At 46.0% G+C, this 72,089-nt stretch overlaps 1 pseudogene; it reads left to right on the top strand.

Moving 5' to 3' along the window:
• Positions 1 to 16,572: 16,572 nt before the first annotated feature.
• On the top strand, positions 16,573 to 44,935 carry LOC120845420 (annotated as a pseudogene).
• Positions 44,936 to 72,089: the final 27,154 nt, after the last annotated feature.

Raw genomic sequence — 72,089 nt, 5'->3', positions numbered from 1 at the left:
ACGGTTTCCTAGGTAGCATGGAATTCGAAACAGTAGCCGAACGCTGCGCCTTTGTCATGCCGATCAATGTTGCCTCAGAAACAAGTTGGCGACAGTTCATTACACAACGTTGCGATGTTTGTGTCTGCACTACAGTGTTTCCGGGTTGCATAAGAAACATGTCGTGCGCTGCTGTTGCGCAACATTTAAATTATGCCGCCTAGCAAAAGTTGTGCCTTCAACCTTCTTCCGACTTTTAGTACACGGTTTCCTAGGCTGCACGGAATTCGAAACAGTATCCTAACGCTGTGCTTTTGTCGTTCCGATCAATGTTACCTCAGAAACAAATTGGAGACAGTTCACTACACAACGTTGCGATGTTTGGGTCTGCAATACAGTGTTTCCGTGTTGCATAAGAAACATGTCGTGCGCTGCAGTTGCGCAACATTTAAATTATACCGCCTACCAAACGTTGTGCCTTCAACCTTCTTCCGACTTTTAGTACACGGTTTCCTAGGCTGCACGGAATTCGAAACAGTATCCTAACGCTGTGCTTTTGTCGTTCCGATCAATGTTGCCTCAGAAACAAATTGGAGACACTTCACTACACAACGTTGCGATGTTTGTGTCTGCAATACAGTGTTTTCGTGTTGCATAGGAAACATGTCGTGCGCTGCAGTTGCGCAACATTTAAATTATGCCGCCTAGCAAACGTTGTACCTTCAACCTTTTACCGAAATTTAGTACACGGTTTCCTAGGTAGCATGGAATTCGAAACAGTAGCCCAACGCTGCGCCTTTGTCATGCCGATCAATGTTGCCTCAGAAACAAGTTGGCGACAGTTCATTACTCAACGTTGCGATGTTTGTGGCTGCACTACAGTGTTTCCACGTTGCATAAGAAACATGTCGTGCGCTGCTGTTGCGCAACATTTAAATTATGCCGCCTAGCAAACGTTGTGCCTTCAACCTTCTTCCGACTTTTAGTACACGGTTTCCTAGGCAGCACGGAATTCGGAACAGTATCCTAACGCTGTGCTTTTGTCGTTCCGATCAATGTTACGTCAGAAACAAATTGGAGACAGTTCACTGCACAACGTTGCGATGTTTGGGTCTGCAATACAGTGTTTCCGCGTTGCATAAGAAACATGTCGTGCGCTGCAGTTGCGCAACATTTAAATTATGCAACCTAGCAAACGTTGTGCCTTGAACTTTCTTCCGACTTTTAGTACATGGTTTCCTAGGCAGCACGGAATTCGAAACAGTATCCTAACGCTGTGCTTTTGTCGTTCCGATCAATGTTGCTTTAAAAACAAATTGGAGACAGTTCACTACACAACGTTGCGATGTTTGTGTCTGCAATACAGTGTTTCTGTGTTGCATAGGAAACATGTCGTGCGCTGCAGTTGCGCAACATTTAAATTATGCCGCCTAGCAAACGTTGTACCTTCAACCTTTTTCCGACATTTAGTACACGGTTTCCTAGGCAGCACGGAATTCGAAACAGTAGCCCAACGCTGCGCCTTTGTCGTGCCGATCAATGTTGCCTCAGAAACAAGTTGGAGACAGTTCACTACACAACGTTGCGATGTTTGTGTCTGCAATACAGTGCTTCCGTGTTGCATAGGAAACATATCGTGCGCTGCAGTTGCGCAACATTTAAATTATGCCGCCTAGCAAACGTTGTGCCTTCAAACTTCTTCCGACTTTTAGTACACGGTTTCCTAGGCAGAACGGAATTCGAAACAGTAGCCCAACGCTGCGCCTTTGTCGTGCCGATCAATGTTGCCTCAGAAACAAGTTGGAGACAGTTCACTACACAACGTTGCGATGTTTCTGTCTGCAATACAGTGTTTCCGTGTTGCATAGGAAACATGTCGTGCGCTGCAGTTGCGCAACATTTAAGTTATGCCGCCTAGCAAACGTTGTACCTTCAACCTTTTTCAGACATTTAGTACACGGTTTCCTAGGCAGCACGGAATTCGAAACAGTATCCTAACGCTGTGCTTTTGTCGTTCCGATCAATGTTGCGTCAGAAACAAATTGGAGACAGTTCACTGCACAACATTGCGATGTTTGGGTCTGCAATACAGTGTTTCCGCGTTGCATAAGAAACATGTCGTGCGCTGCTGTTGCGCAACATTTAAATTATTCCGCCTAGCAAACGTTGTGCCTTCAACCTTCTTCCGACTTTTAGTACACGGTTTCCTATGTAGCATGGAATTCGAAACAGTAGCCCAACGCTGCGCCTTTGTCGTGCCGATCAATGTTGCCTCAGAAACAAGTTGGAGACAGTTCATTACACAACGTTGCGATGTTTGTGTCTGCACTACAGTGTTTCCGCGTTGCATAAGAAACATGTCCTGCGCTGCAGTTGCGCAACATTTAAATTATGCCGCCTAGCAAACGTTGTACCTTCAACCTTTTTCCGACGTTTAGTACACGGTTTCCTAGGTAGCATGGAATTCGAAACAGTAGCCCAACGCTGCGCCTTTGTCGTGCCGATCAATGTTGCCTGAGAAACAAGTTGGAGACAGTTCATTGCACAACGTTGCGATGTTTGTGTCTGCAGTACAGTGTTTCCGCGTTGCATAAGAAACATGTCGTGCGCTGCTGTTCCGCAACATTTAAATTATGCCGCCTAGCAAACCTTGTGCCTTCAACCTTCTTCCGACTTTTAGTACACGGTTTCCTAGGCAGCACGGAATTCGAAACAGTATCCTAACGCTGTGCTTTTGTCGTTCCGATCAATGTTGCCTCAGAAACAAATTGGAGACAGTTCATTACACAACGTTGCGATGTTTGTGTCTGCAATACAGTGTTTGCGTGTTGTATAGGAAACATATCATGCGCTGAAGTTGCGCAACATTTAAATTATGCCGCCTAGCAAACGCTGTGCCTTCAACCTTCTTCCGACTTTTAGTACACGGTTTCCTAGGTAGCATGGAATTCGAAACAGTAGTCCAACGCTGCGCCTTTGTCGTGCCGATCAATGTTGCCTCAGAAACAAGTTGTAGACAGTTCACTACACAACGTTGCGATGTTTGTGTCTGCAATACAGTGTTTCCGTGTTGCTTAAGAAACATGTCGTGCGCTGCAGTTGCGCAACATTTAAATTATGCCGCCTAGCAAACGTTGTGCCTTCAACTTTCTTCCGACTTTTAGTACATGGTTTCCTAGGCAGCACGGAATTCGAAACAGTATCCTAACGCTGTGCCTTTGTCGTTCCGATCAATGTTGCCTCAGAAACAAATTGGAGACAGTTCACTGCACAACGTTGCGATGTTTGTGTCTGCAATACAGTGTTTCCGTGTTGCATAGGAAACATGTCGTGCGCTGCAGTTGCGCAACATTTAAATTATGCCGCCTAGCAAACGTTGTGCCTTCAACCTTCTTCCGACTTTTAGTACATGGTTTCCTAGGCAGCACGGAATTCGAAACAGTATCCTAACGCTGTGCCTTTGTCGTTCCGATCAATGTTGCCTCAGAAACAAATTGGAGACAGTCCACTGCACAACGTTGCGATGTTTGTGTCTGCAATACAGTGTTTCCGTGTTGCGTAGGAAACATATCGTGCGCTGCAGTTGCGCAACATTTAAATTATGCCGTCTAGCAAACGTTGTGCCTTCAACCTTCTTCCGACTTTTAGTACACGGTTTCCTAGGCAGCACGGAATTCGAAACAGTATCCTAACGCTGTGCTTTTGTCGTACCGATCAATGTTGCGTCAGAAACAAATTGGAGACAGTTCACTGCACAACGTTGCGATGTTTGGGTCTGCAATACAGTGTTTCCGCGTTGCATAAGAAACATGTCGTGCGCTGCAGTTGCGCAACATTTAAATTATGCCGCCTAGCAAACGTTGTGCCTTCAACCTTCTTCCGACTTTTAGTACACGGTTTTGCTAGGCAGCACGGAATTCGAAACAGTAGCCGAAGGCTGCGCCTTTGTCATGCCGATCAATATTGCCTCAGAAACAAGTTGGAAACAGTTCATTACACAACGTTGCGATGTTTGTGTCTGCACTACAGTGTTTCCGCGTTGCATAAGAAACATGTCGTGCGCTGCTGTAGCGCAACATTTAAATTATGCCACCTAGCAAACGTTGTGCCTTCAACCTTCTTCCGACTTTTAGTACACGGTTTCCTAGGCTGCACGGAATTCGAAACAGTATCCTAACGCTGTGCTTTTGTCGTTCCGATCAATGTTACCTCAGAAACAAATGGGAGACAGTTCACTGCACAACGTTGCGATGTTTGGGTCTGCAATACAGTGTTTCCGCGTTGCATAAGAAACATGTCGTGCGCTGCTGTTGCGCAACATTTAAATTATGCCGCCTAGCAAACGTTGTGCCTTCAACCTTCTTCCGACTTTTAGTACACGGTTTCCCAGGCAGCACGGAATTCGGAACAGTATCCTAACGCTGTGCTTTTGTCGTTCCGATCAATGTTGCGTCAGAAACAAATTGGAGACAGTTCACTGCACAACGTTGCGATGTGTGGGTCTGCAATACAGTGTTTCCGCGTTGCATAAGAAACAAGTCGTGCGCTGCAGTTGCGCAACATTTAAATTATGCCGCCTAGCAAACGTTGTGCCTTCAACTTTCTTCCGACTTTTAGTACATGGTTTCCTAGGCAGCACGGAATTCGAAACAGTATCCTAACGCTGTGCTTTTGTCGTTCCGATCAATGTTTCCTCAGAAACAAATTGGAGACAGTTCACTGCACAACGTTGCGATGTTTGTGTCTGCAATACAGTGTTTCCGTGTTGCATAGGAAACATGTCGTGCGCTGCAGTTGCGCAACATTTAAATTATGCCGCCTAGCAAACGTTGTGCCTTCAACCTTCTTCCGACTTTTAGCACACGGTTTCCTAGGAAGCACGGAATTCGAAACAGTATCCTAACGCTGTGCTTTTGTCGTTCCGATCAATGTTGCTTTAAAAACAAATTGGAGACAGTTCACTACACAACGTTGCGATGTTTGTGTCTGCAATACAGTGTTTCCGTGTTGCATAGGAAACATGTCGTGCGCTGCAGTTGCGCAACATTTAAATTATGCCGCCTAGCAAACGTTGCACCTTCAACCTTTTCCCGACATTTAGTACACGGTTTCCTAGGCAGCACGGAATTCGAAACAGTAGCCCAACGCTGCGGCTTTGTCGTGCCGATCAATGTTGCCTCAGAAACAAGTTGGAGACAGTTCACTACACAACGTTGCGATGTTTGTGTCTGCAATACAGTGTTTCCGTGTTGCATACGAAACATATCGTGCGCTGCAGTTGCGCAACATTTAGATTATGCCGCCTAGCAAACGTTGTGCCTTCAAAATTCTTCCGACTTTTAGTACACGGTTTCCTAGGCAGAACGGAATTCGAAACAGTAGCCCAACGCTGCGCCTTTGTCGTGCCGATCAATGTTGCCTCAGAAACAAGTTGGAGACAGTTCACTACACAACGTTGCGATGTTTGTGTCTGCAATACAGTGTTTCCGTGTTGCATAGGAAACATGTCGTACGCTGCAGTTGCGCAACATTTAAGTTATGCCGCCTAGCAAACGTTGTACCTTCAACCTTTTTCAGACATTTAGTACACAGTTTCCTAGGGAGCACGGAATTCGAAACAGTATCCTAACGCTGTGCTTTTGTCGTTCCGATCAATGTTGCGTCAGAAACAAATTGGAGACAGTTCACTGCACAACGTTGCGATGTTTGGGTCTGCAATACAGTGTTTCCGCGTTGCATAAGAAACATGTCGTGCGCTGCAGTTGCGCAACATTTAAATTATGCCGCCTAGCAAACGTTGTACCTTCAACCTTTTACCGACATTTAGTACACGGTTTCCTAGGTAGCATGGAATTCGAAACAGTAGCCCAACGCTGCGCCTTTGTCATGCCGATCAATGTTGCCTCAGAAACAAGTTGGAGACAGTTCATTACACAACGTTGCAATGTTTGTGTCTGCACTACAGTGTTTCCGCGTTGCATAAGAAACATGTCGTGCGCTGCTGTTGCGCAACATTTAAATTATGCCGCCTAGCAAACGTTGTGCCTTCAACCTTCTTCCGACTTTTAGTACACGGTTTCCTATGTAGCATGGAATTCGAAACAGTAGCCCAACGCTGCGCCTTTGTCGTGCCGATCAATGTTGCCTCAGAAACAAGTTGGAGACAGTTCATTACACAACGTTGCGATGTTTGTGTCTGCACTACAGTGTTTCCGCGTTGCATAAGAAACATGTCCTGCGCTGCAGTTGCGCAACATTTAAATTATGCCGCCTAGCAAACGTTGTACCTTCAACCTTTTTCCGACATTTAGTACACGGTTTCCTAGGTAGCATGGAATTCGAAACAGTAGCCCAACGCTGCGCCTTTGTCGTGCCGATCAATGTTGCCTGAGAAACAAGTTGGAGACAGTTCATTGCACAACGTTGCGATGTTTGTGTCTGCACTACAGTGTTTCCGCGTTGCATAAGAAACATGTCGTGCGCTGCTGTTCCGCAACATTTAAATTATGCCGCCTAGCAAACCTTGTGCCTTCAACCTTCTTCCGACTTTTAGTACACGGTTTCCTAGGCAGCACGGAATTCGAAACAATATCCTAACGCTGTGCTTTTGTCGTTCCGATCAATGTTGCCTCAGAAACAAATTGGAGACAGTTCATTACACAACGTTGCGATGTTTGTGTCTGCAATACAGTGTTGCCGTGTTGTATAGGAAACATATCGTGCGCTGAAGTTGCCCAACATTTAAATTATGCCGCCTAGCAAACGCTGTGCCTTCAACCTTCTTCCGACTTTTAGTACACGGTTTCCTAGGTAGCATGGAATTCGAAACAGTAGTCCAACGCTGCGCCTTTGTCGTGCCGATCAATGTTGCCTCAGAAACAAGTTGTAGACAGTTCACTACACAACGTTGCGATGTTTGTGTCTGCAATACAGTGTTTCCGTGTTGCTTAAGAAACATGGCGTGCGCTGCAGTTGCGCAACATTTAATTTATGCCGCCTAGCAAACGTGCAAACGTTGTGCCTTCAACTTTCTTCCGACTTTTAGTACATGGTTTCCTAGGCAGCACGGAATTCGAAACAGTATCCTAACGCTGTGCCTTTGTCGTTCCGATCAATGTTGCGTCAGAAACAAATTGGAGACAGTTCACTGCACAACGTTGCGATGTTTGGGTCTGCAATACAGTGTTTCCGCGTTGCATAAGAAACATGTCGTGCGCTGCAGTTGCGCAACATTTAAATAATGCCGCCTAGCAAACGTTGTACCTTCAACCTTTTACCGACATTTAGTACACGGTTTCCTAGGTAGCATGGAATTCGAAACAGTAGCCCAACGCTGCGCCTTTGTCATGCCGATCAATGTTGCCTCAGAAACAAGTTGGAGACAGTTCATTACACAACGTTGCAATGTTTGTGTCTGCACTACAGTGTTTCCGCGTTGCATAAGAAACATGTCGTGCGCTGCTGTTGCGCAACATTTAAATTATGCCGCCTAGCAAACGTTGTGCCTTCAACCTTCTTTCGACTTTTAGTACACGGTTTCCTATGTAGCATGGAATTCGAAACAGTAGCCCAACGCTGCGCCTTTGTCGTGCCGATCAATGTTGCCTCAGAAACAAGTTGGAGACAGTTCATTACACAACGTTGCGATGTTTGTGTCTGCACTACAGTGTTTCCGCGTTGCATAAGAAACATGTCCTGCGCTGCAGTTGCGCAACATTTAAATTATGCCGCCTAGCAAACGTTGTACCTTCAACCTTTTTCCGACATTTAGTACACGGTTTCCTAGGTAGCATGGAATTCGAAACAGTAGCCCAACGCTGCGCCTTTGTCGTGCCGATCAATGTTGCCTGAGAGACAAGTTGGAGACAGTTCATTGCACAACGTTGCGATGTTTGTGTCTGCACTACAGTGTTTCCGCGTTGCATAAGAAACATGTCGTGCGCTGCTGCTCCGCAACATTTAAATTATGCCGCCTAGCAAACCTTGTGCCTTCAACCTTCTTCCGACTTTTAGTACACGGTTTCCTAGGCAGCACGGAATTCGAAACAGTATCCCAACGCTGTGCTTTTGTCGTTCCGATCAATGTTGCCCCAGAAACAAATTGGAGACAGTTCATTACACAACGTTGCGATGTTTGTGTCTGCAATACAGTGTTTCCGTGTTGTATAGGAAACATATCGTGCGCTGAAGTTGCGCAACATTTAAATTATGCCACCTAGCAAACGCTGTGCCTTCAACCTTCTTCCGACTTTTAGTACACGGTTTCCTAGGTAGCATGGAATTCGAAACAGTAGTCCAACGCTGCGCCTTTGTCGTGCCGATCAATGTTGCCTCAGAAACAAGTTGTAGACAGTTCACTACACAACGTTGCGATGTTTGTGTCTGCAATACAGTGTTTCCGTGTTGCTTAAGAAACATGTCGTGCGCTGCAGTTGCGCAACATTTAAATTATGCCGCCTAGCAAACGTTGTGCCTTCAACTTTCTTCCGACTTTTAGTACATGGTTTCCTAGGCAGCACGGAATTCGAAACAGTATCCTAACGCTGTGCCTTTGTCGTTCCGATCAATGTTGCCTCAGAAACAAATTGGAGACAGTCCACTGCACAACGTTGCGATGTTTGTGTCTGCAATACAGTGTTTCCGTGTTGCATAGGAAACATGTCGTGCGCTGCAGTTGCGCAACATTTAAATTATGCCGCCTAGCAAACGTTGTGCCTTCAACCTTCTTCCGACTTTTAGTACACGGTTTCCTAGGAAGCACGGAATTCGAAACAGTATCCTAACGCTGCGCTTTTGTCGTTCCGATCAATGTTGCCTCAGAAACAAATTGGAGACAGTTCACTGCACAACGTTGCGATGTTTGTGTCTGCAATACAGTGTTTCCGTGTTGCATAGGAAACATGTCGTGCGCTGCAGTTGCGCAACATTTTAATTATGCCGCCTAGCAAACGTTGTACCTTCAACCTTTTTCCGACATTTAGTACACGGTTTCCTAGGCAGCACGGAATTCGAAACAGTAGCCCAACGCTGCGCCTTTGTCGTGCCGATCAATGTTGCCTCAGAAACAAGTTGGAGAGAGTTCACTACACAACGTTGCGATGTTTGTGTCTGCAATACAGTGTTTCCGTGTTGCATAGGAAACATGTCGTGCGCTGCAGTTGCGCAACATTTAAGTTATGCCGCCTAGCAAACGTTGTGCCTTCAACCTTCTTCCGACTTTTAGTACACGGTTTCCTAGGCAGCAGGGAATTCGAAACAGTAGCCCAACGCTGCTCCTTTGTCGTGCCGATCAATGTTGCCTCAGAAACGAGTTGGAGACAGTTCACTACACAACGTTGCGATGTTTGTGTCTGCAATATAGTGTTTCCGTGTTGCATAGGAAACATGTCGTGCGCTGCAGTTGCGCAACATTTAAGTTATGCCGCCTAGCAAACGTTGTACCTTCAACCTTTTTCCGACATTTAGTGCACGGTTTCCTAGGCAGCACGGAATTCGAAACAGTATCCTAACGCTGTGCTTTTGTCGTTCCGATCAATGTTGCGTCAGAAACAAATTGGAGACAGTTCACTGCACAACGTTGCGATGTTTGGGTCTGCAATACAGTGTTTCCGCGTTGCACAAAGACATGTCGTGCGCTGCAGTTGCGCAACATTTAAATTATGCCGCCTAGCAAACGTTGTGCCTTCAACCTTCTTCCGACTTTTAGTACACGGTTTCCTAGGCAGCACGGAATTCGAAACAGTATCCTAACGCTGTGCTTTTGTCGTTCCGATCAATGTTGCCTCAGAAACAAATTGGAGACAGTTCACTACACAACGTTGCGATGTTTGTGTCTGCAATACAGTGTTTCCGCTTTGCATAAGAAACATGTCGTGCGCTGCAGTTGCGCAACATTTAAGTTATGCCGCCTAGCAAACGTTGTGCCTTCAACCTTCTTCCGACTTTTAGTTCACGGTTTCCTAGGCAGCAGGGAATTCGAAACAGTATCCTAACGCTGCGCCTTTGTCGTGCCGATCAATGTTGCCTCAGAAACAAGTTGGAGACAGTTCACTACACAACGTTGCGATGTTTGTGTCTGCAATACAGTGTTTCCGTGTTGCATAGGAAACATGTCGTGCGCTGCAGTTGCGCAACGTTTAAGTTATGCCGCCTAGCAAACGTTGTACCTTCAACCTTTTTCCGACATTTAGTACACGGTTTCCGAGGCAGCACGGAATTCGAAACAGTATCCTAACGCTGTGCTTTTGTCGTTCCGATCAATGTTGCGTCAGAAACAAATTGGAGACAGTTCACTGCACAACGTTGCGATGTTTGGGTCTGCAATACAGTGTTTCCGCGTTGCATAAGAAACATGTCGTGCGCTGCAGTTGCGCAACATTTAAATTATGCCGCCTAGCAAACGTTGTGCCTTCAACCTTCTTCCGACTTTTAGTACACGGTTTCCTAGGCAGCACGGAATTCGAAACAGTATCCTAACGCTGTGCTTTTGTCGTTCCGATCAATGTTGCCTCAGAAACAAATTGGAGACAGTTCACTACACAACGTTGCGATGTTTGTGTCTGCAATACAGTGTTTCCGTGTTGCATAGGAAACATGTCGTGCGCTGCAGTTGCGCAACATTTAAATTATGCCGCCTAGCAAACGTTGTACCTTCAACCTTTTTCCGACATTTAGTACACGGTTTCCTAGGCAGCACGGAATTCGAAACAGTAGCCCAACGCTGCGCCTTTGTCGTGCCGATCAATGTTGCCTCAGAAACAAGTTGGAGACAGTTCACTACACAACGTTGCGATGTTTGTGTCTGCAATACAGTGTTTCCGTGTTGCATAGGAAACATGTCGTGCGCTGCAGTTGCGCAACATTTAAATTATGCCGCCTAGCAAACGTTGTGCCTTCAACCTTCTTCCGACTTTTAGTACACGCTTTCCTAGGCAGCAGGGAATTCGAAACAGTAGCCCAACGCTGCGCGTTTGTCGTGCCGATCAATGTTGCCTCAGAAACAAGTTGGAGACAGTTCACTACACAACGTTGCGATGTTTGTGTCTGCAATACAGTGTTTCCGTGTTGCATAGGAAACATATCGTGCGCTGCAGTTGCGCAACATTTAAATTATGCCGCCTAGCAAACGTTGTGCCTTCAACCTTCTTCCGACTTTTAGTACACGGTTTCCTAGGCAGCACGGAATTCGAAACAGTATCCTAACGCTGTGCTTTTGTCGTACCGATCAATGTTGCGTCAGAAACAAATTGGAGACAGTTCACTGCACAACGTTGCGATGTTTGGGTCTGCAATACAGTGTTTCCGCTTTGCATAAGAAACATGTCGTGCGCTGCAGTTGAGCAACATTTAAATTATGCCGCCTAGCAAACGTTGTGCCTTCAACCTTCTTCCGACTTTTAGTACACGGTTTTGCTAGGCAGCACGGAATTCGAAACAGTATCCTAACGCTGTGCTTTTGTCGTTCCGATCAATGTTGCCTCAGAAACAAATTAGAGACAGTTCACTGCACAACGTTGCGATGTTTGTGTCTGCAATACAGTGTTTCCGTGTTGCATAGGAAACATATCGTGCGCTGCAGTTGAACGCTTTATTGTGATCACATCTTCCACTTATCTCGAGTTGGCTCTCCATAGTTTTATTTATTTTGCTAGGTTTTATCTCCTTATATTTACATATGTACACACTTTTTAATAGATGACAAAGTTACATTTTATGCAATGGAACTGTCGCGGTATTTTAAGATATATTGAGGATGTCAATCATTTCATGGATGAGCTTCGACCCATTGCTCTTGTCTTGCAAGAAACCCATCTTCACTCTAATACTTTTAACATTTTAAGGCGCCATCAGGTTTTCAAGAAAGACCGTCCCGCTTCCACTCCTTCTGCTGGTGTTGCAGTAGTTGTGCAGAGTGGAGTCGCTTGCTCTCAAGTTCCACTCCGCACACCTCTGGAGGCTGTTGCAGTGCGTCTCCTCGTGGACCGCCTCGTAACGCTTGTTTCTTTATACTTGCCACCAAATATTTCTTTGGATCTTCAAGAACTGCAGGGACTCGTAGGACAGCTTTCTCAACCGTTTTTAATTTTGGGTGATTTTAACGCTCATCATCCCATGTGGGGTAGTACCCGTCAAGACTCCCGGGGTGGAGTTATTGAACGTCTTTTGTTGTCTTCTGGGCTGTGTCTTTTTAACGGGAAAGAACCAACTTCTTTTAGTGCGACACACAACTCATTCACATCTATTGATCTTTCTATCGCTTCACCTTCATTACTTCCTTGCGTTTCATGGAAGATTCTTCATAAGCCTTTTGGAAGTGATCATTATCCTATTGTTTTAAAAAGTACTGTTCCATTGCCTAATCTTTTAAGGCGTCCCCCTAGGTGGAAATTAGACAAGGCTGACTGGACACTTTTTAATCTTCACTGCACTTTAGATCCTTCGATTCTTTCTTCTATGTCACCCGAGAACGTTACACTTCATGTTACTGAGCAGATACTAAGGGCTGCTCAGCGCTCTATTCCGCAAACTTCTGGCAATTTGCCAAAAAAATGTTAACCTTGGTGGAATAAGGAGTGTGCCACAACCCTAGCAGATCAAGACAGGGCCTGAGAAAGATTTCGGAGATATCCCACTTCGCACAACCTTGTGGAGTTCAAGCGCCGAAAAGCCAAGGCTCGTTGGACTAGGAAGCGGGCAAAACGGAAGTCTTGGATGAAGTACCTGTCTTCTCTAACTAGTTTCGTCCCTGCCAAAGAGGCCTGGTACAGATATAGGAAAGTAAATGGGGGCTATAGGTGCTTTGCCATTCCAACTTTTAATGCTCCTTGTTCGTCATTAAAAGACATAGCTAACATCCTCGGAGAACATTTTTATAATTCATCCAGCTCAGCCAACTACAGTGCTAACTTTGCACAGTTTAAAGCCCGTGCGGAGCAACAAAAGCTAGTCGTAACTGGAGGAAAGGCAGCCTCTTATAATCGGCCTTTTACGCGATATGAACTTGAGATGGCCCTTAATGTAAAAAAGCTATCTGCTCCTGGGCCCGATGGGCTTCAGTATGAAATGCTTCGTAACCTGTCCACGGAATCCCTTGAAAACCTTCTTCTTTTTTTTAATTCCTTATGGAAAAAGGCTTGTTTTCCTCAGACTTGGAGGCATGCACATATTATTCCCCTTCTAAAACCTAATAAAGATCCTTCACAGCCGTCAAGTTACCGCCCTATCGCACTGACGAGCTGCCTCGGAAAAACGTATGAAAGGCTGATAAACAGGCGACTCGTTTATGTATTGGAACGACCGAGGTCCTTTGATAACAACCAGTGTGGATTCCGCCGAGGCCGTTCTACTCTCCATTACTCAGTTGTAAACCGGCAGCACAGTGTCGCAGTTTTTTTTCGATTTGGAGAAAGCATATGATACAGCGTGGAGACATGGGATTCTTCAAGATCTGTATGCATGTAATATCCGTGGCCGTATGCTGCAATGCATAAGGGAATATCTAACAAACAGGACTTTTCAAGTTCGTCTTGGCTCCAAACTATCTGACTCCTACGTGCAAAAAAATGGAGTCCCTCAACGAGGAGTCTTGAGCGTGACTTTATTTGTGCTAAAAATCAGTTCAATTGCACGACTGCTACCTCCTTCTGTTTCATATTTCCTTTACGCTGATGATATACAGATCTCGTCTTCCTCTTGAAACCTTTCCAGCTGTGAGCGCCAATTGCAGATAGCCATAAACAAACTTTCCAAGTGGGCTGACGAAAATGGGTTTCAGTTCTCTGCATCCAAAACAGTCTGTGTGCCCTTTTCTTCGCGTCGTGGGCTGTCATTGGACCCATCACTGGAACTAAATGGAAACCCTGTACCTGTCAGGAAAGAGCAGAGATTTCTTGGTGTGATATTTGATAAAAAGCTTAGTTTTATTTCACACCTGAAAGCTTTAAAAACTAAATGTCTTCAGTCTATGAATCTTTTGAAAGTTCTATCTCACAAGTCATGGGGTTCTGACAGAAAATGTATTCTACGGTTGTACAATGCCCTTGTAAGATCTCGTCTTGAATATGGTGCGATAGTGTATGGTTCGGCCCTGCCGTTTGCCCTCAAGATGTTGGACCCAGTTCACCTCATGGGGTTGAGACTAGCAACTGGTGCTTCCCGAACATCCCCTGTCTCCAGTTCATATGCAGAAGCTAATGAGCTATCACTGAACAAACGACGAACCTATCTTAGCCTAACGTATGCTTTTAAGATTCTGGCTGACCCTCAACACCCTACCTATTCTTCCTTTACAAGGTCGAGGTTTTCCCGTCTCTTTAACAACAAGCCAAGCATTGTGACACCATTAAGCTCCCGCATTGAAGAACTTTGCACTTCACTGCATCTTTCATTGGGCCAGGTCGGCCTCATTCGAAATGTCGACGACCGTATTCCACCCTGGAAGACACTGCCAGTTGCCTGTGACTGGTCGCTCACAAAATTTAACAAGCATGGCATTTCCCATGCTGTAATACTCCAAGAGTTTTGTGAAGTACAAATCAAGTATGATGGTTATCTTCATGTTTACACAGATGGCGCCAAGACTTCATCTTTCGTTGGCTGCGTTGTGTATTCAGAACGCTTCTCTCAAGTTAAGCGACTTAATTCGTTTGCTAGCATTTTTACTGCAGAACTCTATGCAGTATCAATGGCAATAGACTACATTCTACATAAGAAAATAACTAGGGCTGTTCTATTTGTTGATTCTCAAAGTGTGATTGTTGCAGTTTGCTCTGTTAAAGACACTAAAAACATGCTTGTACAACAAATTCAAAGTAAACTCAACGCTGCTCTGCATGATGGTCAAAGCATAACATTTTGTTGGGTACCTAGTCACGTTGGCATAGAGGGCAACGAGAAGGCCGACAGGCTTGCAGGGTCTGTGGGAAACCTTGTCCAATCGTCTTTCTGTTTACCATATCAGGATATAAAGCATTTAGTAAAGTCATCACTTTTTCGTTGATGGCAGTTGGAATGGGACAGGGAGTGCGAAAACAAGCTCCACGTTACAAAGCCTGTTCTTGGAGCTTGGGAAAGCTCTTCATGCAAGAGTCGTCTTTATGAAACCTTGCTGTGCCGTCTGAGAATTGGGCATTCTTTCATCACTCATAAGTACCTACTTTGGGGGGAAGATCCTCCTATTTGTGATCAGTTTGGTGATTCTCTTACAATTTTACATATCTTGTGGCCCTTTCCCGCTCTGGAGCCCAAGCATCGTATTTATTTTCCCGAGTTGTTTCAACAACAGATCCGGTTTCATCCGGCCCTCCTTCTGGGGGAGAATCCCATAATCCCTTTTAGCAGGGTAATAGACTTTCTTACTAGCATTGGCATTTTATACCAAATATAGCTTTACCAAATCCTAGGTTGCACTTTGTTAAAACTCTCACCAAAGCATGCTGATTGTTACTATCGTTTGGCGCAGATGGCCTCGTAGCTCTCGCGCCATTAAACCCCCATAATCATCAAGACTGATTACTCTGCTCCGGTTTCCACTAGTGCTGATGCGTCGTGACCGTCGATAATAACGTTTAGGTTATTGGACACCGAACCAGGCGCGTCATTGTAATGCGCAGCGCCGTAACAGTGTGAGCGCTCCGTCGTTCTTGGAGGCTCTTTACTTCGTTCGTCTTTGGGAACATCACCTCCAGGTTAGAGTTCCTGTATAAGCTACCTACGGTAGCAGAGTTGCGCATTCAGCCTCGGCGAGTGCCCGTAGCGCCGGCTTCCCCGCACGCCCTGGATGCTTTGCTCCTCACGTGACTAAATTTGGCGAATAGCGGCGCCGCGGGCGCCGCCGCGCGAGGAAAACAGAAGTGGAGGAAAAATAGGCGGAAAGCAGTGGAACATACGCCGGGTCGCGAAAAACGTCGGCGGAGCGACCGCAAAGGTGGCTTTCTTGCACGTCACCGGATGCTTTGCTCCTCACGTGATGGATCTCGGCGAATAGCGGCGTGGCGGCGCGGGGTAAACAAATGCGCAACTCTGGCTCCCGTAGGGAGCCTATACAGGAACTCTAGTCCAGGTGTTGCCGCGCCTAGTTTTCCCGGCGGCGCAGGGGAGACAGGCTCTCTCGGCGGGATCGTGGCGCTGGAGACGCTGAACGTCATGGCGATGGCGATCGAGATTCACGTCGGAGAGACGGCACTGAAGTGGGCGAGCGTTAGAGGTACTCCTCGATATCACGAGGGCGTTCGTTGTCCCTCGGGCGTGCGTCGTTCGGGTGGAAACCACGCAGCCCAAGTCGACGGTAGGAGCAGCTGCGGTAGATGAGGTCAACTTCCCCACAATGGTAGCAGAGCGTCGCTCTGCTACCACTGCGGGGTAGCTGAGCGACAGGATAGCAGAGCTCAAAAATGCCGTCAATCGCTTACCGACCGCCGTGGCATGGTGCATTTTTTTATATAACAGTTTTTTTATTGTACCAATTACTCCGCGACATATGATCGAACCTCCCAAACTTCGACAATATAAAGAACAGACTCGGAAAAGTATTCCGCCACAGACCTCGTGTCAACACATGGCCTGTGATGACATCTCATACAACAAGAAGGTAGTATGAGGTGCTTGTGGTCAGTATCTACCGTGGTTCAGCTCGAGGCTGGTAAGTTACTTATCTCAAGTAGACCTCCCCGAGTGCAACATGGCTTTGTGTACCTTAGTGGTTCCTTTTTGCTGACTGACTGACGCAAAGTTTTATTTCTTCACATAGCCGTTGCCAATGTTGTCAGCTGCTGGGCACTTGTTGCGCGCGTGTGGTCGAGTAGTATAAAACCGCGCCACTGGCATGGAGAGAGAACTGCTCTCGGGTGCAATGTTGCGCTTTTTGGACTCCCACGGCGACTAGGGAGAAGGAAGGGACGTCAACAACGCAGCAAACGCAGATTGGATGTTGATAGGTGAGAGTTACGAATGACGAATTTTCTCAGAAGAAAACAAAGCTCATGTTTTTCTTAGTTTTTTTCTGCGGAAATTCGTCATCAGCTACTCTCACCATTCAACTTACAATCTGTGTTTGCTGCGTTGTTGACATCACTTCTTTTTTTTTTTAGTCACCGCGGTAGTCCAAAACACGCAACATAGGGCCCCTGGTCTCCAATGTGTGTCCAGCGCTGCCCTCTGGCAGGGAATGTAGACACCCCACCGGAAGCTTCTTATGGTAGCAGATGTTGGTTTATACGTCCCTGTTTCTCTTACTGTGAGGAATGCTTGAAAGAGAGCGCCCTTGCTCTAGGAGCTGATCTTCTATCTTCATGTCTCTTTTTCATTCGGTAGCCAAAGTGGATTTTGGAAACAAATATAGAAGATTTCTAGCTGGAAGTCTGTAAAAAACACATTTTTTTCTCTCTCCCTCTTGACCATTTAACAAAAGGGCGTCTACCTAATGCCATTTTGCGTGTTATAGTTGTGGATAAATTTTTATAGTTACGCAGTCGAAGCTATGGGCGCGCATGCGATTGCGCACCTTTAGCGTCCATCAAAGCTGTGCACGCGCACTCTTAACTCCTGAAACGCCACAGAAAGTTGTTTTCGAGTGTAGTGGGAACGACGCGCCCTATGTACGTTTTCTGAAGCTACAAACGTGCGCATTCTGAGGGGTGAATGATTTCGTAAATATTGGAGTGGTCATAGAAAAAATCGTAAGGGTGCAGGCGAGCTGGTGAATATTAACCATGTTGAAATAACCTGAGGCTGGGGTAGAGAAGAAGCATCAAATCGTAGAAGGGACAGAAAATAGACAGGACGACGGAGTGGTGTATTAGCAACGTCCGCGCCCAAAAACGTCGCTGTGTCCGGCTTTCCACGATTGAACAAATCACAGGCATAAGAGCATTGCCAGAATATTGTGAACGCTTGTGGTATTTATATCAGTGAAAAACACTTTTCAGCAAGAAAAGAATGTTGTTTTGATTTTTACTGACAAGTTCTTTTCTTTTTTCCTGAAGGAGGTATTACAAGAGCCCACAGTGTTACTTGTTTTGGCGATGTTAGGCTTAGGTGGACTTGGGCTCGGAGAAACTTTTCGTCTTTCTCAATTGTCCTTTGAACAAGATAACGTCAAGTTCTCAAACTTCCGCGTTCTTTCCCCATCGCTATCACGTTCTCACGATGTTTCCGTTTTCTGCGATGCAAAGGTAACTTACCTGGGCCGAAAAAAACACGGTTTTCTTTTCCTAGAAATAAAACATGAACCAGAAAAAAAAAAAAACTTTTTTTCATTGCAAAAATTAACTATGCATTGCCGAACGCTTATTCTGCGCCAAAATAGACCGCTAGAGGGCCGAACCAGATGCTAAAGTTTCAGCACTGACCGTTATCTTCTGCAAAGGTTATGTGATTTTGCGGAACTTTCAGCGGGAACATGGGGAGGCCCATTTTCGCCTGCACTCTTAGAAAAAAGGGTCAGTATTGTCCTCCCTGAAAGAAGGAACGTTTATGACACTTATGTTCCTTCAGACAGGGAGAAACGTTCGTCCCTAAAGCAGGGGAGCAAAAGTTCCTGCGTCGCGTGCATCTCATTATGGCGGCCACGAATCGAGCAAGTCGAGCTCAATAAGGCTTAACGAGAACACAAATAAAAACTTAACACGAGCGTTCCGCGAAATGTATTTGTTTCCGAAGCCGGCTTCCCCCTGCAGGTAAAGAGACTTACGTTTGGAAAGCATGCAGTCACTTAGTCTTCTCGTCGTCAGCACTGCGATGTTAAACGGAAACAACCCGCACTCAGTTCGCGCACTTTATGTCTTACCTTTGCTATTCCTCGAGCCACAATTTCTTCGTCAACCGTTGCGTCAACTGCACATGACGGATTGGTAAACCATTCGCCCACAAACCAAAAGCCGCTCTCAATAAAAGCAAATCCGAAGCAGCCTCATGGCTCATTGCAGCACGCTAACACGAAATTATTTCGTAGCCGAGTAGCGTATAAGGAGGTTAAATCGCTTGCCACCAGATGGCAGGGCAAGCAGAGTAATCGCAAGTAGCTAGGCTAGGTGGCGGTAGGTACAGTTCAGTTCATGTTATAAAAGAAAAAAATATTTTCTCACGCCACCATTGCGCTTCGGGATCTTCGGGAACCTCTATTAAACACACGTGTAGAGTAAAGACATTACTCATACTACAAGTATCAGCTGAACGTACACGACCGCATACGCATGCATCCCACATACAAACATCGATACATCAACGCACTAACCCGATCACTACTCCCGAGCTCTGCGTTTCCGTCTTTTATACTGGTCGTTTAGAACGTACGGAATTTCTCGGTGACTTTCTAAGCAATACAAGATATTCCCAGCATGTTTATTTTTTCCGGCAATTTCATACACCTGAGAGTATTTTTAATGGCTCCGGGTATAAATCTCGTATAAAAAAGAAAACGCTCGATCATGCCGTAATTATTTGAAAACCAAAAAACCGAGCAGCTCCAATGCGGTTCCAAGTCTTGAGTTCGTTTCCCCGCACGGCACTTCGCAGCCAGTATTTCTATTGTAGTGTTTGTTCTTCTATCTGTGCTGTTCGCGCACGGCTGCAATTGCCGCCTTGAATTAATCTTTGAAGAGAGCAGATATTCACTTAGCTATAAGTGATGCTTCACGGGCAGAGAAATCGCCTTTCGATCAACTTGAATGCAGTCAAAGCCGCGACTTGCGGCGCGTGTCAAGTGTAAGGAGCTACGCCGTGGAGAGCTCGAAAACGTCTTGCGGTCATCCTAGCCCGCCACTTGGAAGGCAGTTCTTCTACGAACAGTAGTATATATAAACAGTAAAATAAAGGATAGCTTTTTTTCTCGATTTTACTGTTTTTTTTTTTTGTTTTTACTGATAAAATTTCGCTGTAAATATACCTACTTTCCGTCATAATTTCGTACTGTTCAGACTTTTCACCAGAGCGCACTCGCTCTAGGGAACCGACAGCCTCATTGTCCACTCTACGATAGGAGCTTACCATTCAGACTAGCGTTCCAACAGGACTATCCGCACGTCGATCGACTGCACTTAATTCCTCGAGTGGTCTTAAACTCTTTAACGTAAAGCGGAATGTCAACCTTCGACACCCTCCCCCTCCGATCACTGCCCGACCAGCGACTTCAATACCCGACATTTTACGTGATCTTATCTTGTTGTTACACCACTGATACGCCAACACATGGTCACATCGGCGATAATTCCAGTCTTCTGTTCACTACGCACAAAACTGCCATCACGATGTTGCTGCTATGTTGCTGGCACGCAGAACTGCAGAACCACGTTGAACGCCGTTTGGCACTCGGCTCGGGAAAACAGAACCGAACTCATCGCGGAAGGCACCCAAGCAGCCGGCACGAACATCTGCCTGCCTTGGAGGCTGTTCCTGCGATTTCCCTAAAATCAAAAACGTCGACACAGTTCCGCGTGGTTCCGTTACTGTAGTTCCGCGTGGGTCCCACAATCGAGAGGCGGCCATCTTACCCAGTGTACGTAGCGCTGCTGGCACTGCTTCGGAACTTCGCTGTTTCTAGCGGCTTTGTTTGCTCGTTTGATAAAATGAGTGGTAAAAACTTCAATGCAACCGAAATGTTCTACACGTTCCTACTTGAATTAATAAAGCTTGGACTTGGGATTGGGCTAGTTGGTTGTAGATGGATAGACTTGCTGCGCTGCGAAGTCTATAGAACAAGTGCGTGACCAAAAATTGAAAGAAAAGGAGGAGTTACATTGAGATTAGAAGAAACGCAACGAAAACGAATAGGCGCAGTGGGATAATTAGATCGGTTCTGTTGACGAACCTATCTTTTTCGTCCTTCATCCTCTTTTTCTTGGGGGGCATGTTTATACATGCAGTCCACTGACTCTCGCCCTGCCTATCCGCTGTATCGATGAAGTAGTTGTACATCAACTTGGTTCGGGTCGGTGACAAAAAGGCATCGCAAATGTTCCTGATGTTGAACTTGAAGAAGCGTACTTGCCTCCAAGTCTCGAAGCGTAGCATTTTGCAGCAGCGCCTTGCTATGGTTTCCCCCGGTGCCATACTTCCGAATAGGGAAATCAGGACAGGTGCTGACAAGCCGTGTGTGAGGGCGTACGTCAGAATGCGATTCATGGATCCATTCGTGTTCGTTGTGTTTCTACTCATCTCAATGTAACTCATCCTTTTCCTGCCAATTTTTTACACGCGTTTGTTCTGAAGAACTTCGCAGGGTAGCACGTCTATCATTGTACTAGAAGACGGAATAACAGGCGGCCTTCGCTGCCGCAGAAGCTCAATCAACTTAACATTTACTTAACAATGTGTGCGACGTGCTCGAAAAACGAAACAGAAATATGAGTCGGAGGGGGAAACCATGGGGGCGAAAGCTTTCTCCCGTCTGCCTGGAGAAGGGGGAATACGTCTCGTTCCTCCCTTCTTCTACTGTCCGCCTGGGGGCGCGTCAGTAGAAGGGAGGGAGACGCGCCGTTCCTATCTTCCTCCATTTTTTCTTAGACCGTGCCTTCGTTAACTGGCGCCATGCGCCATAGATCTCCATGTAATCGAGAGCTCGGTTTGTTGTCACTTTACAAATGAAAATTTCAGAAAATCTCTAACTTCTTTATGAGTTGAAGGTCAGTGCTGAAACTTTGGCATCTAGTTTGAACCTCCCGCGCTACATTTAGGAGGCGAATCAACGTTCGGCAATGCATAGTTTATTTTCGCGGTAAAAACAAAAATTAACTTTTTTTTTCGGTAACGTGGCGGGACTAGACGCCCTGTATTGGCATGACATTTTTTGTTCCTCTCTACGCGTCTTCCGCACCCAGCAGAGATACGCAAACGAATTAACAGACGACATAATAAAGCAGAGATTCGTCTAGACTAAAATTTATTTTAACGAAGGGATAAGTTTTTCTTGTTTCTTAATGCGAACTGGAACTGCATTGTCATTCATATATTTCACTAAAATAATTATTTATCTTGGTTATCCTGCTCGCCGCCAGCTTCTCTTTGGGCTTTTTTGCGCTTTTCACACCTCCTGGGGGCGACTTTGCAAACCAGTATTCAGACGAAGAGCAGACCGATATAGGACAAAGGAAGCGCAAAACTGCCATTTCATTTCTATTGTTTTTTGTTTGTTTATTTTCTAGCTTTGACTCGAGCACTACAAATTAGACAAATTTTTTTTTTTTTGCAAACCAATGTTCGCGTGCCCAGTTTCAGCTATGTATACGTTTGCAATTCGAATTTTGAAAGTCATGCGAAATGTGCTCGTCCAAACGGCCGCACCGCCCCACCCTGAACTTTCGATAATTTAGAACGTGGTTGGAGCTTCGAATTCAGTCAGCAATCAGCTTATTCTACGTTATGTAAGCCACTATAATGTACTTATATACTGGCTCGTATGTCGCGCCGCCCGCTGGCCGCTTGCGGCAGCGGCGGACAGAGTGCGAAGAAGATCTAGCTCGAGATCGGCGGCGAACAGCCCGTGGCCCAAGCCCACCTGACTCACCCAACCTGTATGCGCAGCTGGGAGCATGCAACTCGTTTGTTCCGGAAAAATTCTTAGCCATATATGAGGAAAAGGGTACAAATAAATAGCGGTTGAATCCCCCCTAAGATCGCCCTCTGGGATTTCTCGCATAGTTCGCGCTTAGTAAGAATTTGTTTTAAGTTAATTTTTCTGCCGCATTGCGGCCCGAGTTTCTGCCCTATTTTGGCAACCCTGTTGTAATTTTTTGTTGCTTTTTTCAAGGACAAGCTTCCGCCCGCCACCACTTGGTGCTGACCTGGCGTAGACCACGTGTGAATGGTGGCAGAAATCGAGAGAAACTAGATATTTTCTTATTCACTGATGGCAAGGGGGTTTCATAGCCTCACTTTCTTTGCACTGCGGAGGGAATATAGATTGCACATTTAAATATTCTAAGCTTAAATGGTAAAACAAAATGGCTAGGTGGCGTAAGCTACCGCCCGATCCAAAGGGCTCAGCCGTATTCATCCATCCATCCATCCATCTATGACAAACTTTAGTCGAAGTCAGCTTCGCTTCGGCCGCGCTTCGTTCGCGCACCTTGTTCCCGGTGTTATTACCTTGGAACGGGTCTGCACGTGTCGGACACTTCCGCGTGCTCCCGGACAACACCGGATACCCCCTGCTGCTCCAGGGAAGGTCACAAGTTCATAGCGCAACACTTCAGCACCTCTTCAAACGCGTGAGCAGCCGGCCTCTGAGGCCTTCTTCACCCCTCGACGGTCGCTCGTTTTCGTGCCTGCTAAGGATAGCGCTAAGCGCTAGTGAACCGTTGGTGCCTACCCCGAACGTGTTTTTTAAGCCTCTGTGCATCGAACGACGCACGGAAGTCAGTGGTTTAACTACCATTTTTTTTTTTTTTTTTGTGCGGCAGTTTTCTGTGTTTTAGTTCGAATTTTGCGCGCGAACTGGGAGTGTATGCGACTGTGTTTAGTTGCGCCGGCCGTTAACACAGGGCGGTACGTTCCACCCGTGGATTTCACCGCCTCTGTTCAACTCGCAGCAGGGAAGAACTTTTCTTCCTTCGCCTTTTTTTACCTTTTCTTTCAACATTTTTGTATTAATGTATCCTAGTCACCCATGAATTCAATTAAGAGCGCCCTCAGGCATTCATTGCATAATTAACGCTTAGTAAGAATTTTTTTTAAGGTTAATTTTTCTGCCGCATTCCGGCGCGAGTTTCTGCCCTCGTTTGGCAACCCTCTTCTTGTTTTTAAGTTTTAAGAACTCAACCGCAAACGTTTCTTTTTATTTTCTTGTTTTTTTTTTTTTGTTTAGTAGCTACGGCTACACGATGCCTCTTGAACGGTGGTTCACATTTCGGGAGAGTTAGGGGCAACCGTTTGGTTTGCACTCCACGATTAGTGCTGTAGCTTCGATAGACTCCAGCAAGTCGGTGATTTGGAAATCCTTGTAAAAAAAACGTTTCATTATGCGTCGTGTCCTGTCCAGAACAGGTCACATCACCAACGACCCCCACTGACCTGCACGCCTGCCTTACTATTACAGTCCTTTTAGCCGTACGCGACTAAGAGAGGTTTCATTTCCCCCCTTTTTTATCCTCCCGTTCCCCCTTTCTCCCCCAGCACCGGCACTTGTTGGAGGACCTCTCCAACAATTTTTTTTGTATTTTTTTGTTTTCTTTAAGTTCCGGCAGGAATACGTATTAACGGTTCTTGCCGGATTCAAGGGTAGGGAAGGCCGATCACGTTGCAGCTTGCTGCACTGCCCTTGTCGTCCGGCAAGCCTTCTTTCTCCCCAAAAAGATGTACACCGGGGTCCTCTTTCTTTACTTCCGCCTTCGGCGGAGATCTCTAGTACTAGCGAAATGCCTCGTCATCTAATCAGTGACGCGCATGACTGGATTAACGAGATTCCCACTGTCCCTATCTACTATCTAGCGAAACCACAGCCGAGGTAACGGGCTTGGAGAAATCAGCGGGTAAAGAAGACCCCGTTGAGCTTGACTCTAGTCTGACTCTGTGAAGACACGCGAGAGCTGTAGCATAAGTGGGAGGCCATGAACCCTCGTGGTTGTGTCGTGCCGACAGTGAAATACCACTACTTTCATCGTTTCATTACTTATACCCCGGTCAGACGGCAGCTAAAATGGCATTTACGCCAAATGACATTCAGTGTAAATGCCATTTAGGCACTGCTACACGGCAACTCAAATGGCATTTTACCTAAATGCCATTTCGGGTAAACAGAGTTCCCCAAACCCGTTTACGGCTCGCAAAGCGTACTCTCGAGGGCAGCGCTCGACACATATTACGGGATTGTTTTAAAAAAAAGCAGGCATATATTGCGAAACAATTTTTACATCGTTTTAATTGCGAAAATAATTTCTTTAACGCGTGTTTCGCACGCACTTTACGTTCCTAATTGTTTAACCTACTCACGACACCAGTTATCCAGTAGGCATAATAGCTCTGAACCGCTGAACCTGTCGCGTGCTCGCCTCGGTCGGCTCTCGGTTCGTTGGTTCCACTAGCGATGCGCTCCTCATTTATGCGTTCTTACGATGCGGGAAGGACCGCCTGCCGACAAAAAAGGCGACCTGTCCCGCGAGACGTCGGTACTCAAACTATGTGAGACGAGCACCTCGAATGTCTTCGGTAGCAGAAGCGGAACGGCGGGTTCTGCACCGGCCTACGGGCGATTTTAGAAGCCCTCCGTTTCCTCCGTTACCAAAACCTTAAGGAGCATTTTTGGGTAAGATATAACTTTCACGGTGGGCATAACCAACAGGAGCACTCGAAACAATTAGCGGAGCGGACGGCCGTCTGGTATTTGTTTTGTGTGTATGGGTCGTCGCAGCTCTGCGTACCTCGAACGAGTACTGCGTACCTCGAACGAGTTTATTGCACGACCGGCTTGGTCGTGGTTTATACTAGCTGACTTCGCCTAGCTGTGCTTTAAATTTCGCGCTTGTTGCTCTGGCTACACCTCGCGGAGTTAGCTGAATCTTTACTTGGCTGCCGCGAAGTAGAGATTCTGGGAAGAATGCAAGACGACAAAAACTGGTTACTTTTCTTTAAGTGGTACAAATTTTGTAATTGCCCTGTTGTTGTAATAAACGTAGTATAGGCAATTCCCACCATGACTTCTTACCGGCTTTTACATTCCCATTGACAATCTCCAAAAAGAAATAAAAAGAAATGCTGCGTGAAGTCAGTCTCTCAATGTTTCTATTTCTAGCTTTCTTTGATGTTGGATAATCCCATACTGTTTCAAAGCGAAATATGCTACGTGTGTTTACATAATACGCGCACAATTTTATTCCAAAACATCCTAAAAATTGTTTATTAAGGTATTGCGTCTATACATTGAATACAATTGCTGCACAGTTTCTACTTAAGATATTTACGTGTTCCAGAAAACATCTGCTGCTGGGGGCCACCATAGAAGTAGGCAAAGTGAGCTGGCTACATTACAGAGAAATCTACAAGTTCCCGGGATCACTGTCTCTAAATAAGTGGCAGTTTCTTGCAGCCATGGCCACTTTTGTGACATTCTCCTCACTTGTTTTCAGACGTGCAATGTGAAAGCATCGCAGAAAGCAACCTGTGTGAGGTACCTTCTAGAAGAGCAGCAATAAAATAATTGTTTGAGGCTGACAATGACAGTGCAATAGCCAGCATCAAGGCTGCCACTGGTATTGACCCCAAGATACCCGAAACTAGTGGCAATGTCAGTGATGATGCCACGAGTTCCAGAACAGGCCGACGAAGCAGTGGTATAAGGGCCGGCACAAGCAGTAATGTGCAGCTGAGCTGAGAAGAGTGAAAAGGAAAAGGCCACATAGAGAGCTCCCGGAAGATGCGAGTCGCAGTAGCAGTGCCACGAAATGTTGGAGAAGCAACTGCTCGCATTGCGCACAAGGTCCCCGCAGGGGGCACCTGTGAAAGGAGGTGTTTGGAGAGTGGTGGCTCCACGGACCCCGAGCCCCGCAGGGGGCGCCTGCACCTTAGGTGCTAGGTGCTTGGTGAGTTGCGTCACCACGGACACCAGCTACGTGGGACACCATACCCGCACGCAGGGGGCACCTACTTTGGTAGGTGCTTGGTGAGTGGCGTCACTACGAACCCCGAGCCATGTGGGTTCGCCCACCCACGTCCGGCTGTGCGTGGCGTACCCGTGTCCGGGGAAAAGGGGACCCTGGTGGTTGAGCTGATCCCGGGGTATGTTTGGACCCTTCGGGGCCCCCCGGGTGAGGCAATACACCGCTTCGACCCCTGCTTCTCGTAGACGGGTGTCCTGGCTTGGCCCGACCAGGATGATTCAGTCAGTCGCCTCTTCTACCCTCTTCTTCCGTCTTTCACTTTTCCTTCCACCTCTTTCTCTTTTCTTCTGCACTCTCTTTCTTCCTTTTTCACCTTCTTAGGCGGCAAGGGCTAACCTTGAGTGGAAACAGGTCCTGTCCCTGCATCCACACTCGGTTATAGTGCCCGGGCAGCACTGGTAGAGTAATTGTGTCAGCCAAGCCTTTCTTGCTATGGCACATTACCTACCCCCTCGTTGGGCTCCGTGGTGGGCGGTGCACCCGGGCACTGAACTTTCCTCCCATCTTTATTGGTTCCAGGCAAAAAACCACTGATCGGGCCCTGAAAAGGGTCCGCACCGAAGCAAAAGACCATCCCACGAAACGTATAGAATTTCTAAAATTCCCAAAGTTCCTTGTATTACACTCGGAAGACGAAAAGCCACTTGGAAAGTTATCCCCTTTCCCCGTATCAAAACTTCTTGAAGGTAATGTTGGAATAAATTTGAATGCCAAAAAGATGGCATCGGGTGACCTTCTTGTTGAAATTAATACAAAACAACAATGTGAAGCTCTCTTAGCTTTGAACGCCGTTGCAGACTACAAAGTTAGCGTAACACCGCATCGCAAGTTAAACACCGTACCGGGAGTCATCTCTGAGGATGACTTGCTTGAAACATCCGAGGAAGAAATCGTTGAGGGCCTTTCTGGTCAAGGGGTTGTAGCTGCGCGTCGCATCACCATCCGCCGAGGTGGTGTTGAAAGAAAAACTAAACACATCATCCTGACCTATGACTCGACCACACTACCTGAAACTCTGAAGGCAGGCTATCTACAGTGCCGTGTACAACCCTATGTGCCGAACCATCAGAGGTGCTTGAAGTGCCAACGGTTTGGCCGTGGGTCGCGGAGCTGTCGGGGAGCCGACACTTGCGCCAAGTGCTCCAGCAGAGATCATGCTGCTGACACCTGCGATAACAATTCGAAATGTGCCAACTGTGACGGTCCTCACCCGGCATACTCTCGCTCCTGTCCATTGTGGAAGCAAGAGAAAGAAGTTCTCACTCTAAAGGCAAAGGAAAATATTCCCTACCATGAGGCCAAAAAACGTTTTTCTTTCTTGGCAAAAGGCGGATATGCCGAGGTCGTGCGTAGGGGACCTGCACGGCCAGTAATGGCGTCGGCGGGAACACAGACGTCTCCGGACGATCTGCGGGTCTCGTCGGATTCCCCACCGAAACCCACAGGGACGGTGCCAGCGGTACGATTTCCCAAGCCCAGGGAGGGTGCTGGCACGCCAGCATCCACCCCCGAGAAGGGGATGGCCCCCCCTGCCTCTGTTTTCCCCCGGGGTCCGGGCCAGCCACCCCGAACCACTGCCCCGAGGAAGCCCGGTGAGACGTCGAAGCAGTTGGCCCATAAGGGTCAACTGACGACACCACCGGAAGAGCCCATGGAAGAGTGTGGGCTCAGATCCGACGACGAGGCTATCCTCTCGGGATCGGAGTCCTCCCTCGCTGCTCCCACTACCTCTAGTGGGAAGCAGAATGACTGCGTGAAAAAGAAAAACGCTCCGCGCATAAAAATTGATTTTAAACCCTAGTAACCTGTTTTTACCCTTTTTTGCAGTTTATAAGTTAAAGTTTATTTTAATTTTAGCACTGCTATGACTAAACAATTAGGTATCATGCAGCGGAACTGTCGCGGCCTTCTTCGTAATATTGATGACGTTAATTTTTTTCTCGATGAGCTTCGTCCTGTGGCACTCTGTTTGCAGGAAACCCATCTGAACGACAAACACACTCAGGTCTTACGCCGGCACCAGGTTTTTAGGAAGGACCGCCTTTCTCCTAGCCCTTCTGGTGGTGTCGCAGTTGTAGTGCAGAGCGGGGTTGTGTGTGCTCAGGTTCCTCTACAAACACCACTCGAGGCAGTAGCAGTTCGCGTTCTCCTTGACCGACTCGTCACCCTCGTCTCTCTCTACCTGCCACCCAACGTTCCACTGCAGCTCCACGAGCTACAAGGGCTCATAGATCAGCTGCCTAAGCCTTTTTTAATTCTAGGTGATTTTAACGCCCACCACCCTCTGTGGGGTAGTGTTCGTCACGATTCCCGTGGTGGAGTTTTAGAACGACTTTTATTATCCTCCGGGCTTTGTCTTCTTAATAAAAAGGAGCCAACGTTTTTTAGTGCTGCTCATAACACCTTTACATCAATAGACCTTTCCATATCATCATCAGCTTCACTGCCATGCTTTTCATGGAAGGTTTTAGATAACCCATTTGGCAGCGATCATTTCCCCATAATTTTAGAAAGTTCAATACCCCTTCCTTCGCTTTCGACCCGCCTTCCAAAGTGGAAATTAGAGAAGGCTGACTGGGCTCTTTTTGGTTTAAATGCCGTACTGGATCCATCGCTTTTTCGCAGTATGTCCCCCGAGGAGGCGACGGCGTTTGTCACTGAATGTCTAATTAATGCTGCTGCATCTTCTATTCCGCAAACATCCGGCGTCATACCCCGGAGATGCAAACCCTGGTGGAATGAGGACTGCACAGTCACTCGCAGGAAACAGAACCAGGCATGGGGTATATTTCTCCGTTATCCCACTGCTTTGAACTTGATTGAATTTAAAAAAAAATGTAGGGCCAAGGCACGTTGGACACGGAAACAGGCGAAGAGGACATCACGGGAAAAATATATAACTCCTCTAAATAGCTTTGTCCCAGCTAAAGAAGTTTGGGATCGCCTGCGGAAAGTTCAAGGAGATTACCAATCTTTCCGAACTCCTCTGTTTTCTTCCCCCTCTGTATCGCTGAAAGATCAAGCAAATGTTCTTGGGGAGCATTTCCATCTTATTAGTACCTCCTCTAATTTTAGCGAAAAATTCAAGAAGTTCCAGTCGACTGTTGAAAAGCAGCCCATCTCGATGTCGGAGGGTGGTTCATTTTTTTACAATAGACCATTCACAATGTGTGAACTCAAAGTCGCTCTTGGTGCAAAGAAGCAGTCAGCACCAGGGCCAGACAGACTCCACTATGAAATGTTGAGGAAACTGTCCCCTGAATCTATGAACGGTCTGTTAACTTTCTTTAATCATCTCTGGCAAGCTGCTGCCTTTCCTCGTTGCTGGAAACATGCCCACATAATCCCTTTTTTGAAACCTGGGAAAGACCCTTCCATTCCTACGAGCTATCGTCCCATCGCACTCACAAGTTGTTTTGGGAAGACTTAGGAGCGGCTTGTGAATCGTCGTCTTGTCCATTTCTTAGAGAGTGAGAATTTTTTTGATGTAAACCAGTGCGGCTTTCGGGAGGGACGAGCGACCACCGATCATTTGGTTCGCCTAGAGACCGCCATACGCGAGGCATTTGTTCACCGGCAGCATTGTGTCTCGGTGTTTTTAGATTTACACAAAGCATATGATACCACATGGAGGTATGGAATACGTCGTGACTTGTACAACTGTGGTGTACGGGGCCGCATGCTTCAGTGCATACAGAGCTTTCTCAGCGAAAGAACCTTTCAAGTCCGATTGGGCTCCACACAGTGAATGTTTTTTCTCAAGAAAATGGTGTTCCTCAAGGAGGAGTGTTGAGCGTTGCCCTCTTTGAAATGGAAATCCTGGAAATGGAAATCCTGGAAAATCCTGGAATCCTGGCGAAATGGAAATCCTGGATGAAGTATGTTTCTTCTATAAATAGTTTTGTGCCTGCCAAAGAGGTTTGGGTTAGATACAGGAAAATAAATGGAGATTATAGTGCTTTGCAATTCCAACTTTTGATGCCCCTTCCTCATCTTTAGTTGACATCGGCAACATCCTTGGTGAACATTTATATAACACATCCAGCTCGGCAAACTAAAGTGATTCGTTCAGTAGATTTAAATCTCGTGCAGAGCGACAAAACATCTCCATATCTGGAGGAGACTCTGAGCCTTATAACCAGCCTTTTACACTGTGTGAACCTGAAATGGCACTTGACATAACGAGGGTTTCTGCTCCAGGGCCCGATGCAGTTCATTAAGAAATGCTTCGTCGCCTTTCTCCTGAGTCCCTGAAAAGTCTTCTCTTGTTCTTCAATTTATTGTGGGAAAAAGCCTGCTTTCCCCATGCCTGGAAGCATGCACATGTAATCCCGCTCCTAAAGCCACAAAAAGACCCCTCACTACCATCAAGTTACCGTCCCATTGCTCTGACGAGCTGTGTCGGGAAAACATTTGAAAGACTTATAAACAGGCGGTTAGTATACATATTACAAAGCCAAAAAGTCCTTGACAAAACTCAGTGCGGGTTTCGCCGAGGTCGATCTACTCTCGATAATTTGGTTCGCCAGGAAACCGTTATGCGCGAGGCATTTGCGAACAAGCAGCACTGTGTTGCAGTGTTTTTTGACTTAGACAATGCGTATGATACCACTTGGAGATATGGTATCCTGAAAGACTTGTATGCTTGCAATATCCGTGGTAGGATGTTGCAATGCATTAAGAACTTTCTAACAAACAGAACCTTTCAAGTCCGGCTTGGCAGCACCCTGTCTAAACCTTTTGTTCAAGAAAACGGAGTCCCACAGGGAGGCATTTTGAGCGTCACTTTGTTTGTACTGAAAATGAATTCTCTCGCATGAATGCTACCTCGGTCCATTTCCTACTCTCTTTAGGCTGACGATATACAGATCTCCTCATCTTCTTGCAATCTTTCTAGTTGTGAGCGGCAGTTACAACTAGCTATAAACAAACTTTGTAAGTGGGCAGGCGAAAATGGTTTCAAGTTCTCTGTTGCAAAGACAATCTGTGTGCCTTTTTCCCTACGTCGCGGGCTTTCCTTAGATTCAGCTTTGGAACTAAACGGTACTCTAATTCCTGTTAGGAAGGAGCACAGGTTTCTTGGTGTCATATTTGACAAAAAACTTACCTTCATTCCCCACCTGAAATTTCTCAAGGAAATTTGCCTTCGTTCCAGAAACCTTCTGAAAGTTTTGGCTCATAAATGATGGGAGTCGAATCGGAAATGTCTGTTGCATTTGTACACCGCGCTTGTGCGATCTCGTCTTGATTATGGCGCCGTGGTGTACGAATCGGCTCGCCCATCTGCTCTCAAGATGTTGGATTCTGTACATCATCTTGGCTTGCGTTTGGCAACAGATGCTTTTCGGACATCATCTGTACTTAGTTTGTATGCGGAATCAAATGAAATGTCGCTGTGTAAAAGACGTCAATACCTCAGCTTAACCTACGCGTCTAGGATCCTACCAAACCCTGATCACCCAACGTATCATTCAGTACAAAGATCTCAATTCCATCGTCTCTTTGAAAATAAGCCAAGCATTGTCAGACCCTTGAGTTTTCGTATAGAGCAATTTTTTTCCTCACTTCAACATCATCTGGACGAACTTAACCTAATTCAGAACACAGTCTGCGTGGCACCGTGGAATGTGGTGCGTGTTCTTTGTGACTGGACTTTCACTAAGTTTAATAAGAATAGCATATCTACTCCTGTGATTCAGCAGGAATTCCTTGACCTAGAAGAGAAATATAAAGATTATGCTCACTTTTACACAGACGGTGCCAAGACTTCATCATTTGTCGGGTGTGCCGTGAATTCCGGTCGTTTTGTAAAAGTTAAACGTCTAGAGGAATTTGCGAGTATACTTACTGCTGAAGTCTATGCTGTGTCTTTTGCATGGGATTATATCGTAAAAACTAAAACTAGACGGGCCGTAATATTTGTGGACTCTCAAAGTGCCATTACTGCAATATGCTCTCCAAAAGCCACTAAGAATATGCTTGTGGAACAGGTGCGAAGTAAACTTAACGGAGCTTTACGTAAAGGTCACAATATAAAATTCTGCTGGGTTCCGAGTCATGTGGGAATAAAGCGTAATGAGGAGGCAGACAGGCTCGCTGCGTCTTCAGGTAACTGCTCTAAATATCAAGCAAGCTTGCCCTACCAGGATATCAAATCATTAATTAAGTCATCGCTTTTTAGTTTGTGGCAGACAGAGTGGGCCATGGAGACTAATAACAAGCTCCATGTAAGCAAACCAGTCCTTGGGTGTTGGGAAAGCTCCTCACTTAAGAACCGCTTTCACGAAGTTGTATTGTGCCGGCTTCGAATTGGGCACTCCTTCCTTACAAACATATATCTCCTTTATGGGGAGGATCCACCAGTTTGTGAGCACTGTGGAGACAATCTCACTATTCTTCATATTTTGTGGATCTGCCCGGAATTCGACACTGAACGACGCACTCATTTTCCAGAGCTTTTTAGATTTTGTATTCCATTTTATCCCGCTCTTTTGCTGGGAAAGCACCCTCTCGTTCCTCTTGATCGAGTTTTATCATATATTACTAGTACTGGCCTTATACACCAGATCTAGTCCCAGTTGTTTCCAGGATCGCATTTTTGTAATGAGGTAACCATAGGAGTTTCATTAGTTAATTTAGTCTGGCGCAGTATGGCCTCCGTTGCTGTTGCGCCAAAAAACCCGCAAACAACAACAACAACCGCCGATCAAGAACTGGGCGGTTCGAGCCTCGCTCACTCTCTTTTTCGTGGTCACGGGCCGTTTTCTAAGGTTTCGACGCGACCACCAAATTTAATGGAAGTCGTTGGTCACTGAAGGCACACACTCACTATTAAAAATAGCAAAAAAAAAAGAAGATATGAAACCCATTTTTTGTGGCCTCTAAAAAGCTGCATATGTTTTGATTGAAAAAAGAGTTCCACAGAGAACCGGAAGCATTCTGTGCGTGCGTCGTTTCGCGTATCGTGGGACTCGCGGGGACGGCGATGGCAGCATCTACTTCAGAACTGTCGCTTGCGGTACCGGCGAATTCTGTCTGCCTTTAAAACGAGAAATTAGGGACTTATCAAAAGAATTGTTATTCATACCGTACGTCACGCCCGACCACTAAGACGATTTGCACGAAGACGTCACCGAGGCGTCGCTCCCTTTTCGTGTCTGAAGACATCGCTCGCAGAAACGTCAAGCATGAAGTCTGTACTTCGAGTTGAATATGCACGCCTACGATTTTTTTTACTAGGTGCGAATGTCGCCAATGCCTGGTGCTTCCCGACTTGGATCCGGCAGTGCTTTTTCTGGAGGAAGATCGGCAGCAAACTTTCCAACTTACAATTTACCGGCTGCATTATTACTGTGGAAAGAGTTCTCCCAGTAGTTCAGTGGAAAGGCGTCCGCTTCACACGCGGCTGGGCCGGGTTCGATTCCCAGTACCTTTTCTTTATTATATTTTTTTTTTCAAACTGTAGAAACAAAACAAAACAAAAACAAATGTGGACGAAACGTCGCTGAACTGAATGGTATGGGATTTCCTTTTTCACACCTGCGATCTCAATGTAATTACTTTCCACAAAATACAAGGAGCATAGAAGTTCGGGTAGCGCCGGCTTTCCGAGGTGCCCGTAAATGTTTTGCAGGAATTGCAGCCGGGTATTGGTCCCGATCCCGTTGATCTTTTGGAAACTGCCGCAAGATGCCACTTTGTTTCGGACGCAAGACATGTGAGCCAGCTCTTTACGCAACATCTTGGGTGTATTCTTTTCGGAGCTGATCACGGAAATTCACCATGGTCACTTACTACTCATCTCCAACTCCTCAATGTACAAAACAACTAATCTCGAAGTGCAGAATAGCGAGCGGAACAAACATAGCTGCGAAAGAATCGCACGGCAAACAGTTCCCGCTACGCCGCCAGGCATGTCATCTGCTACGCAGATGGAAAAAAAAGAAGAAAAGCGCACGGTCGGGTGTGGCCACGTGACTACCGCCACTCAGTCTCCCCTCTCCACTTCTCCGACCTCCGTGCGCGGGTTTCGGTTTCGAGCAGTTGCGTCTTTTGGCTTAATTAAAACTATACGCTACTCTGTTGCAAAATAATTGTTCCTCCGACGCCGTAATAAAGCGCCGGGCAAAAAATAAAATAAAAAAAATATTGGGGGCTGTCAGTGTCCCTTTAAGTAGAGAATGAAGTTGCTTGAACTCGCTTACTTCACATGATGTCGCACTGCCCATTTCATGATCGCCGCAGTTAGCCGAAGGTGGGGAAATTAAGCATCTTTGTTTTGCAATCATGCAACAGAATAGCAGTATTTCGATCTAGTGCGCCTCGTTTTCTCTCGCTTGTGCCGGGTAAACAATACAAAATATACAGGCGTCAAATTCTTTCAATGTTAAAATTGTTGCGGTGGCCCTTTAAAAAACACTGAACCTAGGGGAAGAATTACTTTTTTCTACCTGGTTCGGGCAGGCATGTCTCAAAATAAATGTTTGTCGAGAAAAGAAAAAAAAGTTGTATGGCCAATGATTGTCACAGTACGAATTGTTCTATCAGCGGGCAAACCCGAAAGTGTACCCCAGTGGGATAATGATGATAGCGTTTGTGGCCATTACTGTGTGCTCTAAATACCTGAAAGGAATCTTTACAGGTCCGTTTTCAGATGATGTTAAACACCTGATGTTATGGGCGCTTAATGGGGAGAATTGTTGCCCACAGACATATTTCAACAGACCTTTAATGCTTAGCTTTTTTCAATTTCTGCGTTGAAAGAGTTGCCACAACTTGTGCGAGTTCTACGACAGCTGGGAGCAGGAGCGAAACAGCTTGTGGTGCACCAGGGAGCCGTGACTGATGTTGTAAGTTTGAAACCTATTATTTCCAAACCTCTTCAGTGCTCTTATCAACTTTGATAAATACTTCTGGCAAAAGCCATACCGGCTCATGTCAGGAGCTCTTGGCTTTTCGCAAAAGCCAAAAGCCAATATGGCTCAAACCGTCTCGTACTCTGCTGAGGCAGAGCTGCAGGAAAGTTTTTGCATGTGCAGACGGGCTACACTATACGAAATGTATCGCGGCAGCGGTGGCATAGCCAACCTTGCTTGTGACATTGGCCTATTACATTGTTCTGTATATATGAGGGATAGTTCACACTTTTAGGAAAACCATTTCTTTTAGTTCCATTCCAGTAACATCTGAGATATGTGTCACCCTGTTACGGAATGTTTAATTTTTTTTAACCATTGCTCTATCCAGCTACTGGTTAAGAAAACTTGGCGAGGGAAAGGGGCTGGGAAGGAGGAGACAGACGGAATGTCAGGGAGGAGGAGGTTTGTTTTTCTCGAGTATTCCGTCTGCTTCCTCCTCCCCAGCCTTCCTTTCCTTCACCAACTTATTCTGCAACTAACTGTAGGAGTGTTTATTGGAGTGAACTTCGAAAATATTCCAAGTCAAGAAAAAATCTCCTCCAGTGGGCTGCGGTGGTTTGCCCGACTCGCGGCCGCGGTTTCGACCAAGAGGGTTTTTTTGTCACGTGACCAGCTCTATGGGGGCAAGGAAGTACCTAGCGTCCCTACCTAATGGCACAGAAATCCGTGTCGCTTCGAGTACAAAAGTTTATTTTCACTCGCAGAAACTGACCGCAGGGGCTTTCAAGTAAAGTCCAATTAACCACCCCTTACTACTTTAGAATCGGCAGGTAAAGTTACAATCAGGGAAGGCAAATATGAACCAAAATAAAGAACAATAACGCGAGATAAAAGAGGTGCCAGTCTATTTTATTTCATTTATTATCCCTTAATGGCCCCGCCAGGGGCATAACATAAGGGGGGGGGGGAAATACAAAGAAGCACACAAGTAGAACTTTTATACAATAAAAACAAAAAAAACAAAACAAAGAAACAAGATGTGGCTGAGCACTGGCCATAGGTAGGAGCATCGCACTGATTACATATTAAATATACACGATACAGCATGTCTTAAGAGGTCGGGGTCACTGATGAGCACTACATGGTCCGGTAGATTGTTCCACTCTATTATGGCAAGGGGAAGAAATGAGTTGTTAAAAGGTGACAGTGGAACCACGGATGCGACTAAGGGAGTGAAAAAGTCGTCGGGATGAACGATGCGATTCTAACAGCAGAGACTGTCTGAGTAGAGGGTGGTAATAAAAAATCTTCTGGAAAAGTCAGATGCGTGATATTCTTCGGCGAGAAATGAGAGTGGGGAGGCATAAGGAAGCCTTCATGGCCGACACACTGGCAGTGCGTTCATAATTAGAAAGAATGAATCGGGCAGCACGATTATGAATAGATTCTAAGGTGTTAGTGAGGTAAATCTGGTGTGGGGACCAAATGGCAGCAGCATACTCAATCTTCTGTCGCACAAAAGTTTTGTAGGCCAGCTGGCGCTAAGCTGGAGGGGCTGAGTGCAGACAACGTCGAATGTAACCAAGCGTTCTGGAAGCTTCGGAATGTATGGAGTCAACGTGGAGGGTCCAAGACATAAGGGAAGAAAAATAAACACCAATGTATTTGTACGATTGAACACACTCAATTGTTAATGAGCCTAGAGAATATTTGAAAAGAGATGGGGGATGTTTTCGAGAAAAACAGACAAACTTACATTTAGAGTGGTTTAGTAACATTAGCCATTGATCACACCATTTGGTTATATTATCGAGGTCTTCCTGAAGAAGAATGTGATCGGAGGAGCAATTTATTTGGCAATAAATGACACAATCATCAGCAAATAAACGTATGTTAGAGGTGATAGAATTTGGAAGGTCGTTAATAAAGATCAAGAAAACAAGCGGACCTAGGACACTGCCTTGTGGGACCCCAGACAAAACATCAGTAAGGTTTGATTCTAAAGTGTTGACGACTGTATATTGGACTCTGGATGAAAGAAAGCTGCAAATCCAAGATACGATTAAGGGATCAATATTTAGTCGCGATAGTTTTGCGAGTAGGCGTAGGTGAGGAACCCGATCGAAAGCTTTGAAAAAGTCTATTAAGATGGCATCCGCTTGAGAGAGTGAGTCAAGGTTAGTGTGCAGGTCGTGAAAAAATTAAAAAAAGTTGGGTGTCGCAGGAATAACCCTGGCGAAAACAATGCTGGTTTTAGAAAAAAAAAGTTATTACAGGTTAGGTGATTCATAACGTTAGAGAGGATGATATGCTCTAAAAGCTTCGATGCAATGCATGTGAGCGATATGGGACGATAGTTATCAGGAAGGGATCGATCTCCGCTTTTGAAGACAGGAATGACCCGGCCAATCTTCCAGTCCGTTGGAATGCAGCCGTCTGAGAATGACTGGTTAAAAATTCGCCGAAGAAATAAACAGGAGATGTCTCTCGTGTTCTTCAGTATTTTCGAGCAAATTGTATCAGGTTCCAGGGCAGAAGAAAGCTTCAGTTTATCTATAAGATTAGAAATTCCAGATGCAACGACAGTGATCGGAGGCATTTGGGAAAACGGAAGTAGAGGGAGGGAGGGAATATTATCAGGTGGCTCCGTTGTAAAAATGGAAGAAAAGTAATCATTCATTACTGACGGGGCAAGTTCGCCGGGCACAACGACACCGCCCTTGTCAACTAGCTCAATGAACTGCGCACTAGGATTGGGTGTAATCGTTTTCCAAAATTTAGTAGGGTTGGTTCGAAGAATGTTGGGCAAGTCCTGATGAAAATGCTTCTTCTTGAAAGTTTTAATTGACGCAGTGTACTCGTTTAGGGACTGAAAATACTTATTCCACACAGAAGGAAAACCACTAGCCTTCGCTTTTCGATAAAGGCGCTTCTTTTTGTTATCAATTGATTTCAGCTTTTTATTGTACCATAGTTGCCCAACATCTCCACGAATCCGCAGCAAGGGAACATGTAAGTTGATCAGGTCAGTAACCTTTTGCTTAAATAACAACACATTGTCCTCTACGGACCGCGACGAAAATGAAGATAGACAGACGTCGAAAAAGACGGTGAGCTTAGCATTAATACCAGCGTAATCAGCTTTATTAAAATCGCGTATGACTTTAGACATGGGGGATTTAACTAGAACAGGCAGTGTGATCAATATATTCATTATTCTATGGTCGCTAAGACCAGGCATGTAAATAGTAGATTGCACAAGATCGGGCGATGATACAAAGACTAAATCAAGGATATTATCATCACGAGTAGGCTTGTCGATTATATGACTAAGATTGAACAACATAAAAAAGTCAAGAAATTGCTTGGAATCACGTGACGTAGATGTGAGTAACTGCCAGTTGATTTCAGGGAAGTTGAAATCACCGAACAGTAAAAGATTCGCTTTGGGAAATCGTATCGTGATTTCGTTTAGGGCACTATGTAGTTTATTAACAAAAAAACAGTCAAAACCTGGGGGCCTATAGACCTTTCCAACAAACGCCTTCTGCGAGCTGCCATCTTTTCTTACTGGACTGTTAAACGCCTTCTGAGCACGCGCAATAGCGCCTCTTGCGACAAAATCGTACGCCGCGCCTGCGTAACAGTCCAGTGACTCGACATTTTTTGCCTGGGCGATAAGCGATGGAAAGGTCTATAGCACACTGCAACAAGCGTTTTGCTAAAGAGCGATGAAAGACAAACACAACATAGCTCGAGATCGCAGGATAGTTGAACGTAAGATGAAGGCATTTCTTTTTTTATGGCCAGAAGGACGCCACCACGACGCTGCCGAGGCTGATCGCAACGATATACAGAAAAGTTCATGTTCGGATAAAAAGGCTCATCGTCGTTAACGTCCGGTTTTAACCAAGTCTCCGTAAATATAGCTATGTCGGAGTTGTAGTCGTCGAGAAGACTGCATATTTCATCTTTCTTAGGCAGGAAACTACGAACATTTGTAAAAGTAACAACTTGAGACTGCGATTTTTTAGTTTTGATACGACAGTTGCTTGGTGTCGGGAGGCGTTTTTTTTATTCCCATTTAGTTTTGCTTGAAGCTCCTTTACGCAGTCACTAATGGGATCGTAAATGTAACGCCTGTTATGAATGTGAAGCTTATCAAAGCGGATTTTAAAGGGCACGTTTTGCGGCTCTGCAAACTGGTACAACTTGCCGCGCGCTAGGTGAACTGATTCAGAAAAGTCTTCGCGGACGGCGAAAGTAGTATTTTTTAGTTTGTGACCGGCCGCCAAAATTGATTCCTTATCTTTAAAACGTAGCAACTTGACAATTATAGGGCGGGATTTGTTTTCAGTGAAGCGTCCTAAGCGATGGGACCTTTCGAGGTTGGAAGGATCCAGCTCGATGTCCAATCTATGTAAGCAGAAATTAATAACAACTTCTTCGGACTTCGCCCACGTTTCACTCTGGGAATCCTGTATACCAAAAAAAGTAGGTTTGATCGACGGAGACTGTTCTCGGCGTCGTCGCACCTCACTTTTAATTTTGAAAGTTCCGATGGGATTGTATTCAGAGGGCTGTTAGGTGATTGTGGCTGAGCTGATGCACTCTTCAATGCCATGATGTCATGCTCAATGTTAGTAATCTTATTGTTAAGAAGTATGGCCCCGTCATCGGCCGCTCGGTGATCACGTTGCAAAGATATAATCGCAGCAAGCATATTTGCTTGGCCTGCTCCAAGACGCGTCAGCGTTTCCAGAATGGTATTGTTTACGGGGGAGTTAGCGCCAGGGTTAGTCTTGATATCTCCCCAGGTTAAAAGCAAAAGATGGGAGATCATTGCGTGGTATGCGCAATTGAATAAACATCTCAAAATATTATAAATCTGCGCCAACAACGAAGTTACGAGCCTTCTGCTGTAGTCAAGTGGCAAGAGAGCTGGCACTTGTCGTCGGGGCGTGAAAGTCCTGGGCTCAAATTGGCTAACTATTATTTTTATTATGTATATTTTCTGCGTGTCTCTTCCTTTTTAACTTTGATTGTTTCCAAATCATCTACTTGCACCACTGCTCCTTACATGGTTTTCATTATTGTCCCATCTGTTGAGGAAGAAAAAAAAAGGTCAAGCCAATTTAATGCCCTAATGCGATGGCTACATAATGATCATTAAAATGAAACCAAGATTGCAGCATCAGTACGACTTTCACACAAACGGGGCTGAGCAAGGCGTCACGACCTAGATGACATGTCTCTAGGTTGGCACACACAGACCGACAGTGTTGATAAGCCCGCAAGTCAGCCGTAGACAGTCCCTCGGTCGGTCAGTATGTCTGAAACGGTTTAGCAATCGATCAAGAAACGGTTTAGGGAAATGAAGGTGTTTCAGAACCGAAAATGGCGAAGACAGGCAACAGGTAGCGTAGCCATACGTTTTGGAATTCAAAAATGCATTTCCCTGCATTTAGGAAAACTAACTATTAAAATAGATATTGAGCAAATAAACAAAAACGCAGATATAGCAAGGACGATTTCTAAAAAGGATCACAGTTAAAAAGTAAGACACATGCGCAAAATATAAATAAAACAAAAAAATTACACCATCTTCCCGAGGGGAACCATGGGGTGATGCGGAGCATCGCGGATCGTTGTTAACGGTGTTTTTAACGGTGTTAGTAACGTTGTGGAACTTCACGGTCCCGAACCTCAGGTTCTGCTGCTCGTCGTTCACGAACCTACGCGGCTTTCCGTTCTCGAAGGTAGGGTTCCGCCGCTCGCTTCGTACGTTTGCGTTGAACTTCACGGTCCCGAACCTCAGGTTCTGCTGCTCGACGTTCTCGAACCGCCGCTGCTTCACGTTGTCGTAGTTCAGCATCCGCCGCTCGACGTTGACGAATGGACGCCGCTTCTCGTTGCCGTAGTTCAGGGTCTGCCACTCGCTTCAAGCGTTTGCGCTCAGCGTCGCGTGCCCTTCGCTGCTTTGTCTTCAGTGGACCTAGCGTTGCTTTTAGTTTGTGGGGTGGTGCTGACGCTTGCTTGCGTCAACTCACTAACTGACGGGACTGTTGCTTCCATCACAGTTCATCGGAAGAACGGAGTGAAGTGGAGTCAACAGCGGTGAACTGAACGCGCGCAGCGCCCCCCCCCCCCCCCTTACCGCTGCTTATATTCACACTTGAAGGCGAGGAGGCTAGAGGAGGAGAATTGCGCATGCGCGCACGGTGTGAGTAGAAGCGAACGCGCGCGAAGTGCACGCAGCTGGTAGAGAGAGGAGAGAGTAACGCGCAGCTGTTGGAGAGAGGGAAGGAGGAGAGTTGCGCATGCGTAGTGTGAGTGCGGACTACGACGCCGCGGGACATAGACCCGAGCAAGAGATGCTCCGCATCTAAAAAAGTTTCTGATGTGATTTGAAGTCGAAACTTTCACGCCGCGACGACAAGTTCACTCCGACTCTCTTGCCCGATCAACTACAAAAAAGGCTCGGAACATCGTCGCTGGTGCAAATATAAAAATATAGTGCCACCAAGTGGCGTAAGCAGAGGGGGGGGGGGGGTTACTTCCGCCCCCTTCCCCGCTTTTATTTTGCGGAATTTCTTCTTTACTTTGGCTCATATGTACCTTCCCTTGCCGTAACTTTACCTGCCGCTCCTAAAGTATCAAGGGCTGGTTAAATAGACTCTAGTTGAAAACCTCTGCGGTCAGCTTGTGCGAGCGAAATGAAACTTTTGTACTCGAAGCGACATGGATTTCCCAGCCATTAGGCTGGGAAATCGATGTCGAAATACACGAGGTATTTCTTGGTCCCCATGGAGCTGGTCACGTGACATAAAAATCCCTCTTGGCCGCGACACCAGCCACAGCTGCGAGATGAGCAAACCGCCCCTGCTGTTCACCGTTACTATACCCTGTTCACCCTCCAGCTGAGACTGCATCCAAAGCTGGGAGTGCGAGCTAGCCCGTGCCCCTGGCTTTGAGATATGCATTTTTACCGAGAGCGCTCATTGTGTGGAACGCTTCAAATCAGCAACCTCTTGTACTTGTGGCATTGGCTGCAGTCTCAGCTTAAGGGTGAACGGAGTATAGACGAGTCCAAGAAAGATGACTGGCCACTGCTATGTATCTGCTCTTCCAATCGCAAGCTCGTGCAATCGGAAGCATGCCAAACCTATTTTACGTGCATGCTGCATAGCATGCACGGATATGTCATAAGTGGGGGCGCCATGATTGCAACTGTCTATAGTGTGAATTTTCAAAAGAAGAATTATATACATTTTTTATTTGTCATTGAGAGAGATTTTGCAGCAAAAATACATGAACGAGGTGTGCTTCTCGCAATCCACATATAGATATATAGGAAAAGTGACAAGTGCACTTACAAACTGTTAATCTCGGCGCATGATTGCTGCGGCGAATTTTCATTCCACTTAATTTCTACAGAGCATTGCGCTCCAGCTTTGTGCGTGCATAATTCCCTGTTGCGTGGTTATATCTGTGCCGCCTCCCAAGCAGAGCTCAGAGAATTTTCGCTTCCACTCTCGATTCCACTCTTATGCTTGATTCATATGCTCCAACCACTACAAGTCTCGTCCGCGCGCCCTAGTTTGAATCAACTTTCTTTGGACGAGGCTAATCTAAACTCTTGTTTTACCACGTTGCGCAGCGAAGCTGCCGTAAAATTCCTGCTTGGTAGGCTGAGCTAGCTTTCTATTGGTTAGCACTTCTTCATACAAAGCACATATATCTCGGTGACTCGCAGTCACATATAACTGCCAGACCGTACAACGCAGCCAAATGCAACTATCTGAACTGTGAGGAGATCAAGTGCAAGCCCAGGCCTGGCAGTTGGAGTGGTCACAGTATTGATGACATAGCTTTTGTGACGTCTAATAAAATCATTCCCTGAAAAGGCTCAAAGTAACAGCTGTTTGTGAAAAATACTATTTTTCGTGGTCCGGTTTTTTAGTTTGACCAGAGTGTATAGGGTAAAAGCAATGGGATATGGTCCTGCTTTGCATATTCCTTTACAGCAGTAAAAGCCCCGGTGGCAGAGGATAAAACAGGTAAACATCAACCGTCTCTAAAAGATTATTATTTTCTAATCATTCATTTGTGTAGCAACAGAATCCCAACCATTTGCATGGTATCAGTGCCTTTCTAATGGGCAACAGTTTGTTTAGGGAGGTGGAAGAAATTTAGTGTTATTTCTCCAGATGTCTTAGCAACTAACAGAAGGTTGGAATAAGAAAAGATGAGGATGACATGTCCCATTTTTCTTGAATTTACAGCACAAGTTTGAAGACATCCTTGTGCTCCGCACAAAGCTGGAGATCCTGAGGGGGTAAGCGGCATCTGTGTACACACAAGAGCTCGCTGTGCTGGTTTTCGGCAGCGAGGCCCTGAAGGACAACTGCCTTACGGGGTCCGGCAGCAAGGCGGCTCTGCCGAAACCTGCGGTGGACGACATTATCGGTCAGTATAGTCCACCCCCCCCCCCCCTAAATTTAACCCCGAGAGGATGGCATGGAAAAGTTTGAAGGACGTCTTCATGATGTTCTTTTTCAAATGTAAAAGTGAATTATGTGTTGGGCAAGGTAGTATAGGTTGCACCCCCACACGGCTCAGAAAAGTCCCATAACTCCCAGGCGAGAGCAAAGGCCGCAAGGAAAGGCGCTCTCTAGCCCGACAAAGGAATATGGCAGGGCAGCACTGAGCATCTCGCTCAATTTTATTTCGTAGCACTATTTGCGGGCACCTGCAAGACCCAAAGAGAAGTGCGAAAGAACTTCCCGAGTTGTGATCTGCTTGTCATTAGTTGACAGTGTAAAAAGTACAGTGGAAGCTTGGAGTCACCGAATTATTAACTCGACACCATCAAAGTTGATCGTCTGTCATTCGTCGTGTTTCAATAAATGACAAAAAAAATTAATGTGAATGGATGACCAGGGAGAGGGTTTCGCCCATCGTGCAACGCTTTTGGTCGCGCATTTCGCAGAAAGGGGTTTATAATACACTCTTCCCAAGTGTCAGATGTTTTAACGATTCGTGTTTAGATTTAATTTGCACATGTTGACAAGCACTCAGTGGATCATATTACATTGTGAGTACCGTCTTTTTTTCCCAGCCCACGTCATGGAGAAATTCAACAATGAAGATGTCACCAGCGTTCGGCGGTATCTGACAAGAAAATGTAATAATGCAACTTCTAATAAGAGACGCCAACGAATAACCTCGCACATCTTTTTTTTTTTTAAACACGTTGAGATATGTTTATTTTAAAAATGTGCATATATTTTTTTCTGCGATTTTCGAAGTCTATTTCATAAGCTGTATTCTTGTGTTAATTTTTAAAACTTGTATAGTTCTTTGGGTATCATAACTTCTGTTTTCTTAACTTTTATACAACCGTGTGAGCTTAGGCTAGAAACTTCTTTCTTTAAAGTGGGCTGTGATATATTTATTCAAAAATATGAAATATTTTTATTTTTAGCTTATATTTGAAGTCCCTTGATGAGCTTCTTTATATTTTATGTTCATTTTTAAAAGTCGCATAGTTCTTTGCAAGACAAAAACTTCTGTTTTTTATTTTTATTTTTTTCAACTATGCTGAACGTCTGGCTAGGAACCCGCTTCTGTTTAAGTTTTTTTTTTATGCTGTCTAAGGACACTGGGCATTTCATCTCGTTTATCATTTAAAACCTCAAGCCTACTTTTAGCCATAGATTTGTTTTGCAAGTACTTCTGCACCCTGAAAAAGGCCACACTTTATACCTATCTTACAAAGGGAAGAGGGAGGGTGACTCAAAGCGGCCAGTTCTCGATCGGTGGTTTTCAGGCAAAAAGAAAACGATTTTAGAGTCGCAAATTATGTTCTGGCTAGGCTCTCGTGTACAAATAAATACCTTGACAAGCATAAATACACTGTCAGTGCCCTTTCAAGGGTCACAATGTAGCTAACCAACTTTTACGTTTAAGCTTAAAGGGGTCTTTTTTCTTTATTTTCTAAACTTACATTTGCACTATTTTTACGCGCTATAATTATGATTGCACATTCTGGAAGCTGATATTTTTATTAGATTTTCTCGTTTGTATTTGTTCTGGAATAAAAAAAAAATTCAGTTGTCATTGTCCCTTGCATTTCGTTGAACCGCAAGTGTGAACTGGCACACATAATTCTCCCCGTGCCAAGAAGTTTAAAGGTAAATTTATTATAAACTGAGATCTATTAAAAATAAAGTTTAAGGAAAGATTAAATTTTGAAGCTGATTCAAACAAATCGCCAGCAATATAACAAAACCATACGATTACAGCAATCGTGGAGGGATGGTTTATGCCGGCAGTTGCTTTTACAATCTTGCTATTTTAATTTGTATATCTAATATGGTTTCTATACCAATAAAGTCGCACTGTAAAAAATTAAAATGAGAAGCTTGTAAGACAAACTGCCGGAACTAATGAACTTCATGAATTTTTATTTGTTTTAAATACGTTTCTGTTTGTAATAAATTTACTGATGCTTCAAATGCACTTTTAACATATTCTTTTAGCACTTTTCTAAGTAACTTGAAGGAAGATAAAAGTACGGTCTAAGTGCCAGCCCTACGTTTTGGATATCGTGAGAAGTATGCCACTATTGCATACAGAATACCATAAAATTACATTCAATGTGCCAGATCTACGTTTTGGAATTTGTGAAAAGTATGAAGATAATGCATGAAAAATACGATAAAACTACACTTCTAGTATGCTCAAGAGCGGCCAGTTAAATTTAAAAAAAATGTTAAAAATATTTGTATTAATTCTCCCATAAATATATTCAAAATATTCCGTCTTTCGCTATGTGCATCTAAGGCTAAATACGTCCGAGAGACCGATACGTCACAAGTACCGTGAGGGAAACTTGAAAAGAACTTTGAAGAGAGAGTTCAAGAGTACGTGAAACCGCTTAAATTAAAACGGGTGGGCCCTCAAAGCTCGAGAGCGATGGGATTCAGTTTCGCTGTGACTTGGAGGAGTGTCAGCGTCTTGGTTAACGGGCTCTTCTCGTGGGGGCCCGTTCCGTCTTCCCCGCGGTGCCGCGCACTCCGGAACGCATTTTTCACCGTCGGTAGGACGCCGCGACGGGCACGGGGACCCTTTCAAGAACGACTTTGAGTCCGGCCGCTGGAGGTGACCGGTGACGGCTCTTGTTTGGCTGCCGAGGGAGTTATACATGGCCGGTAAGCGAGTACGTCACCCTGCAGGCCTCATTGGCTACTCCCTTCGGGGAGGCCCGAAAGGATGCCCTCCGGATGCGGAGCGAGAAACCCGGCTGGGTCAACGGGTCCCCTGTCTTACGCCAGGTATTTGCCCGACGTTCGGTGCTGGGGTCGGAACAGGCGAGCGGGTTCTTTCCGCTGAGATTTTGTGTCATGGTTGGTGGCGAGTTGGTTGGTAACCCACACGACCCGTCTTGAAACACGGACCAAAGAGTCTAACATGTGCGCGAGTCAATAGGTCCCTCAAAACCCAGAGGCGCAATGAAACGTGAAGCCGCGGCCTCGTGCCGTGCCGAGTTGCGATCCCTGGCCGTCCAGGGGTCCGATGAAGGGAGCAACAACGGCCCGCCCCACAGGCTCACGTCCTGAGGGCGGCGCTAGAGAGCACACGTTGGCACCGGAAAGACGGTGAACTATGCCCGGGCACGACGAGGCCAGAGGAAACTCCGGTGGAGATGCGAAGCGCTTCTTACGTGCACATCGATCGTCCGACCCAGGTATAGGGGCGAAAGACTAATTGAACCATCTAGTAGCTGGTTCCCTCGAAGTTTCCCTCACGATAGTTGGCGCTTGTTGCCGAGACCAGTCACATCTGGTAAATCGAATGATCAGATGCATTAAGGTCGAAACGACCGCAACCTACTGTCAAACATTCGATGGGTATGTCGGAGGCCTTCTGGTCTGAGGCCTCCGGAAGCGATGCGAGTGCTAAGTGGGCCACTTTTGGTAAGCAAAATTGGCGCTGTGGGATGAACCTAACGCCGGTGAAAGGCGAGCGATGCGGGACGCTAATGAGATCCCATGGAGGATGGTGGTTGCTTAAGACAGCAGGACGGTGGCCATGGAAGTCGGAACCTCCTAAGGAGTGTGTAACAACTCACATACCGAAACAACGAGCTCCGAAAATGGATGGAGCACAAGTGTCCAGCCTATCCCCGGCCTCCGCCGGCAGATCGACGCAAACAAGGGGGTGCTAAACTGCAGCGATAAGGAGGGCCGCTGCGGCGAGCGTTGAAGGTGTCGGGCGCGAGTCCGCCTGGAGCCGCCGCTGGTACAGATTTTGGTGGCAGTAGCGAATATTCAAGTGAGAACCTTAAGGACTGAAGTGAAGAAGGGTTACATGTAAACAGCAGTTTAACATGGGTCAGTCGGTCCTAAGAGAAAGGAAAAGTTCTTTCCGAAGCGAAGCACTCTTTAGCATTGGAGAGGGCCCCGCAAGGACCGAAAGGGAATCGGGTTAATAATCCCGAACCCGGACACGAAGATTGGTCCTTCGGGGCCCAGTGCGTTAACGCAAACCAGCTCGGAGACGCCAATGCGAGCCCTGGGAAGAGTTTTCTTCTCTCAGTAAGATGAACGAGTCCCTGGAATGGGTTCGCCTCGAGATAGGGATGGTGGCTCCGTAGAGCAGTGCGGCTCTTGCGCTGTCCGGTGCGATCCCGTTGGCCCCTGAAAATCCGAGTGAGGAAGCGTGATTTCCGTGCCGGACCGTACCCACATCCGTAGCAGGTCTCCAAGGTGAACAGCCTCTAGTCGATGGACCAATGTAGGTAAGGGAAGTCGGCAAAACGGATTCGTAACCTTGGGATAAGGATTGGCTCTGAGGATTGAGCCGGTCGGGCTGGCGACCTGAAGCAGGAACGGCACCGCACCGGGACTCGGCGGGGCTCGCCGTTCACGCGGCGCGGCCAAGCCCGGACCACCGTCGGGACCTTCCTGTGGAAAGCCTCAGCTGCGCGGTGTCTGAGGGCTTCGAGCCCAAAGTGCTATGCTTCGGCCGGCAAAAAAAACAAAACAAAAAACAGTCAACTCAGAACTGGCATGGACCGGAGGAATCCGGCTGTCTAGTTAAAACAAATCATTGCAATGGCCACTTGTCGGTGTTGACGCAATGTGATTTCTGCCCAGTGCTCTAATTGTCAACGTGAATCTGATTGCCGACGTGAAGATATTCATCAAATCGCGGGTAAACGGCGGGAGTAACTATGACTCTCTTGTCGTGTCGGAGAGGAGTCGTACCTACTCGCGAAAGAAGAGGTAGAGCTGGGGAAGGTCAATATTATTAACCTTAAACTCCATGAGAGGTTTCCGGAAAGGAGCTTCGACAGCATCAAGTGTCATAGGAGACAGGGGTTGTATAGGGAGATGGTGGCCTAGATACGAGCTGATAGGGGTAGTTTTGTTTAGCGTTAGGCCACCAGAGCCAGACTGCACAACAGAGGCAGGTAGTTGTGCTCTGCCGGTCTCTACCGACATTTACTTAGTTGTCGACGCCCCCGTGCCTATGTGTGTGCATCTGCCGTCACTCCGTCGAGCTTCTTAATCATCAACTCTGGCAGCCAGTGGTTTCCTGCGTCGTGTTTCGGCCGGAGCTCCAGTGACGAATGGGGATTAACTGGAGATGGACCTTGGACCTCTCCATCAGGCTAGTCCGGGGCTGCTGTCTGAGAATGGTGGTGACACGGTAAGCCTACCTCCGGTCAGAGACGATGCTGCGGCGGCAAGGCCTTCGGCGGTATCTTCAACGGGTACCTGCCAAGTTCCCGGCCACGGCAGCCTGCAGTGCCCGGAGTCCACTTGGTCTTCCCGTTGTGGAGGAGACCAGCGGAGGTCACACTACCGCCGCCAACATCGCCTTCATCTGGCGATTCCTCGAGCTCGGAGTCATGGAGTCCGGACTCAGCGCATGAACTGACCGATGAGTCCCCGGGACAGGCTGCGGCCTCCTCCCTGGGTGGTGAAAGGTTGGGGCAAGAAGGTCCCGGTGGTGGGAGGGCAAATTTGCTCTCTCGGCCCCGGCAATTCCGAGCCCTACCGGAATCCACCGGAGAAGAAGAAAATGTGTGTTTAATGGCACTGCGGCAACTAAGGCCATTGTGTGCCAAACACAAGGTAATTTAAAGGCAATACTGAAAAGACCTATAGTAGGTAGTTCATTCTTAAAACTATGGGAAATGATTGTTTAAAACCTTACAAGATACAGGCCTATTAAGGCCTCCAGAAATTTTAACCAATGCTCCCCTAACCAGAGGCACCCTAAAGGAATTTCATTCACGCTAGGAAGTATGGGAAAATGTGCTGACGAAACAAGATCGCCGGCTCTCTGCCACCTCTAAACTTCAGGCAAACGTATTAGAAAAGAAAAACAAACTTAAATTCATAGCCGATGTACGATGCTAATGCTATCTAGAAACTTAACTTGACGGTGTGGCTCAGGAGGTTCGTCACCTAATAATAATGCCGGGTGGAACGGGACGCGATTACGGAAAAAGGTAGAGAAAAAAGTGGTGCGTTTGTGATGGTACTTAGGACATACAATAAGAATATGCAAGACACTCAATGACTCGTTACAGTGTTCACATTTCGGAGCTGCCTCTGCCCGTAACAGGTGCCCATGCGTGAGATGGGTGTGTCCCAGTCTCAGACGACAGAGCACCACCTCAACGAAGCGCTCCCTGTGTCGGGAACTTGCCGATTCCCGCAGGGTAGGTTTCACGCAATGAAGCTTGTTCTCTATTTCTGTGTCCCATTCTAACTGCCAGTTTTTCTAGATTGCTCTTTTAAGACTGTGTTTGTAATCAGAGTACGGAATGTCCTTGATATACTTTTGCGTCTCAATGCACGTACTGGCAGCTCTATCAGCATCCTCATTTCCCTGAATACCGACGTGACTAGGCACCCAACAAAAACTGATGTGTAGGTGTGATTTTGCTGCAGTGTGCACAATGTTCTGGAGCCTAGTAACGAAGGTATTCTTTGGTGCTTCCAAAGAAGCAAGTGCCTTTAATGCGCTGAGAGAGTCAGAATAGATAATAGAATAATGAATAGAGCTTTCTATGATGAATTCAACCGCCAAAATTAAAGCATATAATTCTGAAGTAAAGATTGAGGCTCTGGCATCAAGACGTCTAACAGCCTTCAATATCTCGCTTATAACATGACAACCAACGACAGAGTCACTCTTAGTACCATCTGTGAAGAAGCTCCTACACTTGCTGTACGTATAAGCAACCTGGGAAAACCCCTGCTGCAGGGCAGCAACAGGAGGTTTCCAACTATTATATTTAATCAGAGAAAAATTGATTACGGGTGCTATGCACTCCCAAGGGGCTACTGCAGGTGGGAGGTGAGCAACTAGGATGTAGCTGTCAAGGTTGTACGCCTGTGAATATGCTTTAATTCTCTGTGTAAAAGAGGGTACCACAGATGGCTTGTTCTGGAATGTGGTTTCGTAGCGAGAACCCTGGGTTGCTTCTTGGATTGGAAGAGAAGGGATATAGCGAATTCTTAAGATATACTGGAACCCTAAACAAAATCGTCTCTTTTCAAGTGAATATTCATTACACTCAGCATGCAGGCTAGGTATAGGCGACGTCCGAAAAACACCAGTGGAAAGCCTCAGACCTTGATGGTGGATCGGGTCCAACACCTGAAGGGTAGATTGGCGTGCGGATCCATACACTACGCATCCATAATCTAATATTGGACGAACCAAGCAGCGGTAGAGACGAAGGAGGCATTGCCGATCGCTACTCCAAACTTGTGTGAAAGCACCTTTAGGGGGTTCATTGACCTTGAACACTTCTGTTTCAGGTTAAGTATATGATTACGGAAATTTAACTTTTATCAAATATCACTCCTAGGAATATGTGTTCATTACGAACAGGAATTGCCTGACCCCTTAAGGTCAGACTAGGCTCTAGGATCATGCCTCTACGTAATGAAAAGTTTACACATACTGAATTTTCTGTTGAAAAACTAAACCCGTTGGCATCAGCCCACCTTATCAGACTATTAATTCCTCGCTGTAGTTGTCTCTCGCAGACTGAAATGTTACACGAAGTGCCAGAGATCTGCAAGTCATCCACGTAAAGAGAGTAGGAGAGTGACCGTGGGATAGACCTTGCAATAGAGTTCATTTTTATTAAAAACAGTGTTACGCTAAGGACACCACCTTATGGAACTCCATTCTCTTGCACAAAACTACGAGAGAAGGTTGCACCAAGCTTGACATGAAAGTATCTGTCTTCCAAGAAGCTTTTGATGAGTGAGAGCATTTGGCCACGAATTCCATACGTTGACAAGATCGTTCAAGATTCCATACCTCCATGTTGTGCCTGTTTGAAGGCTAAAACAATTGGAGGGCTTGGGTACCGGCATAGCACATCCCATGAACAATTTTGTTTTTTTTCGAGTCTCACTGCACTCCTCAGTCCACCAAGGTTTCGGCTTAACAGGAAGACGTGTAGAAGATCGCGCAATAGCTTTCAGAGCTGCCTCGATAATAGAGGCAGTAAGGCATTTGCAGGCATCATTCACATCCAAGCCAACTAAAGTTTCAGGGTTAACCTCAGATGAACTTTCAAACATGGCCCAGTTTGCCTGGTCCACCTTGCAGCGTGGCGAACGTGGCATGAGAGAGGATGAAGGAGCAGTGCACTTTAAAATTCTGGGGAAATGGTCGCTACCATATGGGTTAGGATGCACATGCCATGATAAGTTAGGGAAAAGTGTGTCAGTCCCAATAGAGAGATCGATGCATGATGAAGAAAGGTGTTGCCAGCTAAAAAAGGTAGGCTCACCAGTGTTAAAAAGACAAAGTGTTCGCGAGAATAAGACAGACTCAATACTTTTTCCTCGGATGTCACGACGTGTACTGCCCCATAAAGGGTTGTGACAATTAAAATTGCCCATCAAAAGGAATGGCTCAGGACGGTGGTGTAAAAACGAATTAAAATCTGAGGATTTCAAAGTAAAGGATGGTGGTAGATACAAAGAGCACACTGTCAGAGCTTTATGAAGTATGAACCGTACAGCCACTGCTTCCAGTGAGGTAGACAGTGGGACCTGTACACAGGGCACTTCTCTCGGGAGAACCACTGCAACTCCTCCCGAAGAGCTGACAGAGCACGGACGATCCTTTCGGAATACCTGGTACCGACAGAGGAAGCTGGTATGGCTGGGGTTTAAATGAGTCTCCTGCAAGGAAAGCACACATGGCTTGTGTTCCTCCAGCAAAAACTCCACATCATCCAGGTTACTTAGGAGCCCTCGACAGTTCCACTGCATTAGCACTGAAACCATTATTAAGATATGAAATTATGAGCACATGGGTGAAGAGTGAAAGAGATGTCCACTTAGGAGGGATCACAGGTTTTATAGCTTTTTGCTTGGTTTTTGGATTCTGCCACTCCATCTGCTCCTGGTCAGACTTAGGGGTAGATAGGGTGGTGGATAGGGCAGGAGCACAGCTCTCTTGAGCTCCGCAAGCAGGCTTGCCTGCCGGCTTGGGAGGGTCGGAGCTGCGAGATCCTAACCTGCGGTCACGACGATTACCTGACGGGAGGTTGGCAGATGTACTTGAGAGGGATTCAACCCCTTCGATCTGCTCCACCTCCTTCTGCATTACTGAAGCTAAATGAGTCCCATGCAGCTCCTTGGTTGCAGGCGGTCTCTCCAGGGAACTAGGCCGAGTGCCTCGCTTTTGCTCCCTGGTAGGAGACCGTGCAGACTGTACAGGCGCAGCAGGCGCTGGCCTGTCTTGGGATGTGGGAGCAGCCCGCGAACCCTCTCCGCAAAGAGAGGGAGCCTGTTGCCCCTGGGTAGGCTTTGGGGTCCTGAGGGCGGCAGCCAGGTCTTCGAGCAAGACCTGGGTTGCCCTCGACTTCATACGTGGCGCAGGACCCCGGCGCGCCACCTCGGCATACGAGCCTTGTGCGAGGAACGACCAGCGTTTCTTGACCTCAAGGTATGTGATATTCTCTTGAGCCTTTAAACTCGGGATCTCCTTCTCCTGCTTCCACAGGGTACAAACACGGGAGTACGCTGCATAGTTGCATTGCAGTTCGAGCAGCACAGAGTGTTTTCACAGACGTCTGCGACATGTTCGTTGCTGCCACACTTGGCGCAGATCTCTCTTCCACGGCAGCTTCTGGACCCATGCCCGAACCGTTGGCACCTGAAACACCTTTGGGGGTTCGGCACATAAGGACGGACACGGCAGTTCAGATAGCCTGCCTTTACTCTCGCTGGGAGACTATGCCGTTTAAAAGAAAGGATAAGATTATAAGTATTTGAAAAAATGTTACATTCAAAACTTTCAAACTTTATCGATAAATGTAACTTGTTAACCCCATACCAATTTGGCTTTCGTAAAAACAAATCTACTGAAATAGCATTACTTGAACAAAAAGAATACATACTTACACAGTTTGAAAGCAAAGCTATTGTTGCTGGTATATTTGTGGATTATTCGAAAGCTTTCGACTTGGTAAATCATAATACATTGTTAAAAAAGCTTGCATGCTACGGTATTCGTGGACAGGTGTTGTTGCTTTTGAAGTCGTACTTATCTCATCGAAAGCAGGTCGTTCAAATAAATAATATGTGCTGCTCCAAAGTTCAACCCGTCCTTTGTGGCGTGCGTCAGGGTAGTATACTGGGGCCGCTACTTTTTAACATTTATCTTAATGACATTGTGAACATCAACCCTACTGCCAAATTCATAATATACGCGGTTGACACAAGTATTTTCTTTTCTGGTAATGACATCCACAAACATATAGACAAATGTAATTTTACAATGAAAGCAAGAGAAAAGTGGTCAGTTTCTAATTCCATGCAGATAAATGAAGTAAAAACTAAAGCAGTATTATTCAGACAAAAAAACACGCCAATTCCAGTACATAAAGATATCATCCTAAATTCACGTTCTATAGAAATTGTTGAACATTGTTAGTGTCTTGGAGTCGTATTTTCTTCCACTATGTCGTGGGATAGCCACATAAACCATATAGTAACTGAGATAGCTCAGATCACAGGCATTATAGGTCGTATTAAATACCTTCTTTCCACAAAAAAGTAAGTTACTCCTTTATAATTCGCTCTTCTACTCTCATTTAAACTACTGTCAATTGGTATGGGGAACAACAACAATTTCAAACCTTCAACGTGTTAATATATTACAAAAAAAATGTCTTCGTCATATTTACAATGAGCCTTATGGAGCGCCAAGTACTAACTTGTTCCACCGCTCCCATGTGATTAGTGCATTTAACTTGTATAGATATCGATTAAGTACCCGGTATAAATTAGAAACACGAAACAATATTACTAACTTACGTGATCTGGCTCATCTTCAAATAAAGAACATAATTAGTTACTCAACAAGACACAGAGAAAATTGGGTAGTGCATACACCTCGTTCGAACTATGGAAAAGATTGCCTGAGTCTCATACTGACGTCTTTATTAAATGAATATCATCTTGTGCATTTTGATTTATTTACCTGTAAGTACAGTGAACTCCGTAGAATGTATGAAACTGACAGAGTATAATTTTTTACGGTTTGTTTTCGTTTCATTGTGTGCGCCCTAAACATTTATGATAACAATGTTTTTTTTTTTTTTTGTTCTTTGGTCAGTGAGTTGTTGCAATGTATTGTTACGATTACTTTTCTTCCCGCCTTTTTCTTTTGTTTTTCTTTTTTTTTCTCTTTTGTAAGTACTTTAGCAGGATGCTGATTAGCTGCCAATACTAAGGGTCTGTGAACTCGTCAAGCTGCAATGCTGCAGCTTTCTTTCCACAGCTCCTTCATCTTTGTACAAGGTGAAAATAAACTTATTTGATTTGATTTGATTTGAGGGGATCTCCTGACCCTCGCGGCGATGATGATGATTGATGATTGGGGTTTAATGTCGTAGGAACGACTGCGGCCATATTGCGCCAAGAAAGTTAATTTAAGGAGCCTAGTATTTACATCTAACCTTACTTATCTATATCAAGTGCAAAAAGCCAATTGCATGTAGGAAACTTAAAACGCGAGCAAATGGTACCAAGGGTTTATCACCAAGCAAAAAATAAGGATGAAATAGAAGGTGGTTTCTGAAAAGTTCTGGAAAATATCTTCAACTTTGATGATCGAAAAATCTACAATTCGACAGGATGTGAAGGACAGTTAACATTTTCCCACACTTTTCACATAGCTTTACATTTTCACTGCAGAGGAAATGCACGGGAGTCAGTCGAAATGGACCTCCCGCTATTTGCTACCACGCTCGACTCGGCCATTGCGGGGTGTGCTTAACAAGGCATTTGAAATACAACGGGTAAACAATGACATTTTTAAGTATTCGTTTTTTGTTAGAACTGTTAAACAATGGAACGATCTACCAGAAGATACTGTAAATACAGAAAGTATTGTTGCCTTTAAGAAAACGCTGGAGAAGCGAAGCTTTTTGGTGCTCTGATTGTGTCTTTTAGTTATATTTCAAACATTTTCAGAAAGTGTGTCAAAACTTGTGTGCTTGTATCCGCGTGGTTGTACTGTATACTTTCTTATACATTGTGAAATGTATTGATATGTCATTTTCTTCCACTCCTGTAACCGCCCTGAAAAATGGGTGAACAGTATTAATAATAAAATAAATAAAAAGAATTGCAGAGATGCCCCCGTATGCTTAAGCATGGGTAAGGGGTGGAACGCGCCTGTTATCGGGTAAGCAATTTATAAACTGGGTGAAGCTGCGGATTAACGCATTCCCGAACCTAACCCGTACTAAGAGAGGAAAGGTGGCGCTCCAACGGGTTGTAGAGCGGGCAGTCTTGTCCCTGAATTTGTGGGGCATATACTGCAGGGATGCCACCGGACGTATAGTACGAGTTTGCAACGCCATGACGGGATCGTGGCGTACTTGGCAGAGAGGTTTAAAGAGGTTGGGTGGGATAAAGGCAATCGAGCCAAGAATTGAGACGGATAGAGGCACAGTTGAGCCTGATCTCGTCCTCAAAAGGAAGGGCCAGTCGGTTGTTGTGGACACTAGGTTGCCTTTGCACGAAGCGCATCGCCACAATGTGGCAAAGTACGGCATTCCGGACTTGTTGCACAAGATACAGGTCCCACCTTCTGACCCCCCCCCCCCCCTCCCGTGGTGAACAGTGCCAAAGTGCGCTACCGTGGAGTTTGGGAACTAGATAGTGTGTCAGCACTACACGATCTTGGTCTTCGACGCTACGACATCAAGTTGATGACCGTGCGAGTGCTTTAGTGGGGGGGGGGTTCGGTGTTTTCGCGTTTACCAGAAAATGACCACCGAGGCGACACGGGCGATGATCCTTAGATAAAGGCCCTCCCAGGGCCTCTTGTCCCAGTCTATAGGGCATTAAATGGTCCTTCTTCCCTACCATCCTAAAAAGGATAAGTGTGTTCCAGAGTGTTGCGTGGCCGAAGGCCATACCCAGAGCTCCGAGAAAGAGCGGGGTGTGCCAAAGCTCTTTGCGCCCTCCAAGTCCTTTAAGATCTAAAACATTCCCCTTTTTTTCCTTTTTTAGAGCGCAGCTCTTAGGGGCCCTTTCCCGGCTTGAGCGGCGTCGCCGTCGCCGTCGGCGTCGGCGCAACCAAGGTCATCCCAAGGTCACGTGACCCCCAAGGTCACGTGACCTTGGGGGTCACGTGGGGTCATCTTGGGATCACGTGACCCGCAAGGTCACATGACCCTTTGAAGGTCACGTGACCCCTCCGAGGTCACGTGACCCCCGAGGTCACGTGACCCCCGAGGTCACGTGGTCTCCTCCCCAAGGTCACGTGACCCCCGAGGTCACGTGACCCCCAAGGTCACGTGGCCCCTCCCAAGGTCATCTCAAGGTCACGTGACCCCAAGGTGACCCCCACGTGACCCCCCAGGTCACGTGACCCCCCAGATCACGTGACCCCCCGAGGTCACGTGGGGTCACCTTGGGGGTCACGTGACCTTGAGGTGACCCCCATGTGACACCCAAGGTCACGTGACCCCCAGGTCACGTGACCCCCAGGTCACGCCTCCCCGAGGTCACGTGACCCCCCTCCCCGAAGTAACGTGATCCCAAGATGTGACACCCAAGGTCACGTGACCCCCCCCCCCCGGAGCATATTAAAGAATGAGGGGAGGAGGAGGAGAAGGAGGAGGGGTCTACCCTCCCCTCAGTACCCTTCACTCCTCCTCCTCAAATGCTGCGCTCCAATTCGGCGTTACAGGGATTTGTAAACGGCTTTCACTTTTTTTACTTTCTGTAAGAGATAGGACTTTATACGTTTTGTCTTTTTTTTTCACGACGATGGAAGGGTTTGGTCCAGAAGTTGTGGTACCTACAGCAAATTGCTCCTAGGCCGGGGGCTGCTTGGTCTCCTCTGCCCAGCGGTCCCTGGTGCTCTGGAGTGCAAAAAAATAGCCAAATTTCTCGTCATCTAATTAGTGACGCGCATGAATGAATTAACGAGATTCCCAAAGTGGAAAAGTCTGCTTTGCTTCGGCCGCGCTCGGGGCGCGCGCCGGGTTCCCGGTGATTGCATCTTGGGCCGGGTCTGCACGAGTTCGAGACTACTGCTTGCTACCGAAAACCAACTATAACCCCTCGCTGTTCTTGGGAGATGCACAAGTCCACAGCGCATAATCTCAGCACCTCTCCAAACGTGTGAGCTGCCGGCCGTTGTGGCCTTCTTAACCCTCCAACGGTCGCTTGATTTTGGCAGCCGGAGTTAGTGCTAGGCGCCAGTGGACAGTTGTTTCCTACCCCGAACGTTTTTTTCTTTGTCGCCGTGCGTCGAGCCATGCACAAAATTCAATGGTTCAACAGACATTTTTTTTGGCAGCACCCCCGGCTTCTAGTTCGAATGTTGCGCGCGAACTGGTAGTGCACGCGACTGTGTTTAGTTGCGCCGACTGTTGACAGAGGGCTGTACGTTCCACTCGTGGATTTCACCACCTCTTTTTTACTTGCAGCAGGAGAAAACTTTTCTTTTTTTTTGCTTTTTCTCATTTTTTTTTTTAATTTAAGTTTTTGATTCACACTTGAATTTCATTAGGATCACCCTCAGGGAGTTCTCGAGTAGGTGATGCTTGGTAAGATTTTTTTAAGTTACTTTTTTGGCCGTACCTTTAAACTCGGGATCTCCTTCTCCTGCTTCCACAGGGTACAAACACGGGAGTACGCTGCATAGTTGCATTGCAGTTCGAGCAGCACAGAGTGTTTTCACAGACGTCTGCGACATGTTCGTTGCTGCCACACTTGGCGCAGATCTCTCTTCCACGGCAGCTTCTGGACCCATGCCCGAACCGTTGGCACCTGAAACACCTTTGGGGGTTCGGCACATAAGGACGGACACGGCAGTTCAGATAGCCTGCCTTTACTCTCGCTGGGAGACTATGCCGTTTAAAAGAAAGGATAAGATGATAAGTATTTGAAAAAATGTTATATTCAAAACTTTCAAACTTTATCGATAAATGTAACTTGTTAACCCCATACCAATTTGGCTTTCGTAAAAACAAATCTACTGAAATAGCATTACTTGAACAAAAAGAATACATACTTACACAGTTTGAAAGCAAAGCTATTGTTGCTGGTATATTTGTGGATTATTCGAAAGCTTTCGACTTGGTAAATCATAATACATTGTTAAAAAAGCTTGCATGCTACGGTATTCGTGGACAGGTGTTGTTGCTCTTGAAGTCGTACTTATCTCATCGAAAGCAGGTCGTTCAAATAAATAATATGTGCTGCTCCAAAGTTCAACCCGTCCTTTGTGGCTTGCGTCAGGGTAGTATACTGGGGCCGCTACTTTTTAACATTTATCTTAATGACATTGTGAACATCAACCCTACTGCCAAATTCATAATATACGCGGTTGACACAAGTATTTTCTTTTCTGGTAATGACATCCACAAACTTATAGACAAATGTAATTTTACAATGAAAGCAATAGAAAAGTGGTCAGTTTCTAATTCCATGCAGATAAATGAAGTAAAAACTAAAGCAGTATTATTCAGACAAAAAAACACGCCAATTCCAGTACATAAAGATATCATCCTAAATTCACGTTCTATAGAAATTGTTGAACATTGTTAGTGTCTTGGAGTCGTATTTTCTTCCACTATGTCGTGGGATAGCCACATAAACCATATAGTAACTGAGATAGCTCAGATCACAGGCATTATAGGTCGTATTAAATACCTTCTTTCCACAAAAAAGTAAGTTACTCCTTTATAATTCGCTCTTCTACTCTCATTTAAACTACTGTCAATTGGTATGGGGAACAACAACAATTTCAAACCTTCAACGTGTTAATATATTACAAAAAAAATGTCTTCGTCATATTTACAATGAGCCTTATGGAGCGCCAAGTACTAACTTGTTCCACCGCTCCCATGTGATTAGTGCATTTAACTTGTATAGATATCGATTAAGTACCCGGTATAAATTAGAAACACGAAACAATATTACTAACTTACGTGATCTGGCTCATCTTCAAATAAAGAACATAATTAGTTACTCAACAAGACACAGAGAAAATTGGGTAGTGCATACACCTCGTTCGAACTATGGAAAAGATTGCCTGAGTTTCATACTGACGTCTTTATTAAATGAATATCATCTTGTGCATTTTGATTTATTTACCTGTAAGTACAGTGAACTCCGTAGAATGTATGAAACTGACAGAGTATAATTTTTTACGGTTTGTTTTTGTTTCATTGTGTGCGCCCTAAACATTTATGATAACAATGTTTTTTTTTTGTTTTGTTCTTTGGTCAGTGAGTTGTTGCAATGTATTGTTACGATTACTTTTCTTCCCGCCTTTTTCTTTTGTTTTTCTCTTTTTTTCTCTTTTGTAAGTACTTTAGCAGGATACTGATTAGCTGCCAATACTAAGGGTCTGTGAACTCGTCAAGCTGCAATGCTGCAGCTTTTTTCCACAGCTCCTTCATCTTTGTACAAGGTGAAAATAAACTGATTTGATTTGATTTGATTTGAGGGGATCTCCTGACCCTCGCGGCGATGATGATGATTGATGATTGGGGTTTAATGTCGTAGGAGCGACTGCGGCCATATTGCGCCAAGAAAGTTAATTTAAGGAGCCTAGTATTTACATCTAACCTTACTTATCTATATCAAGTGCAAAAAGCCAATTGCATGTAGGAAACTTAAAACGCGAGCAAATGGTACCAAGGGTTTATCACCAAGCAAAAAATAAGGATGAAATAGAAGGTGGTTTCTGAAAAGTTCTGGAAAATATCTTCAACTTTGATGATCGAAAAATCTACAATTCGACAGGATGTGAAGGACAGTTAACATTTTCCCACACTTTTCACATAGCTTTACATTTTCACTGCAGAGGAAATGCACGGGAGTCAGTCGAAATGGACCTCCCGCTATTTGCTACCACGCTCGACTCGGCCATTGCGGGGTGTGCTTAACAAGGCATTTGAAATACAACGGGTAAACAATGACATTTTTAAGTATTCGTTTTTTGTTAGAACTGTTAAACAATGGAACGATCTACCAGAAGATACTGTAAATACAGAAAGTATTGTTGCCTTTAAGAAAACGCTGGAGAAGCGAAGCTTTTTGGTGCTCTGATTGTGTCGTTTAGTTATATTTCAAACATTTTCAGAAAGTGTGTCAAAACTTGTGTGCTTGTATCCGCGTGGTTGTACTGTATACTTTCTTATACATTGTGAAATGTATTGATATGTCATTTTCTTCCACTCCTGTAACCGCCCTGAAAAATGGGTGAACAGTATTAATAATAAAATAAATAAAAAGAATTGCAGAGATGCCCCCGTATGCTTAAGCATGGGTAAGGGGTGGAACGCGCCTGTTATCGGGTAAGCAATTTATAAACTGGGTGAAGCTGCGGATTAACGCATTCCCGAACCTAACCCGTACTAAGAGAGGAAAGGTGGCGCTCCAACGGGTTGTAGAGCGGGCAGTCTTGTCCCTGAATTTGTGGGGCATATACTGCAGGGATGCCACCGGACGTATAGTACGAGTTTGCAACGCCATGACGGGATCGTGGCGTACTTGGCAGAGAGGTTTATAGAGGTTGGGTGGGATAAAGGCAATCGAGCCAAGAATTGAGACGGATAGAGGCACAGTTGAGCCTGATCTCGTCCTCAAACGGAAGGGCCAGTCGGTTGTTGTGGACACTAGGTTGCCTTTGCACGAAGCGCATCGCCACAATGTGGCAAAGTACGGCATTCCGGACTTGTTGCACAAGATACAGGTCCCACCTTCTGACCCCCCCCCCCCCCTCCCGTGGTGAACAGTGCCAAAGTGCGCTACCGTGGAGTTTGGGAACTAGATAGTGTGTCAGCACTACACGATCTTGGTCTTCGACGCTACGACATCAAGTTGATGACCGTGCTAGTGCTTTAGTGGGGGGGGGGGGGGGTTCGGTGTTTTCGCGTTTACCAGAAAATGACCACCGAGGCGACACGGGCGATGATCCTTAGATAAAGGCCCTCCCAGGGCCTCTTGTCCCAGTCTATAGGGCATTAAAGGGTCCTTCTTCCCTACCATCTTAAAAAGGATAAGTGTGTTCCAGAGTGTTGCGTGGCCGAAGGCCATACCCAGAGCTCCGAGAAAGAGCGGGGTGTGCCAAAGCTCTTTGCGCCCTCCAAGTCCTTTAAGATCTAAAACATTCCCCTTTTTTTCCTTTTTTAGAGCGCAGCTCTTAGGGGCCCTTTCCCGGCTTGAGCGGCGTCGCCGTCGCCGTCGGCGTCGGCGCAACCAAGGTCATCCCAAGGTCACGTGACCCCCAAGGTCACGTGACCTTGGGGGTCACGTGGGGTCATCTTGGGATCACGTGACCCCCAAGGTCACATGACCCTTTGAAGGTCACGTGACCCCTCCGAGGTCACGTGACCCCCGAGGTCACGTGACCCCCGAGGTCACGTGGTCTCCTCCCCAAGGTCACGTGACCCCCGAGGTCACGTGACCCCCAAGGTCACGTGGCCCCTCCCAAGGTCATCTCAAGGTCACGTGACCCCAAGGTGACCCCCACGTGACCCCCCAGGTCACGTGACCCCCCAGATCACGTGACCCCCCAGATCACGTGACCCCCCGAGGTCACGTGGGGGTCACCTTGGGGGTCACGTGACCTTGAGGTGACCCCCATGTGACACCCAAGGTCACGTGACCCCCAGGTCACGTGACCCCCAGGTCACGCCTCCCCGAGGTCACGTGACCCCCCTCCCCGAAGTAACGTGATCCCAAGATGTGACACCCAAGGTCACGTGACCCCCCCCCGGAGCATATTAAAGAATGAGGGGAGGAGGAGGAGAAGGAGGAGGGGTCTACCCTCCCCTCAGTACCCTTCACTCCTCCTCCTCAAGAGCTGCGCTCCAATTCGGCGTTACAGGGATTTGTAAACGGCTTTCACTTTTTTTACTTTCTGTAAGAGATAAGACTTTATACGTTTTGTCTTTTTTTTTTCACGACGATGGAAGGGTTTGGTCCAGAAGTTGTGGTACCTACAGCAAATTGCTCCTAGGCCGGGGGCTGCTTGGTCTCCTCTGCCCAGCGGTCCCTGGTGCTCTGGAGTCAAAAAATAGCCAAATTTCTCGTCATCTAATTAGTGACGCGCATGAATGAATTAACGAGATTCCCAAAGTGGAAAAGTCTGCTTTGCTTCGGCCGCGCTTGGGGCGCGCGCCGGGTTCCCGGTGATTGCATCTTGGGCCGGGTCTGCACGAGTTCGAGACTACTGCTTGCTACCGAAAACCAACTATAACCCCTCGCTGTTCTTGGGAGATGCACAAGTCCACAGCGCATAATCTCAGCACCTCTCCAAACGTGTGAGCTGCCGGCCGTTGTGGCCTTCTTAACCCTCCAACGGTCGCTTGATTTTGGCAGCCGGAGTTAGTGCTAGGCGCCAGTGGACAGTTGTTTCCTACCCCGAACGTTTTTTTTCTTTGTCGCCGTGCGTCGAGCCATGCACAAAATTCAATGGTTCAACAGACATTTTTTTTGGCAGCACCCCCGGCTTCTAGTTCGAATTTTGCGCGCGAACTGGTAGTGCACGCGACTGTGTTTAGTTGCGCCGACTGTTGACAGAGGGCTGTACGTTCCACTCGTGGATTTCACCACCTCTTTTTTACTTGCAGCAGGAGAAAACTTTTCTTTTTTTTTGCTTTTTCTCATTTTTTTTTTAAATTTAAGTTTTTGATTCACACTTGAATTTCATTAGGATCACCCTCAGGGAGTTCTCGAGTAGGTGATGCTTGGTAAGATTTTTTTAAGTTACTTTTTTGGCCGTACCGCGGCGCGAGTTTCTGCCCCCGTTTGGCAACCCTGTTGCAATTTTTTTTTGCGGAGAAGTTTCGGCCCCCCACAGCTCGGTGCTGGCGTGGCGCTAACCATAAGATACTACCGTCGAAGTCTGCTTTTTTTAGAAGATGATTACCCAAAGCTTTTTTTGTGTTCTTTCTTTTGGTAGCCACGGCTACTCTATGCCCCGTGAACGGTTGTTCACGTCTAGGGGGAGCTAGGGGCCACCATTAGGTTCGCATTCCATGATTCGTGCTGTAGCTCCGTGAGACTCCAATGAGTCGGTGATTTGGAAATCCCTGTAGAGACAACCTTTATATTGTGTCGTGTCCTGGCCAGAACAGGTCACATTACCAAACACCCCCACCGGCCAGAACGAATTCCTTACAATTACAATCCTCCTTAGCCGTAGCCGACTAGGAGGGTTTTAATTTCCCCACAGTTTTTTTTATTGCCTTCCCTTTGCCCATTTCACCATCACCACCTACGTTAAGGCTCATTATATAATCAGTCATTATGACTTCGCTCAAGAGGTTTTACCCCCCGGTTACCGTGGTCTGCCACTTGTGCGACCTATTTATTTCCGCTGTCATTAAGATGGGGGAAAACTACCCTTCCACGCATGGGTGCCAGTTGGTTTGAAGGTGCTCCATCTGCCGGACCCACACGTAGACGCTAAGCAGCTCTGTGTCCAGCCATTATAGTAGGTGCCGCTGGAGGCCGAGGGAGCTGGCAACAGCACTCTCCTACATGCTTCGGTGCCTCCACCACCTCTGGAGAGTGGGCAGCTCTCCTCCATCCAAAACGCCCATACCAGCACTCCCCTACACGCCTCAGCATCACCAGGCATCTTGGACAACTGAAATCAAAAGGTGCCAATACGAATACGAGGCATTTCTCCACCGGAAAAGATTCCCAAGGAAGAGTTCTCTCCAGAGCTTCTGAGCTCTCGGTCAGCTACCTGCCCACTGCCGGCTCTCCACCTCAGGCATCAGCTCCTACAACCATCCTAGAGGCAGTGATCCCGCGATGTGGGCGAAAAAACGGGCCACACTCTTACCACCCTGTTGGAAAATCTCCATGATGGAAAGATGACGGAAAAGGCTCATACAAGCGTAACCGTATTATGGGACATCCTATACAAGCGAAAAAGGCGGGTCCAGTATAGTGGAATAAGGCGGAACAATACAGGTGGGCGGAACCATACAAGCGTGTCGTATTATGGGACATCCTATACCAGCGTAGTGGACTACAGCGGAACCATGTAGGCGGACGGAACCATACATGCATAACGTAATATGTGACATCCTATACCAGCAAAAAGGCGATACCAGCATGGTGGAGCCATATGGCTCCACCATGGCTCCATATGACTCCAGCATGTTGGTTTCGCCTTTTCACTGTTGTAGAGGGCGATTTAGTTTTAAGCTTTACATATATGTTTAGAAAGGTCGTGAAAGCTAAATTAATGCGGTTTGTGCAGGCGAGTTATACGGCCAGGCGTACGTAGTATAGGGACCTAGTCGTAACGATCAGTCAGATAATTAAATACAATTTGTTAATCAACTTTTTAATTAGTGAAAATGAAAATATGGTTTCACTTAGAAACTTGCTGAGTCATTGAAAACCACAAAATCAAGTTTTTTTAGAAGGATATAATGCAGGGGTAGCGTTTTATGCGTTCTGTAAAAAGCTTGATTTGGACGAGTTTCTAGGTTTCAGTTTCTTATCAGAGCTCATCTCTGCGCCCACGGTCCTGTTCCCCAGGGGCTTAGACACGCAACACACGTGCGCCTTGCTTCCCTCCATCCTACGAGGGAGGCGAGGGGGCGGCTTCGCACTGCGGCCACCGGGCAGCTGGACCGCAGGGGCAAAGATGCGCTCTGGTAAGAAACCGAAGTCTGGAAACGCGTCCAAATTGACCATATTTTTAGAACACCATAAAATGCTGCTCTTGTCTTATATCTTCACAAAGAAAATTGATTTAGTGTGTTTTGATGATGCTTAGAAGTTTCTAATTGGAACCATGGGTCTATTTTCACTGATTAAAAATTTCAGGAACATACTATACTTAGAGAGAGGCTGAAGCGGTTTTGTATTTGAGAAAACACTTTTAGATCTTCTTCATTTGACCTCCAGAATCTCAAATATCAAAATTATCTGCTAATTTAGTTAATCGAGGCTGCATAGAGTCATTTCTAAAGCGCTTTGAAAGCACTTCCCTAGAGAGCGACGTCACAAGAGCAGCTTTCAAAATCTTTGTTCACGCATCTTCAGCGCCTTTCAAAGCTATGCACGCATATGCTATTTTTTAAAAGGGCAGAAAAATGTGTCACGACTGGTGCCAATGCGGGAGAATATACCTAGAAAACTTGCGACTGGACGCACGGCCCTTAAGCGACACACACTTGGCGGCTGAAAGGTCTTCTTACGATGTCGCTATTGGTAGGATGTTTTTTTTGTGTTTTCTCACGTTTAGTTATATCTTTGTGGAAAACGAACGGGATATTCAGATTCGCGGGATAAAACCACGCGAGAATGAACCTCCATCTAGTTTTCTGAAAGAAGTCTGGCACATCTCTGTAATAAGCCTACTGATCATTACAAATTAGCCTTTTATACTATGCCGCCCTGTCCATATAACTCACGTGTAAAGACTGCGCAAAATGTTGCTTTTACGGCTTTTTTAAAAAAATCTGTAAAATATACAAAAAAAACACTCTAGAATGTCCCCCAATACGATACGATTGTATGGTTCCTTTCCCGCTTGCATTGTTCAAGAAAGACTTGTGGATATCCAGCGTTTCATTGGAATGCTGGATGTCAACGAGTCTCTACATCAGTGATTGGTTTCAAACAATTATGATGTTTGCACACCAGTAAGCTCTTATCCGAGGCTCACCAGGAGCACTAAGACCAGAGGCGAAATGTCGTGACCTGGTAAATTTGGTTGCAGGTATTTATTTTTAGAAGAACTGCATGCAGCAAAGCTTAACTTTGCTCAAAAGAAGATAATTAAAAATTCAATACTGAACAATGGTGTCCCTTGAGCTGTCAGACCAAACTCCCACTCTTGTCACTCAGGAGTTCCTAACTTGTGCGTAGAGGATCAGCACAACCCAGATTTGTGCTGCAAGCGGACCTGCAACATAAAAGTTGAAAAAACATGAGATGAAATATGAGACGTTTACAATTCTCTGTAATGAGAAAATACAGTACAGCTCTCGAAGAGGAAGATGGGAGGGTATGCCCCTCCTTCCCCTCCCCTCCTACTCTTCTGCTCCCTCCCATTTAGGGGGAAATTTCCCCACAAAATTTAGCGGGTTAAGTTTCCCAATAAATTTAGCGCGAAAATTGATGTCACATGACCTCAACACAAATGCAGTTTTTCCGCTAAAAGTAGCGGGGAAAATGACGTCGCATGACCGTGTCACGTCATCCATAAAAAGATTCAGTTTCTCAGCTAAACTTAGCGGAAATATTAACGTCACATGACCACAACATTAATTCATTTTCCTGCCAAGTTTAGTTGGGCGGTTACGCCGACAGCGACGCCGCGAAACGCGGAAACGGGTGCTAACAGCTGCGCTAAAAACTAAATGCATCAGGTGAAATAAAGTGAACATTAGATATACTGTAAGAAAAAGAAGAGAATCTAAGATACCGTTCTCAGATCCTTCCTTTTGTCCGTTCTCAAAAGTTTTGATTTCAAGAAATGTTTATCTCTTTATTCATACCCAGAGAGCCCCTCCCAGTTTCAGCATGAATGCAATAAATCAATGCAGACTAGACCTAGTAAACTATAATGCACATGAAAATGAATGTTTGCCACATAGTCATGTATCAGTCAGTGGCTCAGATCTCAAAACACATTTGTATTGAGGAACATTCTTGAATAAAACTTCTGGGCTTCGAATTCAACAGTTTGTACTTCCATAAGGAACACTGTATGGCACTGATTTCTTTTTGTTTTGTGACACATCAGAAACAGCACAGCACTGTCATCCTTGCATACCTAACAAGAATTTGTATTTTTTTTTTAGCATGGCATGTGCTATTCTAATGCCCATACAGCCTCCTTTAACAAAATTTCCTTTGTATAGCTTTTTATTGGTTCTTATTTAGCCCGCACGACAGATTCGGTACCTTGAATTCTCACTCGGCATCAACAGTTTTATATATTAACGTAATAGTGAAAGACAAGATTAATGGTCTTGAGTACGGCTCAACAAGCACAGATGTTGAGAAAAGTACTGAAGAAAACTCAAATGTCAAAATAAAAATAAGCTGGAATGTGGATACAATTATGGACATGGTCATTAAAATAAATAACTTTACTTCCACACACAAAAACAAAGATATAATAGTAAGATATTTAGGTTGGCTGTGTATTTACGATTACAAACAATTTCAGGTGACGGATGCCATAGTGCCTAACTGGAGCAGCTTCGATGCTCTCGGTGTGTGAATGAACCGTGGCAAGCCGATATATTTTATCCTGCTCGAGGATAACATTTTGGGATTTTTTTTATAGTGATCAGATAAAAATTATTAGTAACCACCAACAAAAACAGTAGGTTAAATACCCCGTGAAGAAAAATGTGATAAATAAGATGTCCCTGCATTCAAAATGAGCAGTCCCTAGGAAATCAAATTCGGCACTTTACGCTAAGGTTTTCCTCGCTGTACCCATTTAATAAAGTTGCTTCCAAGCAGATCCGACTGTCCGTGCTACATATACGTCACAGGTCCCTTCTGTTGATGACTTGCTGAGCCGCCACGCGTGCCAAGACTGAATGCCAGGGAAGGCGCGCACCGTCAGCCACTCTTCTTTTTTTTGTTCACGATACCGAACAACCTCATTTTTGTCCAGATATACAAGATGCACGCCTTTCAGTTTCTTTGATAGAACGCTCACTATTGTCCTGGCCGTCTGAATTGCGCTTACTGAACGTTCTCTCAGGTTGTTCAGCGTGGCCTGGTGCTTCACGAGTCCGCCAACTCCGTCACATGCATTTTTCCCATGTCCAGATGCAGAAAATAACCACTGGGCTTGTGGGCAATCGTCCTTTGCAAATTGGTGAAGCTGGTAGCGATTCTTGAAATGACTGGCGGCGCCGTCACTTACGTACGTCACGTACGAGTATACCGCAACGTTGTCTTCAACCCACTCCTTCACTTTTTCTAGAGCCAAGCAAGCGTGAGCGGCGTCGTGACACAGGTCCTCACTGATGATGGCAAAGCTGTTTGTAGATTTTCTTGTCGTCACTACACATGTAAATATCGAAACTTGTTTTTTTTTCCTGTGATATGCTTGCACTTCGTCAGGAAGCACGATGGTCCAGTTTTCAGCAAAGTCAAAATGAAAGACAATGCTCCCGCGTTGCATGCACTGTTTTTCATCGTAGATCGCTTTACCTTGCGTTTGCCGGATATGGTTGTGAAGTACCCAACTTCCAACCGTCACTTAGATGACTTTTAGGAAAGTCTCAGGTTCCAAAGTGTTTTTCACAAGGTCTCCGGACTCCCATGTTGCAAGCACAATCTCTTCATCCTCCGGGATATCAAGTTCCTGGAGTGTAAGAAACTGGCCTTTTGGGCAGTGATCACAGTCTCCTTGAAGGCAACGTTCTGTTGCTGGGTCGCACAGAAATGCCGAGTTCATTTCACCAGTGTTGAATGTTGAGCCTGTAACGTTCTCTAGAGCGGCAATACAAAGATAATAATTGGCGCAGCGCACACAAACGCACACTTCCTGGTGTGGAATACATTGGACCCATCTAGGGCGCAACGAATAAAATTTCGTTAGCCCAACGCCGGAATCGGGATGCTTGTCTTTGTATATACGGAAGGCCTCTCGTATTGAGCGTGTCATGAAGCGCTTTGGCACGAACGTTTTCTCTCCGTTGAGCATGACAGAGATGACGTCCTTCTGGTTGGGACTTTGGCGCGAACATTGTAGCTCGTCTTTCGTGAAGTACTGTAGGGCAGCAGACAGGTTCTCAGGGCTCACCTTGCACCTCGTGTAAGGATCCGGCTCATACCACACGCCATGCTTTTCCTTGAGTTTTCGGGATTTACTGATGAGGTACATTGAGGCCTGTGGAATCATCTTTTTAACCTCATTCTTCGTCAGTGTTGACGGCAGGAGTGTAAGCAGTTGACAACGTTCCCGGAGAGAGGTGGCGGTTTCAAAGGCCTGCCGAAAGTTGTCCACCCACTCGGTGCATGTGGAGCATGTTGGTTCGGACGACCCTGATGGTGCGTCCCTGTCGTACGCAATACGTAGCCTTGAGCGTATATTCTTGACAGCAACCTGCTCCAGTTCTGTCTGCTTTCTCTTGACATAGGCAGGCCTGTCCCGACTTCTTACGACGCTTGGTTGTCTCAGCGGCGACACATCTGTAGTTAGTATGCTGCGATTTAGATCTTCAATTGCTTCTTCAGCTGGCACAAATATCTCAGGGCGCTGCTCTGAGCTTCGCATGGAGATCTCCTTAGTGATGTGCATGAAGCAATGGTAGCACAGGTAGTCCGTCGCACTCACTTTGGTGGAACAGTCAGGCGGAAGAATTTGCTTCAACGAGTTTAGGTCCAACTCGCCAACACTTCGAAAATTCCGCTGCTTTGGTATAGTCTTTTTGTGTTTGCAAAAGTAATCTGCACAAAACACTCGTTCGGAGCTCCAGGACGTCTTCATAATGTATACATAAATAATAGAAATTAAACCCCAACTGATGGCATATAATTGCCAAGTGAAAGAACTACTGGGTGCACAAGTGACAAGTCCGAGGCTGATGAGCTCACTCACTGCAAACGTACATTTGAAAAGAGAGGTCACAACTGAGGCTGTCGGCAAAGCTTGATCCACGTCAAAGGAAGAAAGAGGGAAAGTCTCCAGACAAAAAATTGTGGTCAGCGGCCTTCGAAAAAGACTTTCCGGAATCGCACTGTCGTCCCTCCACGCGCTGATATGAAAGCACCCGAGCTTCTACCACGTGGTTCATGACACAACCTGAGCCATGTCGGCGACCGGTTCGCGAGGGGTTGGCGGTGGGGTTACGTTGATGGTCACTCGGATTAGCCCTTGCTGTACTGAGCTACCGCCTGCAGTGCCTTATCGCCGGCTGGTGTCAACAACGAGAACACACACACCCTGTCTACACCAAAACTACAAGCGTTCACCGCACACGCGTCGCCGCCGCTTTTAAGCTTTTGTGAAATTGCTTTCTTTTGCCGCGGAGAACCGCCTTATCTTAACTACGCGCCTGAAATCCTTCCAGGCGGGCGTACACAATATCAAGCGTTTCGAGAAATGCCCGTGGAGTACTGCATCCCCGGTTGGGGGAGGGGGGGGGGGCGGTCTTACGACGATAACATGGCGACAGCGTTTACACTCTATGTATTTACGCGAGGCTCGAGTATTTGGGGATAATGCTGCCGGTTGGTGTGCCCCTTTGTGCCTGATATTATCGCCCTTGACGCCAACGAGTGAGATGGCGACAAGCATGACTGCTCAGTAAACAGGCGTCGGCGGCCATGTTTTGCTGGTTGAAGCGAACCCCCTTGTCCTTGACAGCGAGCGGGGAACTGCGAAAAAAAGATTGTATCGGCCGTTTTGCCAGAACTAGCGACGAGTGTCGTCTGCGGTTTCCGGCAACTATTTTGCCATAATCGTGAGCTTAGCGAGGAAATGATTTTTGCTAGCCACAGAACACTACCACGCAGAAAGGGAATGCTTGAACATGTTTTTGTTCTGGATATATATCAGGGATATATATGAGAGAGAGAGAGAGAGATGAAGGTAGAGCGGAAGAGGGAATAGCATATAGTGTCGCAGGAGAATAAAGTAAACAAAGTTCCTAGTGGCCGATGGCTGCATGATCTTTACTCGGATCACTAGTCCGTAATATGATACCTCTTTGTACACAGTAGTTTCTCCTTAATTTAAGTGTGTGAACGATTTCTTTAGTTATCATTTCCTCATCTGAATAAAAATATATAAAAGATGTGTGTTGGTTTCATGGAACTGGAACTCAGAGTCAGTTCTTGTATAAAACACTGCTAAGTGTAGGCTTTGAAAAAGGACCCTACTTTGGGGAGTTGTATCTTCTTTCTCAATAAAATGATGCAACATGTTTTTAATGGAAATGAATGCCGAAATAGAGTATAACAGGTTACCTAAATTTAAAAAAAATCGAGGGTGGCGTTTTTTTTTTATTCGCATCGGAATTTTTCTTTGTTTGATTTTTTTTCCTTGTTTGACTAAATATATCCTAACTATTGTATCACACAGATACCTTAGTTATTTTTTTAAATATTAGCTATATATT

This window comes from Ixodes scapularis, unplaced genomic scaffold (assembly GCF_016920785.2).
Source record: "Ixodes scapularis isolate PalLabHiFi unplaced genomic scaffold, ASM1692078v2 ptg001158l_1___fragment_5__unscaffolded, whole genome shotgun sequence".
Lineage (NCBI taxonomy): Eukaryota > Metazoa > Arthropoda > Arachnida > Ixodida > Ixodidae > Ixodes > Ixodes scapularis.
This window is presented reverse-complemented; position numbering and strand designations above follow the sequence as displayed.